This window comes from Danio rerio, chromosome 16, assembly GCF_052040795.2.
Source record: "Danio rerio strain M-AB ecotype USA chromosome 16, GRCz13ab, whole genome shotgun sequence".
In the NCBI taxonomy this organism is placed as follows: Eukaryota; Metazoa; Chordata; class Actinopteri; order Cypriniformes; family Danionidae; genus Danio; species Danio rerio.
Genome location: NC_141036.1, coordinates 31,451,819 through 31,505,958, shown reverse-complemented (window position 1 = coordinate 31,505,958; position 54,140 = coordinate 31,451,819). Strand labels below are relative to the sequence as shown.

General features: G+C 37.2%; 2 protein-coding genes across 4 annotated transcripts; both read left to right on the top strand.

Moving 5' to 3' along the window:
• The first annotated feature begins 378 nt into the window (after positions 1 to 378).
• On the top strand, positions 379 to 7,685 carry frrs1l (ferric-chelate reductase 1-like). Its single transcript, XM_087287134.1, has 5 exons — positions 379 to 718; positions 3,255 to 3,339; positions 3,553 to 3,691; positions 3,765 to 4,011; positions 7,309 to 7,685. The coding sequence occupies exons 1-5, from the start codon at positions 514 to 516 to the stop codon at positions 7,479 to 7,481; spliced, it is 849 nt and encodes a 282-aa protein (XP_087143260.1). The 5' UTR covers positions 379 to 513; the 3' UTR covers positions 7,482 to 7,685.
• A 4,797-nt stretch (positions 7,686 to 12,482) lies between these two features.
• tmem245 (transmembrane protein 245) lies at positions 12,483 to 38,794 on the top strand. 3 transcript variants are annotated; one of them, XM_087287132.1, is made up of 18 exons: positions 12,483 to 13,100; positions 14,590 to 14,707; positions 14,844 to 14,939; positions 15,029 to 15,151; positions 16,569 to 16,760; positions 16,843 to 17,012; positions 19,836 to 19,859; positions 26,874 to 26,978; positions 27,084 to 27,166; positions 27,248 to 27,338; positions 28,769 to 28,867; positions 28,951 to 29,082; positions 29,162 to 29,284; positions 30,139 to 30,284; positions 32,028 to 32,128; positions 34,243 to 34,417; positions 34,955 to 35,149; positions 37,286 to 38,794. In XM_087287132.1, exons 1-18 carry the CDS (start codon positions 12,507 to 12,509, stop codon positions 37,329 to 37,331), a joined length of 2,613 nt encoding a protein of 870 aa, XP_087143258.1. In that variant the 5' UTR covers positions 12,483 to 12,506; the 3' UTR covers positions 37,332 to 38,794. The 3 variants fall into 3 exon arrangements, 2 of the variants coding, with proteins under 2 accessions (XP_087143258.1, XP_087143259.1); XM_087287133.1 differs by lacking the exon at positions 19,836 to 19,859; XR_015511501.1 differs by lacking the exons at positions 19,836 to 19,859; positions 26,874 to 26,978; positions 27,084 to 27,166; ... (7 more) ...; positions 34,955 to 35,149; positions 37,286 to 38,794 and adding an exon at positions 18,213 to 18,743 and having other exon boundaries at positions 16,843 to 17,762.
• The last annotated feature ends 15,346 nt before the right edge of the window (positions 38,795 to 54,140 follow it).

Sequence of the window (54,140 nt, the reverse complement as noted above, 5' to 3'; positions counted from 1 at the left end):
GACCAAAGCAATTATGAATGTTCAACATTCTTCTCACTTTTAATATTTACATTTTTACACTGCAATTCATTTCCATAGTGGATAAACTGGCAGCGATCGACGTGCAGGGTCATAAAACATGGATATAGAGGGGAGACTTAATGTACGAAAACAGTACACAACCATCTTATTGATTCGTAAATATATAACAATGTAATAATAAACAACAAACGACTTAACTAAATAGCGTATACATGTCATATTATCTCTAAGTGCCGTGTCATTATCCAGCAGTATCATTATCGGTTACAAATCTCACCGTAAGCGGATTGGTTTGGCCCTATTCATTAACGACACCCGAGTCTCGCGCCTCTCAGCTCCCCTCCCCCGTCGACCGACAGAGACGCGTTATCCTCAAAGCCATTTAATAAGCTACATTTTGTTGTTTGTTATCGGGGCAATTATCAGATCTGGAATGCGACTGTTAAATCAGAACCGTGATTTTTCGCGTTTACAATAACCATCGTCGTCGTCATGTTTGCTCTGCATCCGCTGCTGCGGGTCTCTGTGCTGCTGGATGCGACGCTGTGGCTCGCAGTCTCTGCCAGTCCTACCGACGATAATGTGCTGCGGGCCGGACACGGAGAGCACGGAGAACCGGGGCACGAGGAGCCACATAAGGACTCCTATAGCACATTCGCCTCCGAGTTCCTGGAGTCCAGATACCTGTCAGACGAAGGTACAAGATAATTAATCCCAGATGCTTAATATGAAGCCGTGAATGCTGTTTTGTGTTTTTTTTTTCCGAGGAATTGAATAGTGAATGATCAACGTCGATGATTTCCCTTGGCCTAAGTCCTTTAAATTGTGTTAATTGCATTGGATTTGACTATTAGTGACTTATGTTAGTACCTTCTATTCTATTATAGCCAACTGTATTTGTTCGCTAATAGCCTATTCATTTTAATAGCATATGGTCCAACATCAGCACCTTGGTCAGCACCCTATAAGACCACTGACTTGCATATTTTGGAGTCTGTTTGTGAGCAAATTGCTGTCCCAACACATCAAAAGTGTAATTAGAACAGAAAAAAAGATATAGGACATTCTACCAGAAACGTATATTATCTGTCCCTAAAATAGGAACATGTACAGTTGATAAAAAGTATTTCATCCCAAAAATGTCTAAAAAAGATTGATTGTTGATTTCTGTGAGTTGTTCTAAGAATATGTTGTTCATTTGGTTCTCAGATTTCTGTTCTTTATTGAAAACACTTAAAAAAAATTACAAACCCTGTCATTGTCATTGTCCTTCGCCCAGTTGAACCTATACAGCCTTAATAGTTTTGTTATGCTAAAAACATTAAGGTTATTTAGTGTAAAAACTTCAGAAATAGCTAATGTTTATATCATTCACATCAATTGATTAAAAACATGAAAATTCTACAAATAAACACTTGAAATACACAGTTGAAGTCAGAATTATTAGCCCCCTTTGAATTTTGTTCTTTTTTAAATATTTTCCAAATTATGTTTAACAGAGCAAGGGAATTTTCACAGTATGTCTGATAATATTTTTTCTTCTGGTCTTATTTGTTTTATTTTGGCTAGAATAAAAGCAGTTTTAATTTTTTAAAACACAATTTTAGGGACAAAATTATTAGCCCTTTTAAGCTATTTTTTTCTCGATAGTCTACAGAACAAACCATCATTATACAATAACTTGCCTAATTACCCTAACTCACCTAGATACACAAATTAACCTAGTTAAGCCTTTAAATGTCACTTTAAGCTGTATAGAAGTATATTGAAAATTATCTAGTCAAATATTATTTACTGTCATCATGGCAAAGATAAAATAAATCCATTATTAGAAATGAGTTATTAAAACTATTATGTTTAGAAATGTGTTGAAGAAATCTGCTCTCCATTAAATAGAAATTGGGGAAAAAATAAACAAGCGGTCTAATAATTCAGAGGGGCTAATAATTCTGACTTCAACTGTATATATAATACAAATAAATTTACAACTCTCCCAATGTTTCTGTCAGCCCTGTCACATCTGCATTAAATTTAACATTTTAAAATGCGTACTATACACCTTTAAGATTTGACTAAAAATTAGCATTTTTGGTAGAATGTCTCATATATATGATTTACAAGAATAAAGTAAAATGGAACCTAAACTCTTACCACATGATCTGAGCCTGTGGACAACAGACCGTGCGTGTTCAAAATAGTGTGTGTGTGTGTGTGTGTGACTTTTTAAAAAAAATGTTTGCATGTCTGCTTTTATTTGGTAAAATTAAAAGATAAATAAATCGAAATAGCTGTTTTCATAATTTTAAAATGTAATTTTTTACAAACTTTTTTGAAGCCTGAATTTTCAGCACCATTACTTCCATCAACAGAGTTACATTATCATTTACAATGATTATCATCAATGCTAGAAAATAGCTTAATATTTTTAGATTTTTCATTATAGTTTTTTTCCCCATTTTTTATTTTGATAAATAAATAGTTCAAAAGAACAACAAAGAGCTGAATTTATGCATTCATGTTCTAAAAAGTGTAATAGTTGTAATTGTGTGTAAGTGTAATTAATTCATTGACAATTTCAAAAGCTAAGTTAATATTTTGTACTATTTATTATATAAACTAAATATTTTCACTAACTGGTTAGTTGGGGGAAAATGACGATTATTTGATTATTCAAACAATAATTAGATTAATAATAGTTGCAGCTCTACAGCGTTTGTTTGAAATATTCCTTGTAACATTATGAATGCCTCGACGGTCCATTTTTATTCAAGTTCATTTAGTTAAGAAACTGAATTCATTTATTTAACTAAAATTATTGAAGCTGACACAGTGGCCACAGTGGTCTTGGATGTCAAGATCTCAGGACGTGATCTGTTTTTTCTAACAGTTTAAACATATGCATTATAGGTCAATTGGATGAACTAAATTGGCTGTTGTGTGAATGAGAGAGTGTGTGGGTATTCCAGCACTGTGAGTTCACAAGTTTGGAGGGTCACGAGTTAGGCTAGTGGCTAAAAGGGCATCCGCCACATAAAACATATGCCAGAGAACTGGTAGTTCATTCCTCTCTGGACACCCCTGATAAATCAGAGAGTAAGCCGAAGGAAAATCAGTGAGTAAAATGAATGGATGAATATACAACATCATCCATGATTGTTAACTGCAGTTGTATTGGTAGGAATCAAAGACATATGTCTGAAAGCAGCTCAGTATTGTTATCTGTTGCCTCACAGGTTACCCCTTCCCAACTGCACCCCCTGTGGACCCATTTGCCCGTATCAAAGTCAGCGACTGTGGAGTAACCAAAGGATGCATCAGGTCAGTGCATGCAATGAAGGTTTATGTAGACTATCAGAGGTCAAATCATTTAACAGGAGTGTTGTATTGCAGTATTAAGCTGCTGTCTGCCATGCTGCCACACACCCTTGTGTTAATGTTGACAATCAGACCAGACCAAACTAGTCAGACTAGTTTCTGATCTTGCTAAAAAACAAATTGCCTCAGTTTATTGTTTCTCTTTCTATTCATTAGATATGGCAAACCAGGCTGTGACGCAGAGTCCTGTGACTATTTCCTGAGTTTCAGACGCATTGGCACAGATGTGGAATTCGAGATGAGTGCAGACACTGATGGATGGGTTGCTGTTGGTTTCTCTTCAGATAAAAAGATGGTAAAAAGAGTTAGTATAATCTGTGGATGCTTTCAGACATGATATGATATACACAATAATATTGTTGTTGTAGGGAGGTGATGATGTCATGGGCTGTGTTCATGATGATAACGGACGTGTACGGATCCATCATTTCTATAATGTGGGCCAGTGGGCCAAAGAAATCAAGCGCAACCCAGCACGGGATGAAGAGGGTATCTTTGAAAACAACCGCGTCACCTGCCGCTTCAAACGGCCTCTTCATGTGGCACGTGAGGAAACACTGGTGGACCTGCACCTGAGCTGGTACTATCTGTTCGCTTGGGGACCTGCTATACAAGGTAAGTCATTTGGTCTGATTTTAGAGCTTAGTTCACACTGCACCGTTTAGTGGTGCAAGAAAATATCGGTTGCACTTTATTTTACAGGGCATATACTGTACATACTGTGTACTTTCCTTAGCATGTACTTGGTGATGTAAGATAGATTAGGTTACAGGGTTTGTTTAGGGATAGTAAATTTAAAGTCCTTTTGAAATCAAAAATTACAATGTTGATTATTTTTTCATAGCACGTTGTTATTATTTAGGTGAAAAAATGCAAGTTAATCCACTAAAAAAATGTTTTTATCTTTGATCAAAGTCCAATTGCTTCCACATTTGGGGTGGTGGTCCTTCTCTTTTGCTGTCAGGTTGACAGCTTCAGCCACAATATTTTCTTAACCACACCCCATGTACTGTTAGTTTGCTACCAGGGAATCATGTGCAAAAAAGAATAGCCTTTTCCACCAATACCACCTAACAACTGGTACTTTTGTAGTGTCACCTCATCTGAGGTTCCAAATGAGCTGTACTGTTACCAAAATGTGACGTATACACACTGCTGATCAACGATTGATCTGTCAGTATCAGCACTAACAGTGTCAATGGATTTGTGACACAAAACACCAAACCACTATATATAAATAATCAGCTGCTGCCACTAATGTATTGTTGGCTTGCATGACTAAACCATTTTTACACAAGAATAATGCTATGTAATTGACAACATAATGGTCAGCAGAAGAGGTCCAGATCTTCATCTCATCAGTAGCCGAGGAGCAAATCGAGCGAATAAATGGGACAACCTGGAATTGTTTTTTTTTTTCCACCCACTTAATGGTGCACTAAACTGCAGTGAAATGCAGACTGAGCCAAGCAGAACAGAACCAAAGCCAAACTGTATTGTAGCGTGCAGTAAAAAAGCAGCTTTAGTGGTACCCAAAAAAAAAAAAAATCAGTAATCTTAAAAACTGCATTGATTCAACCTTCTATATAGTAGGTTTCAATTAGCTAAGGTCAATTAAAAAAATTCCAGAAAGTTTTTTTATATGCTCATTTATTATTAGCCCAAAAATACCCCTAGAATTAGAAGGTCTTTATTGACCATATTTGGAATGGTCAATGGATGATTAATGGTCAATGGATGGTTAATGAGCTGTGCTGTGACGCGCACACACGCCTCAATACAAACGTACGCTGTAAATTTTGGCAAAATAAGTTTATGGACCTTTTATGGAACAGTTGTTGTCCTGATCTAGTAGTATTTTTGCTGTGGCAAGGCAAGTAAAATATTTTGAGCCCTGACATTTTAAAGCAACCTGGCTACGTGCATATTTATGCTAAACCAACAATATTTAATTGCTGTTTATTGTGATGTTTTTTGAATGACATTTGTCATTACAAAATATTGCTTTTCTTATAGTTTATTTTTGCAGTAAATTTGCAACTGTCTGCATCATAAGTGTGTATTATAATAAACTGTCACACATGACAAAAATTAGTATTGACATTAGTAGTTAACGTTCAGCAAATGGGTAATTATTTCTTTGCTTCCATAGACCCCTTGTTAAAAATATGTTGTTATTACTTTTTTTTACATTTTAAGCCAAATCTCTAAGCTGTCTCAAGCATAGTTCAGTAAATTACAACTCTTATAAATTAAAAAGAAAATCGTAAAATTCTTTATAAATACCTCAGTCCTAATTTTACAAGTGTCTATTTTAGTAAATGGGAATCATTTTTTTATCTGCATATTTCTTGTAAAACTGTATCCTCTGTTGTGTCACCATATGCTAATTCTAAATCGGCAATTCCACAAAAAACCTGGATATGGACCAGGTGGTTGGGGAAAAAACTGGGTGGGAGGAAAATATATATTTTTAAGTTTTTGTGTTACCTCGCAAAGGTTTGCATTACCTCGCGAGGATGTTGTTTCACAAACTCTTCCTGTTCACTTTATATTTTAAAAATATAGGGAATTTGTATGCACAGTCAAATGTGAACCCAGAGTATGAATGCAATTCCTTTTTTATTAAATGGCTGAAATGCATATTGTGCATAATACGTCTTGTAGTGGTAGAGAGCTCCATACTTACACTCTGGAGCATTTCAGAGTAAATGCATTAGGAAAGTGATTAACCTATTAAAAGAAGAAATAAAAAATTCTCCTGCCTATTTTTCCCCCACTCAAGCCCCCTGTAAAGCCCATGACGTGCACATTAAATGTTTGTCCTGGAATTTTTCCACATATTTTTTGGAACCATTATAAAATTAGTTTTGTTGTCCTTTTTTTGTGACAACCTAATTTGTTGAAAATCGCAATTTTGGAGAAATCAGATTTTCTGGAGAAAATAAATAAATAAATAAATAAAATAAATTGCACTTAATTAAGATGTGTCCAACAATGTGGATAAATTACTCCCATTCTTTTTATATACTTTTATATAAATAAATAATATATATAAATGAATATATATATTTATATATATATATATATATATATATATATATATATATATATATATATATATATATATATATATATATATACTGTAATACCAATTTCCACAAGATTTTTTTATTCACACATTTTAGGTCAGTGGAACTGATGTTCTCAAAAGTTGAGTACACATCAGCCCTAATGGTGTAGTGGTTAGTGCGTCAGCACATGGCAATCTGGTGTTCATGGTGTCTCAAGTTTAAATCCCACCTTGAGGTCCTATGCCGATCCTTCTCTTCTCTTCTCTCCCCACGCTTTTCTGTCTATACTTTCTACTTTCCTATCAATTAAAGGTGAAAAAAAATTTCAGTTTATGAGAAAAAATAAAAGGAAATAAGAATAATGCTTCTTTGTTCACTCAACTTCAGGCATTCCAGGTCTGCAGATAAAATAAATGTTCACTTGGCACAACTTAAAAAGTTTTGTTTCGTTGTAGTTCACCTCTCCAGAAAACTAAAAATCTTATGTTAAATGTTTTTTGTATTACTAACAAATAATCTTAGGTCAGTGCAGCGGATGTTTTCAAAAGTTGAATGAACAAGAAAAAAGCGAAAGGAAATAAGAATTCTGTTTTTTTATTGGCTTAAAATGTTTTAGTGTGTCTGGGTTTCGTCAGATTGTTGTGTTACTTCTCTTAGCATTAGCTTATGTCTGCTGAATGACCATGGTTATGGGATATCTCTGAAAAGCATTTTGTCTTTATTCTGGTGATTATCTATGTTAGTGTCCGTCTGTTGGTGCTATGTGAATAATCCTACAAATTCACTCCAGTTTATGATTCTGCCATTTTAATAGAGATTTTTTTTTTTTTATTCTCAGGCTCCATCACAAGGCATGACATTGACTCCCCGCCGGTGTCAGACCGCATGATTAGCATCTATAAATATGAGGACATTTTCATGCCTGCCACTGCCTATCAGACATTCTCTTCTCCCTTTTGCCTCCTCCTCATCGTTGCTCTTACCTTCTACCTGCTGATGGGCACGCCATAACCAGCAAAGAGAGACAACTTGCCCTGGAGCCACTGTTAGCATGACTGTGTGCCAAATTACCAGTATTAGAAGCAGACCACAATAAGTAAGATTCTACTATATCCTCAGTCTGTAATCACCAGTATTGGATTCTGGAGTAATACTGAGTTATACAAGTAATTGATCTCTTTCAGAGGAAAGTCAGTCACTCATATATATATATATATATATATATATATATATATATATGATTATATATAGTCAATCATATATATATATATATATATATATATATATATATATATATATATATATATATATATATATATATATATATATACACAACAGTTCTGTCTTGTTCTTGAATCTGATTGGCTGATAGCCGTGATATATTTAAGTAATATCAGCACCTGTAAAGCCTCTTTACCCTTTGTGTATTACTCTGCCCACATACAACCAGCAAAAAGCAGACACTACAGATCTAAAGTTTAAAAGATGCTTGCTCAGCTGTTTAACTTTCAGCTTATGATTTGAATCCAAGGCCGAAGAAAGTAGTTCCTCATACAAAAGGGTTTTTGAGACTCTCCGTGTTTGATTTTGTTTTTATATACACAATTATACCGTCAAACTGTTGTATAAACGCAATATCACACGAATAGCAGTGCGATATGGCTGTACATATCGCAATGTAGTGTCTGCTTTTTGCTGGCTGTATGTGGGCGGAGTAAAGGGTAAAGAGGCTGTAGGAGCTCTGATATTGCAGAATATTGCACGGCTATCAGCCAATCAGATTTGAGAACCAGACAGAACTGTTGTATAAATAAATAAATAAATAAATAAATATATATATATATATATATATATATATATATATATATATATATATATATATATATATATATATATATATATATATATATTTGTGTGTGTGTGTAATTACAATGCAATATATTTTTTATTTTGATAAAAAAATAGAGGAATCCAGAGTGCTCTGATATATCATAATAGGTAGAGTCTACAATAGCTGAAACAATCTGAGCCAAATCTACAGTATGTGAATGTTCTAAATATGCTTAATGTGCAGTAACATTAGTGCAAAAGGTTTGTCAGGGCCATACAGCAGGCAAATAAGTAATGAACACGTTATATTTTTTTCCTGGGAATAATATTTCTAAAGGAGCTGTTAAAATGGAATTGAACCAGATTTTGATAAAACCCAAACATTACAAACATAAAAAAAATCTGAAAAATTAGAGAAAATTCTAAACTACTGAAATGTATTTAATACTGTATATATAAAATACTTTTTGGTGATGTCAGCTTAAAGATGCCTCTCATATGGAGAATGAAGTCACATAAATTTCTCAGGTGTGAGTTTTGTCACAGACATTAACAGAGTATAAAAGTCTTGATGGGTCTTGTCTATCTAATTGTATCTTTACTTTGATTGGCTGGGCCATTTTCAAGCTTGATTTTCTATTTCTGAAAGTATTTGAGAGTGGCTGTGTTTTGGATCATTGGCAATGTTTTCATCAAAAAATGCAAATTAGATTTATGCACAAAACTGGATTATTGCATAAAAAATGTGGGAATAAAGCAGCGTTTCCATTCAACGAGTCAAAGACAAAAAAAACGTCACTTCCTGATTAACTGGCGCCAAATATCAAAAGTAAAAATGGAATTTGCTGTGGTCGGAGAAGCTGCGTGAGTCTTTTTTGTTTAATAAAAGACTTGAGCCACAGAAGACAATGCCAACACGCGGCATTGACGTTTAAAGAAATTAGAAGCAGAACAAAAATTCTCTTGACAGTTCTGGAGGTAATTGACAATATAATAACACTAATACTGAAATGGTTGAGATGCTCAACCTGCTGGTTTGTCCAATCCCACACATCATCACATGATCTCTCACAACAAAATCACATGACTTTTTTTTATTGCGCATACTGGAATTTGTTCGGTAAAAGTGTTTCCATCGTAGTTTATGCACATTTTTTCTTATCGAATAAACAGTTTATTCTGCTCGGTTATCTGCATATATTGAGCATTTTCAAAAATTTTGCGCATTTTGCCATTTCCATCAACCAGTTTTTTTGTGCGCATGTCCAAGTGCGCATAAAAACAGGTGGTTGGAAACAGATATTGTCTTACCGAAATATCCACCCTGGTTTTATTTTCATCATCCTGATGTTGGACTGAAGCAGCTAATATTCATTTAAAATTAGGAAAGTCAGAGGCTTGCTGAATTTGTAAACTAATTAGATTTGTTTTCTTTGCATATAGGTTTTTTTATTGTTACCAATATCCAGGAAAAAATTCAAGTCAACGGCACCTTTACAAATATGTTTTCTGAGAAAAGCGGTGACGTGTTCAATGCTTATTTTCCCTGCTGTATTTCATGACGGAGTTTGGTGTGGTTACATTGCAAATTCATTAAAAAATCCACAAGTATTTAAAGGTACATTTTTCAATAAATTCTCAATTGCATTGATTTCTTTTGAGATCGCAAAATTACAAATATAAAAACTTGCAGAAGAAAGTAAATGTGACTGCGCCCCTACAGTGACTCATATCCACAGCTGAACCATGTCACTCTATTGAATTTAATAGAGGTGCTCAGCTGTTTGGAGTCATCTACTTTCCACTGTTATCACACTATTTTACAGGATATTTATTTAGACTTGATATGTAAATTAATGCCTGTGATTGACTACGCAACTTTCAGCAGTTTAGAATTGGCCCCACAGCACAAACGCGCACATATAGTATTCATAAAACATCACTGCCTTAGCCAGCATTACCAGCTCAGTATTTTGATGCATGCCAGCAAACCAGCTCCATCTGAGCCATGTAGACTAGCACCCACTAGACAATAAACCAGCCCAGAAGAGAGTCATATGGTATTCATTCAAATGAATCAAAGACTTCCTTTACTGAGGACTTCATGCCATTGCAGAACTCACAAGCGATGGAAGGACTGATTGCTGCCCATGTAGAATGATTCAAATCACACCAGTTTGTGTGTGGTTGGTTTCTGTTCCAAATCTTTGGCATTATATAAAAATGTCATGTAAAACATTTGTACAGCAGATTGAAGAGTTTTATGTAAAAGATGTTCTGAATAATATTTTCTTTTAAATGTGTTGTTATATTCACCTATGTGAGGGTGTGAAAGGGTCGTCAAGTACTTTTTGATGTGTGCAGGCCAGAGATAATCACATAGCATGAATGGAGACATTGTATGGTAAAGGTCATGGACTAATATGTTTGCCAGTTTTATTTTAATGTAATTTCTATTTTTTTATTTTTTTTATTTTTTACTTTCGATAGTATTAGCAAATATGCAATAAGGAGTGTGTGTACGGAAGGAGTGTGAGCCATTTGTATTTTACACATTTGTCATACGAGCTAGTATCATTAGCAGCTAACATACATTCTGATGAATTTACTGTGAAAAATCAACATAACCTGAAGCAAAGATGGCTGTTTAATGGTTCTGAACACAACCTATACTGCAACTGCACTTTTAATAAAGCTAAGAAGGACATCTGAATGTGTGTATTGTCTAAGCTGTCTTTATAAAACTGGAATGTTTGACTGAATGTAAGATCAGAAAAAATAAGCACTTTGAAGAAAAGGTAATTCCAGTGACTTTATTCTGTGTACTAAAATTTTCACACAGGAATCATTTCAGTGATTCTTTTTCTGCAAGTTACATCATTCTACCAGTAGATGGTAACAAATGATTGTCTTAGTATCTGAAACATAACGTACGTTAGGTAGGCATCTAAATTTAGGCTGAAACTTACTTTGCGACCATTTAAGAAAAGTGTTTTTGTCAGAGGTTCACCACCTGACTGAACCATTGATACAAGGCAAGATGGATCAATGCTTTCATGTTGTTGATGTCAAACTTTGACCCTACCATCCAAATGTTGCAGCAGAAATCGAGACTTATTAGACCAGGCAATGATTTTCCAATCTTCTATTGTCCAATTTTGGGGACCCTGTGCGAATTGTAGCCTCAGTTTCCTATTCTTTGCTGGAGTGGCACCCGATGTGGCCTTCTGCTGCTGTAGCCCATCCAGCTCAAGGTTGGATGTGCTGTGCATTCAGAAATGCTCTTCTGCATACCTTGGGTGGAACGAGTGGTTAATTGAGTTACTGTTGCTTTTCTATTAGCTCTGACCAGTCTGGCCATTCTTATCTGACCTCTGGCATCAACAAGGCATTTGTGCCCACAGGACTGCCGCTCACTGGATATTTTCTCTTTTTCAGACCATTGTCTGTAAACCGTAGAGATGGTTCTGCATGAAATTCTTAGTAATGTGACACATGACATCATTGCATATGTATTGGCGGCCAGCTAGTGTGTGCTGTGCAGGGAAACATCACTCCACTGACCTCTTAAGGTGCTCTAGCAACGGATACTAGCCTCCTTGTTAGAGCAACCGACTCCCACTGGGTGGCGTAGGGCCGGCAGCTTTACACATATTTGGAATCATGGCATATTGTGCCACAATCACAACAAATCACAGATTCAATTCACTTGCTCATTAAAAATACACGACTTTAATCAAAACAAGTCTTAACTTTATATGACAGAAATAATAAGAACAATGAACTTTGAATTTTTAATCACGTGACATTTAAATAATATTTTAAACTACAAGACTACTTCCAAATACGTGTAACTTACTTTCTCCCACAGAACCAAAAATATATATTATAATCTGAGGAACTGATTTTTTACTGTAATGACATTTCTTTAAATATTTATATTGAACAGAAGAAAGTTTTATGGGTTTAGATTAGAATAGACTGATGCAAACATCCTTTGGGTGACAAAGTGTAAAGTTTCGTCGCCGTTTACAGTATGCTATTCTAAAGGATGCTTTAAGAAAAAAAGTTACATTTCAATTTGTAGACAGTACAACTTGACTACATTTCCCAGACTCCTCCCTGCACATGACGTCACCATCAGCCCAACCCGCAGTTCCTTATGTGGTGGATCCTCCGGACAGAAGCGGAGCGACGCCGCGGACCATGGCAGACACGGAGGACCCGGGTCCAGGCGCGGCAACTGAGCCGGACACCCCGCGCACAGTCCGGCCACACAACGTCTCGTTCAGCGAGAGCGTTCAGCCCGCGGTCGGGATGGTTAGCCAACTACTGAACCAGCAGTCGTCCCTGAAGTTCGACAAAAACATCAAACAGGCCTTCTACAACACAGGCGCGATGATCTTCGTGGCGATCTGTTGCGGGGCAGCGGTGCTGGTTTACTTCATCCTGGAGGCTTTCCTTCGGCCGCTGCTGTGGGCAGTGCTATGCGGCACCTTCCTGCACCCCTTCAAGTACTCGCTCGCCCGCCTCGGCCGCTCCTGGCTCAGCGGTCTGCAGGACAGCGGCACGCCGATAGTGGTTGGGACACTCCTGGTGCCGGTGTGGTGCGTGAACCAAGGGGTGGACAGTCTGGGCGGACTGGTCGTGGATCGGCTCAATGTACTGCTGGCAGTCGGGGCCGGTGTACCCCTGCTTTACTTCTTATATCTATTCTGGAGCGTCATTGGCATGCAGATGATCCTCAGCCACTTCTGTAGCATCATCTGTTTCGGCCTGGATTGTTTCAGCGCGGTGTGGGTGAGTGTTGTGTTTATGACTTGACCCTTTATTTACAGTCTATGGACCTGATACATGAATGGGCCGAGACACGCCTCCTGTCAGACAATACACAGGTGAAGGTTCTTCTGAAACAGCCAATCATCTTTCTTGATTAGCATTTTTAGCCTCTGCATAAAGGATATTGGTCCCCAAAGATTTTCAAGAACAATGATTTTTTTTTTACTTAAAAAGAGTTATTTTAAACCTTAAAACATTTTCACAGTCCTTTAAACAAAAACGGGGTTTACTCATTCCTCAGTGAGAAATGTTTAATTATTTAGAGTGTAATTAAAATATAATAAAGTGTCGTAAAGTGTAGATGTGTATTGGGTTTTTTTGTATAAACTGCCATGCCATATCTTCCTAATTTAAAAATACAAATGTTATCCTTTAGAGCAGGGATGCCCAAACTTGTTGTGAAGGGCCAAAAACCAAACTTGATCGAGGGCTGTGGGCCGAAGTTGAATCTATCAAACTGTATTTCATTAAATTTGCTAATTTGTTTGCTTATTATTTAAAAATATCTATAAAAAGTTGCTTCAAAACATGTTAAATGATGATGCAGTATAAATTGTAACATTTTATAATCAACTTATAGTAAATCCCATTTATAACACAAGGGCGCTCAATACACTAGTCGAGCTGGGCCTGCCTTTGACTTGATTTGCTCACTGATGTCTTGTGCTTTGTCCTCTATCTGTCTGACAGTATTTACATTTTAAAAGTCTGATTCATATGAAAATTTTTTATTTTAGTTGGCTTTTTTGTATCTCTTCTATTAAACAAAGAAACAAAATGGTATACATTAAATTCGAAATGACAATCTCTGTCAAAGGCATTCATAAAAAAATTTCTGTCACCATAGATTAACTCATTCTGACTCCTGATGTGTCACATTTTTCTCTCTTTCATCATACAGAAACCTTCAAATTTACATTGCAAATCTGTCAACTGATATGGTAGAGAGATGCATCAGATAACCAAACCATGTGGAAATATGTAAAACATGCCTATGATATGAACCCATTTGGTCATGTGAAAGATATGTAATTTCTTAGTATGTGTGACTGGGAATTGGAGCATGACATGCCAGATGCTAAAAATATATAGCCCTAAGGTTGCACACACTCCCAATGATAAATTATAAAGCGTAGTTCAAGAAAGGCTACAAGAACTTGACTAGACTAGATTTCACCCTGACCTTCAGTTCGCAACTTTCGATTTACTTGCCTCTTGGGCTTTATTTAATTCAAGTCATGTGATGACTGTTCTTAGTCCAAAACATCAGCAGCAGCAAAAGCCCCATTTATAAATATATTATCTAGAACAGTTTCTTAAATTAAAGTCTTCATACTCCCTTTCCCATTAGAGCTGTGAACAAACATGCTGAGGTATTTTGAGATTATAAAGGTGCCAAATATTTGGCACAGTAGTTACCAGAGATACCTTAATGTTCTCTCTTTCTCAGGTTGGCACGTTAGTCTTGGGCTACGTGTTGGCTGTGGCATTCAAGTGGACTCCTAGCATGGAAGGTTACTTGCGTACAATGTCTGTACCCGTATGGACGGTACTCATTTTCTACTTGGGTAATACCCTTTTTAAACAGTATATATATTTTTTGTAAGTCCCTGTGCTGTCAAAATAACAACTTTGTTTCCGAAATACACCTGCCAAACAGAAAACAACAACACTTATGGTCTAAATGTTCTCTGTTTTTTTCAGTTTCTCTGACAGGGTCGTGGCGTGTGCCTGTGTTTGTGGTGGTGGTCTTACTGCTGATAGTTGGCTCTCAGGAGAAGACTGCTGTTTCAGGGAAAGGTGAACAGACTTGCGCTCCAGCTTTTTTCCTTGATCACCCTTGTTTTTGGTGCCCTCTGACTTTTGCTCCTCTTCTGTTTCTGGCTCAGGTGAGCTGTCTGGTCAGGTGTTGTCCTTTGCTGCTAACACAATCTTCATGGCAATCTCCTGCAGAAATGTCACCCACGGTGAGAAGATACAGGACGAGATGAGCACCAAAGAAAAATCCAAAGGTGATGCAAAAAAAATAAAAACACAGTTGATAAGTCTTGATGATGTTTGAAGTCATATGTTTTCACAGCTGATTAAGATGGAAATTGTATGGAATTGTGGAAAATTGACTTAAATATACCTAATAAGACTTCAGTCAGTGTGAGATAAGAGTCAGTGTGGGTCTGGTTTTGACCATCTCAGCAAGTTGATATACTCACAATCATGCTCATGATCTGGTGTTTTCAGTGTCTCAGGGTAGTTTGGTTTACTGTAAATGCTGTAAAATTAATGTCTGCAATTGCAGCAGCAAGTATAATGACCATTTGGTAATGCAATGGGCAAATTATATTAGTGATGCATGATTTAATGGTGCATATGATCTGTTGTTATTATTATTGGGATTATTGGAACATTCAATTTTGGAAATATTATTTTCAACTCTTGATCCATCTTGAGATATGTGCTTCTGGCCATGAGTGTTTTGATTAGAGCCTTTCACATGATGTGACATGCCGCACGCACAAAGCAGATTAGCAGAGTTTATACTCGAGGGAAGACAAGATGTCGGGAGTGTAGGGTTTTTTACCATGGAAAAAAGAGGAATTCAAAACTGCAGTTTGGAAATGATTTGGGGAAAAGAAAGATCTAGATGTTTTCTATAATTTCCCTTGTGTTCTGCAGTTAACAGTAAAAAAAAAAAAAAAAAAAAAAAAAAAATATATATATATATATATATATATATATATATATATATATATATATATATATATATATATAGTCCCTGGAAGCATTTGTAAACCAGACACAGAAACCTAGCTGTCTTTAACACGCATGTGATTTTGTTTACAATTTCTTGTTTATTAGCAAAAATAGCATTGTGAAGGCAAACCACAACAAATAAAAAAGAAATCTACACCGTGTTTGGTCCAGACTAAAGCAAGCAAACGATTGGACTTTCTTTAAACCTAAAACCTTAAAATTCTTCTTGGTAGTTTTCATAGTGTAAACTAAAATGATTTATAACTGAAATATTAAAGGGTCACATTATTCTTTTTAGACTTTTAGCTTCCTTTAGTGCATAATTTCGCTATTGGGCATAAAATTATCTGCAAAGTTTGAATGTAATTCTCAATATCAGTAACATGTGTCTGAACTGGCGAATATGCTATTAATTCAACTTATCACCCAGCTTCAAAAGCATTTTCATTTCACAGATAAAACACAGTAGTGAAATATGAAGTATACAGTAGTGAATCTAAAATACCAAAATAATTAGATGAGAAAAACAGAAAAAAAGAGTTACTTTTCAAGTGTTGTATAATGAATTTCATGGCATTTTGCGAGACCAAAGATCTGTATTTTCAGAGGTATTGTTCTGCAGTTTCCATACTACTGTCATTTTGCTAACAATTATTTCAACCCTTCTTCGCCTCACAGACTCTATAGACACCCCGAAGGGTCTCTTCAACATTCCCTCATCCCGACGACGTAGCAGACTAGAATTCAGGGGTTTCCAGCCGAAACAGAAGACCAGCGATATCTACTTTGTGCTGCTGGCCTGGGCGATAGTGCTGGTGCAGATCTGGCTCAACCTCTGGCTCTTACAGTTACTGCCAATCCCTGTTGCTGGTAAACTTGGTGTTCATGATCCTGAGGTCACAAGTTTAGGTCCACAGTTCATGATTTCATGAGTGAGTGTTTTATTTTCCAGTTTGGGTCTTGAAAAAGGCGGTTGTCCGTTTTGGGATGAAGGACTTCATCGGGCGAACTCTAGCCCAGTGGTGGACGGTATCCGAGAAGTTCGTCAAAGACAGAGAGGATGCTCTTCTGCCTGGACCGATCAAAGGCCTGACACATTTCTTGCTTCGCGTGGACACTAAGGTAATGCCTTATGTAGACAAACCCACACAAAAGTGCTCGCCTGTCTGCTGACCCACTGTCCTTCACAACACTTGCCTGTTGCCACATGCGCACATTTATTTTTGGATGCGACAGAAGTCTGTGGTTAAAAAGAAGAACTGAATGTGGTTGTGGCTTGCTGATTCTCTATTTCTCTTACACCACTAAGGCAAGAAACATCCATAACTGACCGAATAAATGCTGTGGAGCTTAGATGGGGATGTTTCTGTTTATATCACGACTTTAAAAATTTATTATTTAGCAGATTTCTTTTTCCATGAGTGAGTTAAATTGTAAGAACATAATATAAGCTACTTCCTCTATCATATCAGCTCAAGGGCTCTGATAAAATCTGAATGTAGCTTTTTTTGTCTTTGCACATGCTTTTTGTAGCTAGCAGTTATCATTCTGCTGTTTGAGGTTTATGACATGAGGAAGTCAACTCGATGTTCTCAAAAATGTGCTAGCAGTTTCTCAGTAACTCCTTCAGTTGAATAAGTTTGAGCTGTGAAAAAGAACCCACTGTTGCAGTCAGTCTAGATGAAACTCTACACCCCTAAGAAAGCATTTGCCCACTCCTCCCTGACCTTGTAGTAATCCAGTAGAATAACGCAGTGCCTGATTTCAGTTTTGCCTTCTTTCATTCTTTCATGCTGAGTCATTCATGTGGTCAAGAGCAAATGTATTGAGAACATGCAGGGGTCAAATATTAACACTCGACATGAAGCAAATGTAAGTAAACATTCAAGATGTAATCATGCCAGCTACATAAAGAACGGCAACATAAGACAAAAAAATCAAGCGTGGAAAGAAGATCTGACTTTCAGTGGTATTAGTTACACCGCTTCTGTCTTTGATCTGTGAGAAGTTTACAATCAGACTTTAAAGATGTATGAAAATATTATGTGTGATGGCACATACTCTACTGTAAAAGCGATATATTGTGCTCACCAAGGCTACGTTTTATGTAATTACAAATACTTTAATAATAGTAATATCACAGAATGATTTTACAAATTTAAATAACTGTTTTCTATTTGAATATATTTTGAACACCTGTGAATACAAAGCTAAAGCTTTAGCATTATTATTCCAGTCACATCGTTTAGAAATCATACCAATAAGCTCAGTACGTATTTATTACTATTATCTGTTGAAGCAGTTTAAGATTTTTGTGAAAAGTATAAACAAATAGGACAACAAAGTATTCTGAGTATTATTACTAACTATTTTAAAACGGCATTTATGTGACAGAAATATTCTTTGGCACTTCTAATCAGTTTAATACAATGAAATGCATCCTTCCTAAAAGTGTTCATTTCTTAAATTTAGACACCATGCATTTTTCTGACTCCATCTATTTTTAACAGTACTGTTTGTGACTTTAATTGTAATATAGACACCAAAACAAATGTAATTTTTTTCCTTTAGTAGATTTATTTTAGGTGAGACAGAAATATCATCATACCTACAACATAAATAACATTAACGCATATAGATATACAAAACATGCCAGAACATCAATCATTAGTACAATTCACCAAACAAGAAATTACCAGGAAAACATAATCATACACTAAATAAGTATATAAAAATTAGGGTAAAATATTACATACAGTTGAAGTCAGAATAATTACCCCCCCCCCCCCTTTTTTTTTTCTACCCAATTTCTGTTAACCGAGAGCATATTATTTCAACACGTTTCTAAACATAATAGTTTTAATAACTCATCTCTAACAACTCATTTATTTTATCTTCGTTATGATGACAGTAAATAATATTTGACTAGATATTTTTCAAGATACTTCTATACAGCTTAAAGTGACATTTAAAGGCTTAACTAGGTTAATGAGGTTTACTTGGCAGGTTAGAATAATTAGGCAAGTTTTATAATGATGGTTTGTTCAGTGGACTGTTAAAAAAATATAGCTTAAATGGGCTAATAATATTGACCTTAAAATTATTTAAAAAAAATTAAAAATAATTATTCTAGCCGAAATGAAACAAATAAGACTTTCTCCAGAATGAAAAATATTATCAGATATACTGTAAAAATTTTCTTGCTCTGTCAAACATAATTTGGGAAATATTTAAAAAAGAAACAAAAAAAAAATCTAATTATTCTGTCTTTAACTGTGTGTATATACAGTTGAAGTCAGAATTATTAGCCCCCCATTGAATTTCTTTTTCTTTTTTTTAAATTTCCGAAACTATGTTTAATAGAGCAAAGACAATTTTACAGTATATCTGATAATATTTTTTCTTCTGGAAAAAGTCTTATTTGTTTTATTTTAACTAGAATAAAAACTGTTTTAAATTTCTTAATAGCCATTTAAAGGTCAAAATTATTAGCCTCTTTAAGCTATATTTTTTCGATAGTCTACAGAACAAACCATCGTTATATATATTGGTACATATCGGTACTCATTAAGAATGTCATTTTTAAATTTCATTATAATTGACTTAAAAGTAATGTTTGTTTGCTGTATTTATCAGCGTCTAAAGATTTATCGATTTTCGAATGGTGTATCAGTAGCTAAAATTATACTAACTGTTGTTGATTTTTATTTATTTTTATAATGGTGTATCCCTCACTGACCATGCAAAAGAATGAAAGAAGGTTAAAAAAAGACCCTCATAAGAGATTGATCACAGCAGACGTTTTGTCCCTCCTAAAGTCCACCAAATCACACCTTCTTGTCTTGTTCTGTTTTTGCCTTGAATCCACATTGATGTTTGCTGCTTTCCTGCATACTGATTGGTTGTTTCTAATAACCGTTTGTCTCTCTGTCTCCCTCCTCAAAGCTCTGGCATTGGCTTAACAAGCAGGTAAATCATTTGTGCTGGCAGGCGTACGAGAAAGAGAGAGAGAGAAAGAAAGAGCAAAGGGGAAGCGAGTGAAAGAATGACAGTGTGTGCTCCCATTAGAAGCTTTGGAGTGATGCTTTCCCCTGTTACCTACTGTCACCCCTCTATCTCTGGCTCACTGGCTTATGGCTGCTCCTGCTGTGTGGTGCTTTGTGCTGTGGAAGAGAAAGTGTGCTTTTGGATGTGATTAAGTTGATGGTGTACTAACTGTCTGAAAAATAAACCCAGAGAGTCCACCGTCTCTTCCACAGATTTAGGCCCAAAGTGTACTTCGGTTCTTACATGTAGGAACGTCATCAAACTTTTAAAGACAACAAAAACGATGGACACCCTCATTTATATGGAATTATGTGAGGGGATTAGAAGATGAAACTATATTTTAAATTAGTGATTAACAATATATCGATGGGGTGGCACGGTGGCTCAGTGGATAGCACTGTAATCTCACAGTGAGAAGGTCGCTGGTTCAAGTTTCGACTGGGTCAGTTGCCATTTCTTTGTGAAGTTTGCATGTTCTCCTCGTGTTCGTGTGGGTTTTCTCCAGGTGCTCCGGTTTCCTACACAGGTTTGGTTCTGCTGTAGCGACCTCTAAAATAGAGACTAAGCTAAAGGATAATGAATGAATGAATATATCGATGGCTTACGGAAAATGATTGATGATGATAAAAATATAGATCCACTTCAGACAGTTAAAATTTTAATTTTAATTTTAATAATTATAATTTAAAGTCAAAATTATTATTAATCTTGTTACATAAAAAATGTTTTTTGATTAATGAAGAGAAGACCGATTTTAGAAGAATGATTTTAGACAATAGTTTTATTTAAAAATTTCAAATAAATAATTTGTTTGCCATAATGATAGTCCATAATATTTTCAACTTATTTTAAAAGCTACCATTGAATTCAGCTTAAAGTGCAACTTACAGGCATAACTAGGCACATTACAGTGGGTTAATTAGGCAAGTGTTGGATAACAGTCGATTGTTCTGTAGTCAGTCAGAAAAAAAATCATCCCTTAAGGGGGTTAATAATATTGGTCATGATATTAAAATAATTTAAAATATACTTTTATACCAGCCAAACTAAAATATATAAGACATTCCTCAGAGGAAAAATACATTTATATTAAATTGTTGGAAATACCAACATAATCTCACGGCAATTCATAACTTTTTGATTTAGTGGCTATTTCGTATGAATTCGGACAATATAATCTGTACAATTAAGTAAAATTTGCTTATTGCTCAGTGGCGGTCGGGCTTAGGGGTGGGGTTCGGTGCCTCGCCTCCTTTTTTAAAACTGTACATTTTTGCATGACTGAACGCGACAAATTAGCCACTTAACTAACAAAACATGAACTACTTGCTTTTCTTCGTGAGATCAGGCTGGAAATACTGTTTAAATATTCCTGCTCCATTAAAAATTTTACATTTTAAAGTATTTTTAAAGGAAATTTCAATTTTTTTAATTTTTTAATAAAAATTAAGGACATAACACAGGATAACTAATAACTGTGATGTCAACTGTAGATATTTCATTGCATTTTTCTGCAGTTAAAGTTCATTGAAAAATGTAAATTCTATTGTCATTTACTCACTCTCCACTTAGCTATTGATGTCTTAGCATTTTTTTCCTTCTATGGATGTCATTGGTTACCAGTTTCCAACATTCTTCAAAATATCTTCCTTTGTAGAAAAAGCAATAAAGAAACTCATAAAGGTTTTAAAACCACTCAAGGGTGACTTTGAGTGTCAGTCCATCCATATTTTAAATCAGTTTAAGCAAAGTTTGAATATTTCTTATATGCATGTCAAGCATTGTGTTGAGATGGACTATTAGATAATAATACTAATTATTAATGATTCTTATTAATTTAATTTCTAAAGCATCTTTCAAACACCCAAGGACACTTTACAAAAGGTAAATAGAAAACAAGAAAAAAAGACGAGTAATAAAACAAAAGAATGCATGTTCTATTGGATTATGTCAGCTTTAATTTGGTGAATAATTTGTTTTATTCAGTTTATTCCTCTTAAACCAAATACAGTTTTTACTTATTATAACTGCAGTATGTATTTTCTCACAGTGAAAATAGGCATAGAAGCTGGCATGACTTTAAACACAAACAAACAGAAAGCAAAAATTAAGGCAATCAGTTAAAATGTAGTAAATGAGTTTTGGGAGCGGCTTTAAAGGTCTGGAGTGAGGAAATAACTCAAAGATCAAGTCTTATTCTTTGAAAATCTGTGCAATAACAAAACCGAAGTATACTTTGGACTTCAGGCGTGTGATGGGCTGGTTGTGTTATGAGTGTGTGAGATGATGTAGGGAGAGAACAGACAGTGGTACTGGAGCTTTGGGTGAAGGGATGGACTGAGAGTAAGGCTGGTTGTGTTGCTGGATACTTAGGAGGTGTAGACAGGTTTGGTAAAGGATTTTTTTTTTGTTTGTCTGATTTACAAGGTATTATAAAGATGACAATCTAAGGTATAAATGACAGTCTTGATCTCTACGTAAACAACTCGGTACATGACACAAATATGAGGAGACTTCACCGTTGATTTCAGCTTTTTGATGTTAGCAGGCTGATTAGCTGAATGCTTTATGCTCTATTAAGCATAACAAAGCTCACGTCTGTGTCCAGTTAAATCATTAATTTTAATTTCACAATTGTCGTTTATATATATATATATATATATACATATATATATATATATATATATATATATATATATATATATATATATATATATATATATATATATATATATATATATATATACAAATAAAATACAACAACATTTAATTTGATCTATAACAGTGTAATTTACACTACAATTTTAAAGTTTGTGGTTTTGTATCTTGTTTTTAAAGGAAATTATTGAAGTTATTCAGTAAGGATGCATTAAAAGAGTAGTCCACTTCCAGAATGATTGGTCAACCCAAAATCACAATTGATACATTTGATGGTCACCAATAACTTTATATAGCTATACTGTTTGGATACCATCGTTTTCTTTTTTCAATGATCTATTATCAAAATATCAGAAGACTGGAACTGGAGGGTAAGTAAATAATGACAGAATTTTCTTTCTGAAAGTGAACTATTTTTCTTTATTATTGTAAAAAAGAATATTGCTAAAAAATGTTACAAAATGTTGATCAAATATAAAGTGAACTTAATCAGAAATCTGAACATTCTGCGCAAAATAATGTTAAAAAACATTTCTTGTCATCATCAGCATATTAGAGTGATTTCTGAATAGTCATGTTGCACTGAAAACGGGAGATTACATTTGAAATATTAATACATTTTTTTTTTAGCAATAATGGTTTTATTTTGGAATAATATTTCATAGTATTTCTGTTTCTGTTGCATGTTTGTTTAAATAAATGCATCCTTAGTGAGACTTCTTTCAAAAACATGTAAAGAAAATCTTAAACAAGCTCAAACCTTTGAATAGTGTGCTTGCTTTTAGCGTCTTTTGACATCTTGGGTTTGTTCATTGTTTTTGCGATACATTAATTTCTGGGTAACAGCACATCAATTGTAATTAATTGCTTGGCTTTAGAAATAACACTCTATTACTAAGGGAATGGAACATAATAGTTGTTTTAGGCTACTTTAAATTATAATTATTGCAGCTTTGTAATAGTTTTCTTGACAAACAATTGCTTCCATTTGTTAAGTGATGATAATTCCTCACAATATTCTGTTGTTAGTTTAGTCTTTGCTTTATGTCATAGTTCACGCTCCATGTAGCATCTCCTGGTTGTGTCAGATTAAGATGAGTTTGACTAGGGCTCAACAGGAGCAGATGGTGATGAGGTTATTTTCAGGTCTGGTTGTATGTCTCTCCCCTCAGGAATCTTAAGGCTTTTGCCAGCAATGCTTTTAAACGGCATATTATGCTTTTAGGTTTTGAAGAAAAAGTGAGGCTGCCTTTTCTTGTTTTTAATCTTTCTTTTAATTTCCTTAACAAAGTTAACTCTAATCCATCTAATCCATCACCAACATTACCAGGTTAGGTTTGTTTGTGATGTTAACACCTAACACTATGGTACCAGGAGACATGGATTAGACATGCAAGTGCCACCCACTGCGTGGGTGAGCGAAGAAACCAAAATCCACCTGCCAAATATACAAAAATCTGGTGTTTACAACCTCTCACAGTTTCCTCACAAGATCAACATCAGTTGTGCTGTTAGCTTGTTCATTTAGCTGTTTGTTTGCAGGTCTGAGAGTTATTTAATGAAAAAAGTCAGAATGTTTTTGACTTATGAAGGAATTAGATGTCTGATTAAGATCAAATAGGACTGGATAAATAAACCTCTCTGAACCTCAGAACTGATCATATGCCTGTCCCATTTTTAGTCAATAACAATAGAAAGTTCTTCTTTTATATTTTATTTGTATTTAATGTTTTTTAGTGTGTAATGGGGGTGTTTGCGAATATAAAATGTCCGCAGGATTTTAAAGCTCTGATAAATACTTAAGGTTTCTCCAAACAATAGTTTTTTCTGAACTGCCTGAAATGAATCATCTGTAATTTCAGTCTTATTTCCTGCACAAACCAGCATATGTTTATTTTTTTTAAAAAAAGCATAATGGCGGCCTATGCTTTTCATTGACTCCCTGTCAGTATTTTTTTTCTCAAATGCTGTAGCTGAGACATGCGAGAGTTTGGCTAGTAGTCGACAACATGTCAAGAAGACTTTTTTTTGTGCTACAAATAGAAATCCAATTTGCATGTAATTTCAAAGCAGAAGGACTCTGGGCTCAAATGCATACGGTAGAACGGGATCAACAATTCTATTTATATAACTGTATACAAGTGGTGAGGAAGCCTCTGAAGTAAAAATGTTGATATTTTCCATGACCAAAAGTCATTTCATTTCTGAATAATAATCACTGTAAGTAATATAATGATCACAACAGTGAGCACTTCCTGCTCCTACTCTGATTGGTCAAGACAGAAGTTACAACCCTGAGACCTTTGTTCATTTTCAGAACACAGATGAAGATATTTTGAGGACTCTCTCATGCCCATAGACTGCAACATTCCTGAGACATTCAAAGTCCAAAAATAAACCAAACATTTAGCAATGTTAAATTCCATGATTTCCATGATTTGGTAGCTTTGTGTATTTTCAGTGGAAGAGCATCAAAAAATCTTTGTTCATCTGCATTATCTCTCTCGCATCAGATCAGGGTGTATGTTTAATGGCAATACTTTATATTGCCTGTAGTGGAGTCGGTAGTGCAACTTGCAAGCAAACAATTGCCGTAGTAAACATTCACCATGGAGTGCGTTGGCGTAGGTTGGCGTAGCATAATAGTTGCACTTTCATTTTTCATTTTGGTCTGTTCCTCGAAAAGTAGTAAAATATTAGATTTGTGTCAGTAAAGTTTTAATCACAAAACACCCATCAGATTATTTATTAGACCTTTCAGAACATTAGAATTTTCTGCTCTGAACACAATGTAGTTGTTTTTGTTGTCTGTGCCTTTAATGCTAGTTCTCCCCACCCACCGTTCACACGTGCCTCAGAGTGTGCATTAATCTCTGCCTTGGCTGCGTCAAATAAGCAGCACAATGACAGACATAAAGGAAGCAGATGTCTTGTAGCGCTTCTAAGAAATACTACAGTAAGACTTTTCCCAATGATTATTTGATGTGGAGTTAACAAGTCACAAACAATGTCATTACAAAGTTTACGCACACATACAGCAAGGTACGTTTTACCTTGCACTGTTTTTTTGCATGGCAGATGTGATAAGTGGATAGAGATTAATATCCACTGCTGTATGGACATCCGTTATGTTAATGTACAAAATAAACCTGATTTAACGTCTACAAACCGGGATTGAAGCGTCTTCTTTTAGAATTGTACTGATATGCAGCTATGGTGATAATGTAAAGACGGTAAAATCGCTGTAATTTATTACAAACATGGCATGCATGGCATGTTTTAAAAATGTTTTAAACTTGTAAATCTAATTCTTGATCACATTTGATAATAATTGATGATCACAGAGAGCTGAACAGATCTTTTAATCCCAGTTGCTTTGCACACGTCCTGCCTTGTTGAAATGATTATATGCGTTACTACGGAGACATGTTAATATGCAGTTGTCAGTCAAAACGGTGGGCGGGAAAACTGCACTCCAACAACACTTTGCAGTCTGCCTCAAAATGGAGGGGTTTGGATCCTATTTTAACGTCACAAAGTAAAAAAAAAAAAAGATAGACTTATTGTCTTTATATCAGTATTTACATGACTGTGGAAACACTATACCTACAAACAGTTCTGTCCAAACAGCTTACAAAAAATTATTATAGGTGCCCTTTAAAGTCTCCTTTACACTAGGTATTTTATTGATCCAATTATAAGGTTTGTCTACTTGCAGCTATTCCAGAGGGAGTGTAAAACACATTCTAACAGAACGCCTTCTCTCTACATTCTGACTAAATTTTAAAATTAGTTTTAAAGTCTTCTTTTAAAAGTCAAAAAAAAAAAAAAAAGAAGCACAGTAGTTTCAAGCTAGTCCTGATTCCAGCAAAAATCCACATGCTCGTTGACTGTAGTTTTTTGTCTATCAGAACAGGAACAAAAGCTACTGGTCTTCTTTTTTAATTGGGGTTCTTTTACATTGAAATGTAATTTGACAATATAAAAACCTCATAAACATATCAGACCTATAAACCTTTTGTCAAAAAATAAATAAATAAAGAAAACATTGTAAGTGCATAAAAGCAATACAATTTAACATGTTCTTGGTATAAACATGGCCCAAAGAACTGTCTGCACAAAAAAAAAAAAAAAGTACATTGTTGCTGAAAGTACATTGTTGCTGAAGTTTGGCAGAGGGAATCAGGTTTCTGTGCTGTCACACACTTGTATGAATGGCCACACTTGTTTTACTGAAACTGATTTCTCCTTCTCTGTCTGTCTTATATCTTTTTGCAGATGATAGTGTGGCTGGAGCGCTCCCTGGATAAGCTGATCAGTATTTTCATTATCTTCCTGCTGGTAACTGGCACACTGCTCATGGCCTTGCTGCTCACAGCTATGGTACCGTGTTTTACAAACCACTGAACATGGGTTGATAATGTCGGATGTGTCTAATCCTTTAGTCTGTAAAACATCATCTCTCACCGATTGTATTTTTGTTTACAGGTACACCAAGAGAGCGTTCATATCATTGAGGTCACCAGTAACCTGATCAACGAGACCGTGTCCAACCACCCAGAGTGGGCCAAGTAAGTTGAAACACACATTTAACGCAGTTAAGTCAGGAATCTTCTGGAAATGTTGTGAAACAGACGACGTGTGTGTTGCAGCTGGCTTCCAGAGGCCCAAGTTGTCCAGAAGGCTTTAAACTCTGCTGCCACCAATGTTTACCAACACGGGAGAGAATGGATCACGCATAAGGTCAGAGTTAAGAGTATGATAAATTTAAAAAGACAGAATAAGGAAAGGTGAAAAATAAGCATCAGAATAAAAATATTACCAGTATTAGTATTTCATATAAATCTTTGACTGTATTCTTTTCAAGTATTTTGGAGTAATATAATTGACCAATCAGTAATATATCAAAACAAATAATGGGAGTAACTGATAAAAAATTTGTTATTCTGTAAAAACCTTCTCTTGTGTCACTCTCAAATTTAATTTCAGTCATTTCAGTTATTTTACATGCTTTCAAATAAAAATAAAAATAAATTCAGGACTTAAATGGGTAGTTTACCCAAAAAAGTTAATTTGCTTAATATTTACTTTCCCTCAAGTTGTTCCAAAGTAATAATAAATAATAATAATTCCTTAAATTTATATAGCACTCAAAGTGCTTTACACATTTTTTGGGTGGAATCTCCTCATCCACCTCTAGTGTGCTGTCATATTGCGCAAGACCGCACGCCATGTTTTTTTTTTCGAAGAACATCCTGGGATTTTTAACAACCACAGAGAGATGTTTAATGCCTCATCTAAAAGAACTTATTGAACAGTATAGAGTCCTCATAAATATACTGGGGCTATAGGACCCACACAAGACCGCAGGTTCAGCTCCCACTTCGGACAGCAAAGTGGGCTTTTGTTCTGTTGAACACAAAAGAAGATATTTTGAAGAATGTTAGAAATTGGTAACCATTGATAACTATAGCATTCATAAATAAGGATTTTTGAAAATACCTTATTTTGTGTTTAACAGAAAATGGGCAAGTGGATTATTTTTAAGGGTGTGGAGGTTGGCGGGGGCCTAAATGATGACAGACTTCTTCATTTTTGGATGAGCTTTACTTTTAATTTAGGGGTAGGACATATTCCCAGCACATTTTTCTGGGATGATATTGTCCCAATATTTTTTTAAGTAATTCTTTAAGTAACTTACAGAAAAGTGTGCATTATATAAAAACCATAATGGTTCTCACTCTTTATAATCTGCAACAGACTAAATGTATTTTAATGTATGGTTTGTTAGGATAGCACAATATTTGGCTGTGATAAAACATAGAAAATTAACATTTAAAAACATTGAAATACTGAGAAAATAATCTTTAAATTGTCTAAATGAAGTGCTTAGCAATACATATTATGATTTAAAAATTAAATTTTGATGTGTTTACTGTAGGAATTGACATGTCTCCATGAAACATGACCTTTGCTTATTATTCTAATGATTTTTGCCATAAAAGTAAAAGCAATCATTTTGACTCTTACGTTGTATTTATGGCTGTTGCCACATATATACCCATGCAACATAAGACTGGTTTTGTGGTCCATGTCACATTTATAAATGCAGAGATTTGATGTGAGAAGTTGAATAATGTAATCATTTATGTTTGTGTGTGTGTGCATTGTAGCTTCATAAGATATTGGGTGATAAAGTAAACAACACAGCTGTGATTGAGAAACAAGTTTTGGAGCTGTGGGACCGTCTTTATCAGTCTTGGATTGTGAAGGTAATTAAAAAACTCAGCTGCACACAATCCATGTCTTGTAAAAGTTTTTTTTTTATTTCAGTCTGTGTGTTTTTGTATTGTAGAACGTGACTCACACTGGACGACTCCGTGGACACAAGCTACATATGCACAGGCAGAACAGCTGGCTGGGAGACATACTGGACTGGCAGGACATCGCCTCATTCCTGCAGGAGAATATTGAGACACTGCTTTCGGTTAGTGTTGTGGGTGTGTGTTTGTGAGTTTGCTGGGTTTTTAACTGACAGACTCATGAATATGTATTTTCTCCGCTAGATATTGGAGTCTCTGTGGGTGGTGATGAGTCGAAATGTTGGTTTACTGATATCCACAACAACAACGCTGCTTACCGTACTATTCCACAGCGGCACCGCACTGCTCAACTTTGCCCTGTCTTTGGTAACACACACACATACACACGCACACAAACAATCAGACTGATGTAATTACATTTTGAGGGCTGATTTTAATAATGATTGCTTGACAAAGCCAATACACTGAAATTCTATTTAGAGTTTTTTTTCTTTTTTCTTTTTTGTTAAATAATATTCAACAAATCTGATGGAATTTTACTTTTTTGGAGTTTTACCAAATATTTATAGAGTAAAGCTCAAAGAGCATTTATATTCATAGATTCACAATCTTCAGATCTTCATCAACATACCTTTCATTAGCAATGCCTAGCAACATGCTAATTCATGTCCAAAACAGCATTCTAATTCATGTTAAAAACATGGTAACAAGTTCATGTTGGAAGGATGAATTACATGTAAACCCATGCTAAAAACATAATACAGTATGTTAATTCATGCTAAAAACAAGCTAACAGCATGCTAATTCATGTTATTAGCATTAAATCATTGTGGAAATGTGTTCATTTGTTAGAGCATGCTAAAAACATGTTTATTCATGCTGAAAATATGCCAGGAAACATTAATACATGCTAGTAACATGCTAATTCATGGTAAAACATAATAACAGCATGCTAATTCATTTTAAAAACATGCTTAACTATGTTTCTAATGCTAGACACCTGTTTGCTAGCGGCTTTCTAAGTTATTTAGAAACGTATAGTAATCGATGCCAGCTATTCTAGAAACATGCTAATTCATGCTATCATACTGGAAACATGTTAGCAATGTTAACTCATGCTTGCAACATGCTAATTCATGTGGCTTTGTCCAGCCAACATCATCAACGTTTGTCAACAAACTTCACTCATCTAGTTACTCATTGTTTCTCTGGACATATAGGTGATTTTCCTGACCACACTTTTTTACCTGCTGAGCTCCAGTGGTGAATACTATAAACCTGTGAAATGGGTTATCAGCCTCACTCCCCTCTCCCAACCTGGACCCTCTTCAAACATAATCGGCCAGTCTGTGGAAGAGGCCATCAGGTACACATGTGCACAGGGACCAATGCTTTGTCTTACAAAGGTGGTTCTAAAAAACTTAACTCAAAAGACAAATAGCTATAGACACATCGATTTTTAGAAACGGGCAAACTGTCCTTTGCCTGGGCAAAATGCTTGCACTGCTGCACTCCATTACACAAAGCTTTGTTTGTTTTTAAGATATTTCAAAAAGATTTAAAAGGCACATTCTGGTCTGCCTTGTCAATGGCCGAAAGATGGAAGTAGTGAAACATTCGATAGTTGACAGCTGTTTCACCATAAAAATATTCATTATTTCAGTTAAATCCAGTGACAGAAACCTTTTTTTTCTCAAAATGCCTGTTTTAAATTTAAAACGATACGTTTTAAATTAATCAATTCTACATTTTGCCTTTGTAAGTGTGGTTCTGGAAGGCCCAATCCCAATTCTACCCCTTAGCCCTTCCTCTTTTCTCCGCCCTTAATTTTGCATGTTCACGCAGAGGACTAGGGGTGTTCCAATTCTCTTTAGGTTGAAGGCATTGTGCTAAGGGGAAGGGCTAGATACCACTTGTAATGGAGATTTTTCAGGGACCATACTTTCAGGGTAAGAAAATTTCCCAGAATACACAGTCTACAACCGCAGCATGGCTGCACACGGAAGTTAGGAGATGCACAAATTAGTATTTTTTGTCATTATTACGATTTTTACAACAGTTTAAATAAATAATTAAGATGTAAACCAGAAAAACAGATTAAAACTGAAAACTGGTTTATGGGAAGTAATCTGTTTTTATTTATTCATTTATTATCCTTTGGCTTAGTCCCTTTATTTTTCAACGGTCACCACAGCAGAATGAACCACCAACTTAGCCAGCATGTGTTTTACACATCAGATGCCCTTCCAACTGCACAGAATTGCCAACTGGCCCAGTCGGGACTCGAACCAGCAACAGTGTTAACCACTGAGCCACCATTTTGCTTGTTTTTATTTTTTGTTGATTGTAAATTGTATTACAAGATTTAGATTGAGATGTTTTTTTTTTTTTGTCCATATAGTATTTTTAAGGATATTTTGTTTATTCAAACAAACTCATTGTTTTGAAACTGGTGAGTAAATACTGACAGACCTTTTATTTTTTGCTGAACTTTCCCATTAACGCTAGTCAAAGATGCTGTACTATGCAGCTGCCACAAGAGGGCAAGACTGTTCCATCTCCATCTGACAAATTAGCATTTGTACAGACGATTTAACACGGGTTATCAGAACAATTGAAATGCGAGTGAAATTGACTGGTATTAATGTGCTGGTTAAAATTTGGAGGGTTCATCTGCAGGTAAGAGCGAAAAAAATTAGACTGAATAGGGTCACTATCCTGCCAGCGCTGCGGTGCCCTTGAGAAATATGCTTAATTCCTAGTTTCTCCACTTCAAATTAGCATAATGTAATTGGCTTAGATATAAACATCTGTTAGGTGTTTTTTAAAGCCCAATCACACATTTTCCTTCATAAAAAATGTCAGGAGCTGTGAAAGTGTTTTCTTTAACTGTGAGCACAGTGTTTGTGTGCTGATGCCGCCATTACCCAGAATGCACAGAGGTAATCCATTAGATAATTAGATGATCACACCAGTATGAACTAAAGGTGAGAAATATAGGTACTCTAGGTACTAAGGAGATATATGCTAAGGGGAGGTATATAGGTAAACTAAGGAGAGAAAAGGCTTTTGTGTGTTTACTCTGTGTCTCAGTGTGTTTTCTGTGCAGGGGTGTGTTTGATGCTTCTCTGAAGATGGCTGGATTCTATGGCCTGTACACTTGGCTCACACACACAATATTTGGCATCAACATTGTCTTCATACCTTCTGGTAAGATTAAAATACAGATTTCCACTTCCTGTCTTGAGCATGTTTCTCAACGCATGTTTTGCACATTAACACTAGCGGTGGTAATTTCTAGATGACTCTCTTTTAATGATTGCCAGTGTATTATTACTTTATTATACTGTTATTGTAAAATAGAATTTATATTGGAGCGATACATAAATATGGGCAGCAAATTTAATAATATTCTATTTTTGCATATACATTAGATTAGTCAGTACTGAAGCCAAATCCCAGAATTTTGCATAAATGTAAATGTATTATCTTTCTATTTGTAAAGATGTTTGGAGACTAAAATAATAGTTTTTATAAATATATCTGTTTATTAAATAGATTTTGTTCATTCATTCATTTTTTTGTCGGCTTAGTCCCTTTATTAAATCGGGGTCGCCACAGCGGAACGAACCACCAACTTATCCAGCACATTTTTACGCAGCCGATGTCCTTCCAGCTGCAACACATCTCTGGGAACATCCACACACAGTCATTCACACACACACTCATACACTACGGACAATTTAGCCTACCCAATTCACCTGTACTGCATGTCTTTGGACTGTGGGGGAAACCAGAGCACCCGGAGGAAACCCACGCTAACGCAGGGAGAACATCCAAACTCCACAATGGCAACTGAGCCGAAGCTCCAACCAGCGACCCAGCAACCTTATTGCTGTGAGGCAACAGCAATACCTACTGCGCCACTGCTTACATATATTAATTATATTGGATAAAAAATGGAAAAGTTGGCAAGTTATTGTTTAATGATGGTTTGTTCTGTAGACTATCTAAAAAATAAATAGCTTAAAGGGGCTAATCATTTTGTCCTAAAAATGTTTTTGAAAAAAATAAAAAGCGGCTTTTATTCTAGCTGAAGACTTACTCCAGAAGAAAAAATAATATAGGAAATACTGTGAAAATGTCCTTGCTCTGTTAAACATCATTTGGGAAATATTTATAAATAAAAAAAAAAGAGGGGGTGATAATTCTGACTTCAACTGTATTATTATTATTAATACTACTACTACTACTACTAATAAAATAAATTAATAATAATAATAGTAATAATAAAAATAATAGAAGCAAGGGTGACACTGTGACGTAGTAGGTAGTGCTGTCGCCTCACAGCAAGAAGGTTGCTGGTTCGAGTCTCGGCTGGGTCAGTTGGTGTTTCTGTGTGGAGTTTAGATGTTCTCCCCACGTTTGCGTGGGTTTCCTCCGCATGCTCTGGTTTCCCCCACAGTCCAAAGACATGCAGTACAGGTGAATTGGGTAAGCTAAATTGTCCGTAGTGTATAAGTGTGTGTGGATGTTTCCCAGAGATGGGTTGCAGTTGGAAGGGCATCCCCTGCGTAAAACATATGCTGGATACGTTGCCGGTTTATTCCACTGTGGCAACCCCAGAATAATAAAGGCACTAAGCCGAAAAGAAAATGAATGAATGATAATAGAAGCATTGTTTCTTGCCATCTCAATAACAAATCAATATTCATTCATTCATTTACTTTTCGGCTTAGCCCCTTTATTAATCCGGGTTCGCCACAGCGGAATGAACCGCCAACCTATCCAACACATGTTTTATGCAGCCGATGTCCTTCCAACATGCAAACTGCACACAGAAATGCCAACTGAACCAGCCGAGGCTTGAACCAGCGACCTTCTTGCTGTGAGGCGACAGCACTACCTACTGCGCCACTGCGTCGCCTACAAATCAATATTCAAAAATATAATAAAAGGAAAAGGTTCTTTAAAATTTGTAATAAAGCACATCATTACATTAGTAAACTCTGAGTTTGAAATGTTACCATCAGGCAGGAGATTGAGAATTTTAAGATGCAGAATTAATTGGGTCAAGAACTCTTTTATTCCCTCTGCGTTTAATTATTGTATCATAATATGTAAGTGTTTATTAATTATTTATTTATTTGTATGTGTTATTTATCATTTTATGTAATGCTGTGTATGTGCCTCAGACCCTGAAACAAATTTCCTCACCTTAACCTTAATATTTCAAGAAATTATTTTTAGTTTTAATCAAATAAATGCAGTGTGTGCTTCTGCTTCTCACGATTTACTTGTTTTTCTGTCTTTCTCTTGTGCAGCAATGGCAGCAATCTTAGGTGCCGTGCCGTTTTTGGGCACATACTGGGCGGCTCTTCCAGCGGTGTTGGATTTGTGGTTGGCACAGGCTGAGGGAGTGAAGGCTCTACTGCTTCTCTTCTTCCATCTGCTGCCAACGTACTTTGTCGACACTGCCATATACTCTGACATATCAGGGTGTGTTTGTTTACAGTTTACAGATTAAACCATACACGACATTGTGGGTCAGGGCTGTCAGAAATGTAAACTAACCTGATTTCTTTTTTTAGGGTTACTTTTAGGGAGTGTAAAATTATTTGATCATGGTATTTGAGGGTCAATTTGAGGATTAATAATTATATATATTTAATAGCTAACCATGACTGCACAGGCCATCCCAATAATAAAATCACTTACTATGCTTATTATAATATTTATATTTCTTTGAAAAAAGATACAAAGTAGTTGAATACAGTCTGTTTAATTTTATATTCGGTTTTTTTTTTTTGTCAAAACATGTGAGAAGTATATGCTAAAATTTTATTTTTTGTTGTAATTATAATTTTTGTGAACTTTTTCATTAATTACAAATTTAGAATATTTTCAAATGTAAAAACAAAAATGCTTTGGAAGATTGATTTTAAAAGCCAGCGTTTATCAGTTCTGTTCTTGTTTGTGTACATTCATAAATCTCGATCACCGTTATTTAGATTAAATAAATGCTTGTATGTGCAGAGGTGGACATCCATATTTGACCGGCCTCGCAGTAGCAGGTGGAGCGTACTATTTGGGTCTGGAAGGTGCCATCATTGGACCCATCCTGCTCTGCATACTGGTGGTCGCATCCAACATCTACAGTGCCATGCTAATGAGCCCTAGCAGCAGCCAGCCAACGCCAGTGCAGAGCCACTTTCCTGGACATCACACCAGGTCATACATCTCATATAAAAGGGCTACATGTAGAATACAGAAACTAGTTTTTATAAACACCACTGCATGGTGGCCATTAATGAACCATAGCCAGCAACTAATAATTCATGCTCAACTTGTGCACGTGACAAGAGTTTAAAAATCAGCCTGACGGGTAACACAGACCAACCTACTCTCTCATTTATGAAGTTATGGTTTGTAAATTGTGTCGAAAGTCTGTCACTTTGCATGAAATCACTATCAGAATCCTGCTCTAACACTGCAAAAATGCTTTTCATACTTAGAGTTTTTGTCTTGTTTCTAGTCCAAATGTCTGAAACTTCTTAAATCAAGAAGCATTTTCTACACAAGCAAAACAATATTGTCTTGTTTTTAGATTAATAATCTCCCAAAAATGTAAGTAAACTTATTTCAAAGTGAAAAACAAGATTATGTTACTTAACCCATTGGCAGATAATTGTTTTAGGGAAAAACTCACTTACTTGTAACTGATTATTTCTGAAAATAAGACAGTATTTTTGCTTGTCTAGAAAAGGCTTCTTGATTTAATCATTGTTAAAAAAAGCATTTTAAGCAGTGAAGCAGGTCTCAAACAAAGGATAACTGAGTGAAATGCCACATCTTTAAAAACACAATATAATATAATGTAGATCACCATTTTGCGCATGATTTTCATTATCATTATTTGACGTATTTGAAGGCAAGGCAAGGCAAGTTTATTTATATAGCACATTTCATACACAGTGGCAATTCAAAGTGCTTTACATAAACAGGAATAAAAAAGACAAGTTTAGGAAAATAAAATGCAGACAATAAAAATTAATAAAAACAGATAAAAACAAATTAAAATGAGTTAAAATAGGTTATAAAAGAATGAAAAAGAAAACGAAAAACATAATAGTGCGATCTGTCGGACGCAGCACAGTGCTCATTTAGTAAAGGCACAGCTAAACAGATGTGTTTTCAGTCTTGATTTGAATGTGCCTAATGTTGGAGCACATCTGATCATTTCTGGAAGCTGATTCCAGCAGCGAGGGGCATAGTGGCTGAAGGCAGATTCACCCTGCTTTGATTGAGCTCTTGGAACTTCTAGTTTATATGATCCTAAAGATCTTTGAAGTGAGAAGTAGGTTGATCTTAACGAGGAGAGGCTTTAATTCTGTGAGGAAACAGCTGATCGGTCTGTTTAGCTTTAGCATGTTTAGCTTTAAACACTCATTTTAGAGTTGGCTATATCTGGAATTTACAGTAAAATAAATTCTGTTAACTTATAGGACAAATATGACATTAATTCAAATCCGCAAACCAGGGCTCCCACAATTCTTGAAAGTACCTAAAAGTACATGAATCTCAGACATGGATTCAAGGCTTGGAAAGTACTTCATAAACAAACACATGCCCTTAAAGTTGCTTGAATCGAAGTTGAAATTAATTTGTTTAGGGTTTAATTTCAATCGTACTCAATTGTCAAAAACAGAATGAAAAAAAATTATTCCTAAATTAAAAATCTTACATTTCTTATTTTACAATATTACTGACATCCAAAGGCAGAAGCACGAACCGCAGCTAAATGTTTACACATTTGACCACATTACAAATTCTGTGGAAGAACACGTATTGTGAACAACTTCGATGACAATTTCGCAAATTGTCAGTAATTTTCCAGAAAGGTCTGTAAGTGTGAAAGGGGCAATGATTGACTTTCGTAGGGACTTTCTTAGGTATAATTTAATAAACATTAAAAGCTAAGCAAGTTTGGGAATCAAGTTATTTCTGATATTTTTATTTTGGCTAGTAAAAGTTCTGAATGTCTGGTAACCTAAAAAATAAATTGGTAGTCAAATTGGCCAGAGCGTTAAAAAAGATATTTTCAGTTATATCCACAGGACTAGATGTGGTTCTGTGTCCTGATATATTCACATCGAAGTTCTTTCATTTTAAAGTAAAAGAAGTTGGAAATACCTGTGCAGTGATAAAATGAGGCAGTCATGAAGAGTCATGTTTTGTTATAAGCTGTTCACATGTTAGCAATAAAGTGATTAACATAAAAATTCTTCTCATCACATATAACTCATTTTATCATTACCCCCGTTAAAATCACCATCTTAATTCTGTCTTTTTCCTCTAAATTTTCAGGTCATTTGCAGAAACCCCAATGCAGCTGAAGAGGAGCAATGAATGAGAGTCATTTAAGCAGCCTGTCATGCTTGTTAACAGCTCCCCCTTCTCTAGGTTGTCCCATACAGCACTTTAAGACTTTAAAAAGAGGGCAAATTTTCCATATCTTTACCCTAAGGGTTCACACGCTACATTCTTCGCAAATGTAGCTCTCATAGCACATAGCATAATGATGCCCCTCGATGTCGACTTCTGTGCTAACAGTTCATTTAGCACTTAGCACTGTGATGCTAAATTTGTGTAATGCTAGGACACCAGGCTCCAAAAAGGCTGTACTGCTTGCACACTCCGGTGCAAAGTTTAGTTAGCAGGCCTGTGCTTTGTCTAGCACTGCACTGGCGAATGATGCTATCAGTTAGCATACTCACAACACTATATGTTTACATTATGCTTTACTGTAACAGTTCACCAATGTCCCATTTAGGCGGTAAATCACTGATTTTTTTTTTTATACAAACTGATATCTTATCCCATATTGTGGATGTGTTTGGCACTGTTGTTTATGAACAGACTTTTACTCCCTGATCCTACTATTTAAACAGTGTTATATCTTTCTGAACTCAAACATATACAGTTCATGTTCTACTGCCCATAGAATTACATGAATTTTCTCTATCAGGTTTGTTGTATTTGATTTTACATAGAATGAAACTCCACAGAATAATTTAGCAGCACTAAACCTATACAAATATCCTTTTTCAGGAGTATTTGTTCATGAACAAATTCTGTATACTGTAAAGTAGCTTAACTGAAACAATGTGAAACTCCTAGAGTGTTTGCATCTCACATAGTTGTATATTTATATTGCTATTTGTTGTCCCATCAGCTTTATACATTACCTCAGGCGTCGTAATGCATTTTTAAGTTTGTGTTGTTCTTGGGCTGAATCAGAGTGAGGTACATTGTGAGATTGATGTACTATGATGCATTTCTTCATCTGTTCCGCATTGATTTTATTTCACTTCCATCGCATAGCTTTATTAAAATCCCTGTTTTTATATTAATATATGGTAATTCCTCTTTGTACAAACAGCACTATTTGCTTAATGTATTGTTTTGTGTTCTGACGTTTAAGCAGTGTGCAGAAATACAGCTTTGGTAGCATTAAAGACAAATGCTGCTGGCAGAAATGATAATGCTTGTTTACAGGAGAGTAGAGATGGCTCCAAGTCAAGCTTGAATAAATTGCACTGAACAGAAGAAATACTTACTCTGCTGTTTCCCATTATTTGTTTTTCCAATTTATTTTGGCTAGAATATGCAAAAAGTGTGTTTTGGAAAAGTTGTCGATGAAGAGTGAAAGTGGATGTATTGTTTTTTTTTTAGTTTTACCAAATAATTGATATATAATTTGGTTAATTGTTGTGATGGCACATTACAAGCATGGCTTTATTATATTTTTAATGTGAAAAGAGTGGAGATGGGGTCACTAATAACATATTTTAATAAAACTGACTACATTTTAAATAGTTGTGTCTTTGTATCTTTTTGAATACACAAAGCCAAATAATATAGGCTTGAGATGTCAAAGAATCTAAGTTGATCTTGAATGTCTCTGAAGACCACAGAATAATACATGAAAGCTGCAGACCAGCTGTCTGGACTAGCAACCTAGAATCAGACTAGCAGGTTTAAGCCAGTAGCTGCAGACTAGCAGATTAATCAGCCAAGCAGGTTCAGGCCAGTCATTTAGACATTTAGGCCAGCTGATTCAGACCAGCAGGTTCAGGTCAGTCATTTCAGACCAGCAGATTAATGTGATATATTTAGGCCTGCTGAATCATACTAGCTGGTTCAGGCCAATCGTTTCAGACCAGCAGGTACAGGCCAATCGTTTCAGACCAGCAGGTACAGGCCAGTCATTTCAGACCAGCAGGTACAGGCCAGTCATTTCAGACCAGCAGGTACAGGCCAGTCATTTCAGACCAGCAAGTTCAGGCCAGTTGTTTTAGACCAGCAAGTTCAGCACAGTTGTTTTAGACCAGCAGGTTCAGGCCAGCCCTTTTAGGCCAGTCGCTTCAAACCAGTAGGTTCAGGCCAGTCGTTTCAGACCAGCAGGTTTAGGCCAGCTGATTCAGACCAGCAGGTTCAGGTCAGTCATTTCAGACCAGCAGATTAATGTGATGTATTTAGGCCTGCTGAATCATACTAGCTGGTTCAGGCCAATCGTTTCAGACCAGCAGGTACAGGCCAATCGTTTCAGACCAGCAGGTACAGGCCAGTCATTTCAGACCAGCAGGTACAGGCCAGTCATTTCAGACCAGCAGGTACAGGCCAGTCATTTCAGACCAGCAAGTTCAGGCCAGTTGTTTTAGACCAGCAAGTTCAGGACAGTTGTTTTAGACCAGCAGATTCAGGCCAGCCCTTTTAGGCCAGTCGCTTCAGACCAGTAGGTTCAGGCCAGTCGTTTCAGACCAGCAGGTTCGGGCCTGTTGTTTCAGACCAGCAGGTTTAGGCCAGTCGTTTCAGACCAGCAGGTTCAGGCCAGTCATTTCAGACTGGCAGGTTCAGGCCAGTCATTTCAGACAGTAGGTTTAGGCCAGTCGTTTCAGACCAGCAAGTTCAGGCCAGTCCTTTCAGGCTAGTCGCTTCAGACCAGTAGGTTCAGGCCAGTCATTTCAGACCAGCAGGTTCAGGCCAGTCATTTCAGACCAGTAGGTTTAGGCCAGTTGTTTCAGACCAGCAGTTTCAGGCCAGTCATTTCAGACCAGCAGGTTCAGGCCAGTCATTTCAGACCAGTAGGTTTAGGCCTGTCGTTTCAGACCAGCAGGTTCAGGCCAGTCATTTCAGACCAGCAAGTTCAGGCCAGTTGCTTCAGACCAGTTGCTTCAGGCCAGTCGCTTCAGACCAGTCGCTTCAGACCAGTAGGTTCAGGTCAGTCGTTTCAGACCAGCAGGTTTAGGCCAGTCGTTTCAGACCAGCAGGTTCAGGCCAGTCGTTAGATCAGCAAGTTCAGATCAGTTGTTTCAGACCAACAGGTTTAGGCCAGTTGTTTCAGACCAGCAGGTTCAGGCCAGTCGTCAGATCAGCAAGTTCAGGTCAGTCGTTTCAGACCAACAGGTTTAGGTCAGTCGTTTCAGACCAGCAGGTTCAGGCCAGTCGTGTCAGACCAACAGGTTTAAGCCAGTTGTTTCAGACCAGCAGGTTCAGGCCAGCCCTTTCAGGCCAGTTGCTTTAGACCAGTCGTTTCAGACCAGCAGGTTCAGGCCAGTCGTTTCAGACTAGCAGTTTCAGCCCAGTCGTTTCTGATCAGCAGGTTTAGGCCAGTTGTTTCAGACCATCAGTTTTAGGCCAGTCGTTTTAGACCAGCAAGTTCAGGCCAGTCGTTTTAGAACAGCCTGTTCAGGCCAGCCCTTTCAGGCCAGTCGCTTCAGACCAGTAGGTTCAGGCCAGTCATTTCAGACCACCAAGTTCATTCCAGTCATCTTAGAAAAGCAGGTTCAGGCCCGTCGTTTTAGGCCCGTCGTTTAAGACCAGCAAGTTCAGGCCAGTCATTTTAGACCAGCAGGTTCAGGCCAGTCGCTTCCCACCAGTAGGTTCAGGCCTGTCATTTCAGACCAGCAGGTTCAGGCCAGTCATTTCAGAACAGCAGTTTCAGGCCAGTCCTTTTAGACCAGCAGGTTCAGGCCAGTCATTTCATTCCAGTGGTTTCAGACCAACAAGTTCATTCCAGTCATCTTAGAAAAGCAGGTTCAGGCTAGTCGTTTCATACCAGCAGGTTCAGGCCAGTCTTTTCAGACCAGCAGGTTCAAGGCGGTCTTTTCAGACTAGTCGTTACAGACCAACAGGTTCAAGCCAGTCATTTCAGGCCAGTGGTTTCAGACCAGCAAGTTCAGGCTAGTCGTTTCAGACCAGCAGGTTCAGCCCAGCCCTTTCAGGCCAGTTGCTTCAGACCAGTCGTTTTAGACTAGCATGTTCAGGCCTGTCGTTTCAGACTAGCAGTTTCAGATCGGCAGGTTCAGGCCAGTCCTTTCAGACCAGTCCTTTCAGACAAGCAGTTTCAGGCCAGTCATTTCAGACTAGCAGTTTCAGGACAGTTGTTTCTGACCAGCATGTTTTGACCAGTTGTTTCAGACCATCAGTTTTAGACCAGCAAGTTCAGGCCAGCCCTTTCAGGCCAGTCATTTCAGACCAGCAGGTTTAGGCCAGTCATTTCAGGCTAGTCATTTCAGACCAGCAAGTTCAGGCCAGTCATTTCAGACCAGCAGGTTTAAGCCAGTCTTTTCAGACCAGCAGGTTCAAGACGGTCTTTTCAGACTAGTCGTTACAGACCAACAGGTTCAAGCCAGTCATTTCAGGCCAGTGGTTTCAGACCAGCAAGTTCAGGCTAGTCGTTTCAGACCAGCAGGTTCAGGTCAGCCCTTTCAGGCCAGTTGCTTCAGACCAGCCGTTTCAGACTAGCAGGTTCAGGCCAGTCGTTTCAGACCAGCAAGTTCAGGGTAGTCGTTTCAGACCTGCAGGTTCAGGTCAGCCCTTTCAGGCCAGTTGCTTCAGACCAGTCGTTTCAGACTAGCAGGTTCAGGCCAGTCATTTCAGACTAGCAGTTTCAGATCGGCTGGCAGGTTTAGGCCAGTCGTTTCAGACCAGTCCTTTCAGATAAGCAGTTTCAGGCCAGTCATTTCAGACTAGCAGTTTCAGGACAGTCGTTTCTGACCAGCAGGTTTTGGCCAGTTGTTTCAGACCATCAGTTTTAGACCAGCAAGTTCAGGCCAGCCCTTTCAGGCCAGTCATTTCAGATCAGCAGGTTCAGGCCAGTCATTTCAGGCTAGTCGTTTCAGACCAGCAGGTTCAGGCCAGTCGTTTCAGACCAGCAGGTTCAGGCCAGTCATTTCAGACCAGCAGGTTAAGGCCAGTCATTTAAGACCAGCAGGTTCAGGCCAGTCATTTCAGACCAGCAGGTTCAGTCCCGTCGTTTTAGGCCTGTCGTTTAAGACCAGCAAGTTCAGGCCAGTCACTTCCGACCAGTAGGTTCAGGCCAGTCGCTTCAGACTAGTAGGTTCAGGCCAGTCATTTCAGACCAGTAGGTTCAGGCCAGTAATTTCAGTCTAGTTGTTTCAGATCAGCAGGTTCAGGCCAGTCATTTCAGAACAGCAGGTTCAGCTCAGTCTTTTCAGACCAGCAGTTTCAGGCGAGTCATGTCAGACCAGCAGGTTCAGGCCAGTTGTTTCAGACCAGCAAGTTTAGGCCAGTAGTTTTAGACAAGCAGGTTCAGGCCAGCCCTTTCAGGGCAGTCGCTTCAGACCAGCAGGTTCAGGCCAGACATATCAGAACAGCAGTTTCAGGCCAGTCGTTTTAGACCAGCAGGTTCAGGCCAGCCCTTTCAGGCCAGTCGCTTCAGACCAGCAGGTTCACGCCAGACATTTCAGAACAGCAGTTTCAAGCCAGTCCTTTTAGACCAGCAGTTTCAGGTCAGTCGTTTTAGACCAGCAGGTTCAGGCCAGTCGTTTCAGTCCAGTGGTTTCAGATCAGCAAGTTCATTCCAGTCATTTCAGAAAAGCAGGTTCAGGCCCGTCATTTCAGACCAGCAGGTTCAGGTCAGTCATTTCAGGCTAGTTGTTTCAGACCAGCAGGCTCAGGCCTAGTCGTTTCAGACCAGCAGGTTCAGGCCAGTCGTTTCAGACCAGCAGGTTCAGGCCCGTCGTTTCAGACAAGCAGGTTCAGGTCAGTTATTTCAGACCAGCAGGTTTAGGCCCATCGTTTTAGGCCAGTCGTTTAAGACTAGCAAATTCAGGCCAGTCATTTTAGACCAGCAGGTTTAGGCCAGTCACTTCCGACCAGTAGGTTCAGGCCTGTCATTTCAGACCAGCAGGTTCAGGTCAGTCCTTTCAGACCAGCAGTTTCAGGCCAGTCCTTTTAGACCAGCAGGTTCAGGCCAGTCATTTCATTCCAGTGGTTTCAGACCAGCAAGTTCATTCCAGTCATCTTAGAAAAGCAGGTTCAGGCCCGTCGTGTCAGACCAGCAGGTTCAGGCCCGTCGTTTCAGACCAGCAGGTTCAGGCCCGTTGTTTTAGGCCAGTTGTTTAAGACCAGCAAGTTCAGGCCAGTCATTTTAGACTAGCAGGTTCAGGCCAGTCACTTCCGACCAGTAGGTTCAGGCCTGTCATTTCAGACCAGAAGGTTCAGGCCCGTCGTTTTAGGCCCGTCGTTTAAGACCAGCAAGTTCAGGCCAATCATTTTAGACCAGCAGGTTCAGGCCAGTCCTTTCAGACCAGCAGCTTCAGGCCAGTCCTTTCAGAACAGCAGTTTTAGGCCAGTCTTTTTAGACCAGCAGGTTCAGGCCAGTCATTTCATTCCAGTGGTTTCAGACCAGCAAGTTCATTCCAGTCATCTTAGAAAAGCAGGTTCAGGCCAGTCATTTCAGACCAGCAGGTTCAGGCCAGTCATTTCAGGCTAGTCGTTTCAGACCAGAAGGTTCAGGCCAGTCATTTCAGGCTAGTCTTTTCAGACCAGCAGGTTCAGGCCAGTCTTTTCAGACCAGCAGGTTCAAGACAGTCTTTTCAGACTAGTCATTTCAGACCAGCAGGTTCAGGCCAGTCGTTTCAGACCAGCAGGTTCAGGTCAGTCATTTCAGGCTTATCATTTAAGACCAGCAGGTTCAGGCCAGTTGTTTCAGGGCAGTGATTTCAGACATACAGGTTTAGGCCATTCATTTCAGGCCAGTCATTTCAGATCAGCAGGTCACCATTTTAGGGCAGTGGTTTCAGACGTATAGGTTCAGGCCATTCATTTTTGACCGGTGGTTTCAGATTAGCAAGTTCAGGCCAGTTATTTCAGACCAGCAGATTCAGGACAGTCGTTTTAGACCAGCAGGTTCAGGCCAGTCGTTTCAGTCCAGTTGTTTCAGACCAGCAGGTTCAGGCCAGTCGTTTCAGTCCAGTTGTTTCGGACCAGCAGGTTCAGGCCAGTCGTTTCAGACCAGCAGGTTCAGGCCAGTCGTTTCAGGAAAGTTTTTTAGACCAGTAGGTTCAGGCAAATTGTTTCAGACCAGCAGGTTCAGGCCATTTGTTTTAGACCAGCTGGTATAGGCCAGTCGTTTCCGACCAGCAAGTTCAGGCCAGTCATTTTAGACCAGCAGGTTCAGGTCAGTAGGTTCAGGCCTGTCATTTCAGACCAGCAGGTTCAGGCCAGTCCTTTCAGACCAGCAGTTTCAGGCCAGTCCTTTTAGACCAGCAGGTTCAGGCCAGTCATTTCAGTCCAGTGGTTTCAGACCAGCAAGTTCAATCCAGTCATTTCAGAAAAGCAGGTTCAGGTCAGTCATTTCAGACCAGCAGGTTCAGGCCAGTCATTTCAGGCTAGTTGTTTCAGACCAGCAGGTTCAGGCCATTTGTTTTAGACCAGCTGGTATAGGCCAGTCGTTTCCGACCAGCAAGTTCAGGCCAGTCATTTTAGACCAGCAGGTTCAGGTCAGTAGGTTCAGGCCTGTCATTTTAGACCAGCAGGTTCAGGTCAGTCCTTTCAGACCAGCAGTTTCAGGCCAGTCCTTTTAGACCAGCAGGTTCAGGCCAGTCATTTCAGTCCATTGGTTTCAGACCAGCAAGTTCATTCCAGTCATTTCAGAAAAGCAGGTTCAGGTCGTACATTTCAAACCAGCAGGTTCAGGCCAGTCATTTCAGGCTAGTTGTTTCAGACCAGCAGGTTCAGGACAGTCTTTTCAGACCAGCAGATTAATGTTAGACATTTTAGGCCAGCTGATTTAGACTAGCAAGTTTAGGCCAGTAGTTTCAGACCAGCAGATTAATGTTAGACATTTTAGGCCAGCTGATTTAGACTAGCAGGTTTAGGTCAGTCGTTTCAGACCAGCAGATTAAGGTTTTGTGAGTCCCAAACAACAGGCTGACATGCATGTAAGCTTAAAGTATTTTAAAAAATAATTTTCATTGTCATATAATGATTAATTTTTATCTAATGGATGTAACCTTGAAGGGAGAGGTTACCATGTCAGTATAGGTGACCATAGGTCGAGGTGGACACCCATGACGTGTGGAGTCCCACAAGGCTCGATTCTGTCACCTCTCCTGTTCAACCTTTACATGCTCCCTCTAAGCCAAATAATGAGAAAGAACCAAATCTCCTACCACAGCTATGCTGATGACACTCAGATCTACCTAGCCTTAGTGCCTAATGACTACAGCCCCATTGACACCCTCTGCCAATGCATTGATGAAATGAGCAATTGGATGTGCCAAAACTTTCTTCAGTTAAACAAAGAGAAAACTGAAGTCATTGCGTTTGGGAACAGAGATGAGGTTCTCAAGGTAAATGCGTACCTTGGCACTAAAGGTCAAACGACAAAAAATAAGGTCAAGAATCTTGGTGTGACTCTTGAGTCAGATCTGAGTTTTAACAGTCATGTCAAAGCAGTCAGTAAATCAGCATACTATCATCTCAAAAACATAGCAAGAATCAGATGCTTTGTTTCTAGTGAAGACTTAGAGAAACTTGTTCATGCTTTTATCAGCAGCAGGGTGGATTACTGTAATGGACTCCTCACTGGTCTTCCTAAAAAGACAGTCAGACAGTTGCAGCTCATCCAGAACGCTGCAGCCAGAATTCTAACCAGAACCAGAAAATCAGAGCACATCACACCTGTCCTCAGGTCTTTACACTGGCTGCCAGTTACATTCAGAATAGATTTTAAAGTATTATTACTGGTCTATAAATCACTAAATGGCCTAGGACCTAAATACATCACAGATATGCTCACTGAATACAAACCTAACAGATCACTCAGATCATTAGGATCATATAAACTAGAAGTTCCAAGAGTTCAGTCAAAGCAGGGTGAATCGGCTTTTAGCCACTATGCCCCTCGCTGCTGGAATCAGCTTCCAGAAATGATCAGATGTGCTCCAACATTAGGCACATTCAAATCAAGACTGAAAACACATCTGTTTAGCTGTGCCTTTACTGAATGAGCACTGTGCTGCGTCCGACAGATTGCACTATCATGTTTTTCTCTTCTTCTTCATTCTTTCATATCACATTTTACCTGTTTTTATGTTTTGTTTTGTTTTTACGCATTTTTATTATTTGTTTTTATTTTTATTTTACTTGTTTCTTTTATTCTTGTTTATGTAAAGCACTTTGAATTGCCATTGTGTATGAAATGTGCTATATAAATAAACTTGCCTTGCCTTGCCTTGCCTAACAATATTCCAAACCGAACTGGAAAAAAAGTGCTATGACTCATGGTACTTTCATCACAAAATGAACCGTGGCATTCGTGTATTATTTACATCACTGCTAATTATCCCGATGACTCCCATTTGGTTTGTTCAAAGATTAATTTGGTTAAGACTAGTCATTATTCATATGATGTTGTGTAACACATAAACAGCCATAAATAAGGTTGGTGTCCTGATCTTTCCTCGAGTGAGCATGCACATTAGCTCAAGCAACCTGAAAAATGCAGATTTTGCGTGAATCAAACATTTAGAAACTAAATTTAGGAGCCAGTTGTTTAATTTTATAGTTGATTTCAAGAGTGGAATTTAATAGTAAGCTTGGCAAACAGTTTTGGAGACTTTGGTCTTTCCCCATTGAAACGGAATGCCCGATCAATCACACTGCCAGAGAGGTTTCAAAGATGGCCACCGAATAAATCACCTTGCTTCATGCAAGTAACAATCACTCAGTATGAATGATCAAAGACATGATCTGAGAGAAACACAGATTAGTCACTGACACCTGTGAGTTATTTGGCATGTTGAATATCTGGAGTTGTCTGCTATTTAAATTATGCCATGTGAAATGTGTACTGATTGAAAATGCCATCGCCGATTACCTACAGCCAATAAGAGAGCTGCAGGGAGGGAAATGCTATAGTGGATTTATATAATCATAATTGATATGATTTTATATTTGAAATTAGAGAAAATTAAGTATTTAATAAAGGAATCTGTCCAAAGATTTTATGAGTAATGGCAACCCATGATCACATATTTTGAGAAGATGAAGACTCTCTCCTATAACTTATTAATATAAAGAAATAACTGTGTTTAACTGTGATGACCAATATGGTTTGGTTTCATATTTATGTAAGACCACTATAAATGTATAAAAATATTGATTTGTATTATCATGTACAGTAGGTAATTATTTTTTATTTTTTATTTTATTATAATTTATTCTTTTTATTGATTTATTTTTATGATTATTATTAATATTTTCCATTTTGATATATTTTTAATCTATTCCTGTTGTACTTGTATTTTAATTTTATTTGTTTACTAATTCATTTCGGTGGCAATGTTCAAAAATGGGGGTAAAATTACAACCTTGATTTTACAAAATGTTTTGTTAAAGCTTGAGAAAGTAATCACAAATAAATGTTTAATAAATCCACTATAGCATTGAAGTTCCCCATCCGAAGGGGAAGCCAGATTCTCAGCTCAATAATAATACATACAATACATGAAATACACAAAAGCTGATTCAGATCCACAGTAACAGACCAGCAGACTAGAAGTTGGTTTTGCAGAACTATGTGACAACAGTTTCTGGGCAACAGATTCAGACACAGAAGGTCCTGCAGCATCTTGTGACACCAATTTTACGCCAGCAGATTCAGACCAGAGTTTGGTTTTGCAGCCCAACATTTTCAGATGGAAAGCTTGGAAGCCATATAACAATTGTCAGCGTATTTTGCTCAGAAATTTTAGACAAGATTCAGACATCGACGATTGCTATCACTGTAACACTGACATTTCTGAAAATATTTACATTCAAAAATCTGAATTAATTGTTGAACAATGGTCATGACCTCAGAAATATGTTCTATGCAGTGCTACAGTATCTTTGACCTCAGCTGCCCTCTAATGAGTTCAGGTGTTCTCTGCCAATCCTCCCCCCATCATATCAGAGTGCTATAAATTGCACCACCTCAGAAAGGATTGAGGTGGGATTGAAATCGATTGCCATTCACTCTTGCTCAATTACACAGAACTAGGCTATTGACTATCTCTCTGTCTCAGCAGCAGCAAGAGAGATCAATTGTGTGGCCGGGTGACTGTATTGCAGTGGCTCTTCCATCTGTGATAGTAATAAAACAGGGATGTGTGGCTTCGGTTTGTGCCACACTTAAGCTCTTCTGTGGTTAAAGATTATGCTTCACGTGTCTTTTTGGGTTACATTTATGTGGTCTCAAGGCTTATGTTGTTTTTGTGGGAATAGTCAGAAATACACTGTTTTAAGCCAAAATTCATTAGCTTAAGTAAAAATCAAGTTCCAGGGTGCTATTTTGTACATTTCCTTTTGTAAATATACTTAATGCATTCTAATATATCTGTTTTATCTCATTTAATTTATTTAATGGGTCACACTTTTTTTTTTGATGGTCCGTTTGTTGTTTAAGTTACATTGCATTTACATGCCAACTAATCCTCATTAGATTATAAATAGACTGTTAGGTTATCTAATAAATCTATGAAATATCTTATGAAATATATGCTTGAAATGTTACATGCGGTGATAGTCTTTTTTTAATTGAATAAATATGATACTTTTGGAGCCTTTGGTGTTGACGCATACTTTTTGTTTGGCTGATCACCCTGATGTGCATGCTTTTAAAAAATTATTTTTGACTTCTATCATTTCATCAAGACTTTTATTTTCAATTGCAATTTTAAAACTCCATATAGGAAGTCCTAGGCCAGGGGTCACCAATCTCGGTCCTGGAGGGCCGGTGTCCCTGCAGGGTTTAGCTCCAACTTGCCTCAACACACCTGCCTGAATGCTTCAAGTATACCTAGTAAGACCTTGATTAGCTTGTTCAGGTGTGTTTGATTAGGGTTGGAGCTAAAAACTGCAGGACACCGGCCCTCCAGGAACAAGTTTGGTGACCACTGTCCTAGGCTATGCAGAGGCTATTATTCATCATAAATTGAGTGTACCTAGTTTTACGTTAGGAAATGCAGTCTTAAATTTACAAACAGTCTGCAAGTACCGGAGAACAAATGAAACCCATTGATCAAATTTAGATTTCAGTCACGCTCATGTAAAAGTAATATTCAACTCCTTTAGTTTAGCCTTTATTCATTTTTGTTTTTAGTAGTGACAAAAAGCACTAAAGAGTGATTTGACACATGATTTTTTTCACAACACGTTTTAAAACATAATAGTTTTGCTTGCTAATTTCTAATAATTACTTTTTTTGTCTTTCCCATGGTGACAGTGCATAATATTTTAATTATTTTGTAAGATTGTTGTATTCAGATTAAAGTGTCATTTAAAGACTTAGAATTTAAGAATTTAAAGACTGTCAACTAGGAAAGTTAGAATTGTATAACTGGTTTGTTGTGTAGACAAAAAAAAAAAAATAGAAATATTTCTTAAGGAGGTTAATACTACTGAACTAAACATTGTTTTTTTTTCTTTAGAGAGCCCATATTATGGGTTTTTGAAAATTCCCCTCCATTTAGTGTGTAACACAGCTCTAAGTGAAGTGAAGTATCCAGCTAAGGCTTAAATCTGTAAGAGTACAGTGTTTAAAACGGTTGATTCATCTATAAAAGAGTTGACTCATAGTGCTTCAAACGAGTCGCCTTGTTACCGAGTCATTAGGTGTTTCGCCATGACGTACGAATGAAACCAAGTTATTCACGTGCATGCGCAAACCCGGGAGATTTGAAACCTGCAGCCCCGCCCTCTGACATAGAAACCCAGACACACACACACACACACACACACACACGCCGGTCGATTGAAGTCACACTGCAGATGGATATTATCGAGTCTCTACCCAAAGATGAAACCTTAGCATTATAGCAAAGCAGTTGGAAACTACTGAAAACTTCTGGAAACTACATGCTACAAAGAATACTTCATCGGCGTTTGTTAAAGAAAGGATCAGTAAAGAGTAACTTACTGATGGACATCAGGATGGGTTTCTTCCATTTCTCTAGTGTAAGTACGTGCGATTAAAGTTGTTGACTCTAGCTTGCAAATGTATTTAGTTGTGATTTGTTACTTGTAACCACGTGTACTGTATGAGGTTAACTCGCTTTATTCTCTTATCGCGTGCAAAGTCACGTTAAAAACGCGACGCGTGCTGCTTTGTTTATGGAGCTAGTCCGTGGACGAGGGTAGTGTGCGTGTGCGTGTGTGTGCGCTGTCGTCCGGAGGTGTGTGTGTGTTTTTGTGTGTGTGTATGCGTGCGCGCAAGGACGAGGGCAAAATGTGTGTTTGTGTGTGTGTCTGTGAAAAGAGCAGAGTGAGACAAGCTAGGAGATCTCCTCGACAGTTTTTGGAGTTTTTGCTCAATAAAATAGTTAGTCGTCTGAATTTTCAAGTCCATCGACTGTATTTACATTGACCCACTGGCAGCTAAAATCCACGCCTACACTATCGAGCGTGTATGAACTGTGATTACTTTTATATTGCTGATTAGCTGTTGGGCATTTCACTCTCTGACTGAAGGCAGTCGACCAATCGCAACAGACTGTCATCGGTCCAATCAGCGCAGATTAGCTTCACGCTAAGGAGGGGTTTGGGAACAAATGAATCACTGGACGATTCATACAGGAGTCGCTGGGATAATTAGGTAAAAATAAATGCACATTATAAGATCATGAAAGTGTTTTTTGACCTTGCATGCATATTAGACTGTTGTTGGAGACCCTTACAACCAAGATATGACCCTATTTCATGTATAATATGGGCTCTTTAAATGAAAACTGCTTTTATTTAAGACAAACTATAAGAAATAAGACTTACTGTATTATGACAGAAGATTTTTTTTGTTTGTATTATAGGAAATACTGTGAACATTTTCTTGGTTTGTTAAAAAGCACGGTAACAAGTTATTTTGATGGTCCATTTGAGTATTAGTATACTGTCTGTTTAATATCTGTTGATGCTGCTCCTTCAACAGTCATTTAACTGACTATAAGAAACCTTGTAAGTACATATCAACTTACACTAACGGTAACCCTAACCTAACAGTCTACTTTTAATCTAAAGAGAAATAGTTGGCATGTACTGTAGATGCAATGTAACCTAAATTCAACAAACAGACCATCAAAATAGTGTGTACAAAATCACTTTGGAAATCTAATTTTAAAGGAGGGCAATTTTATTTTAACTATAACTGTATCTGTTAAAGTTCACAGGTGCAAAAATGTGCCTTAATGTACTTGAATGTTGGAATGTTGAATGTTATTAGGTGCAATACAAATTTACCATGAAATTCCCATGAACGATTATTTTGGGTTTAAATGATTTAATTAGCTTGTTTATAAAGACTGCAGAGTGATGCATGAAAAAAAATACTTTGAATAATTATTTAAGTAGTTTGTATGTTAAAGTGTGACCCCCCACCTCCACAGTTACTCTGGCCTAGAACTGCCACTGCTAAGATTGGAATTTGGTACATTTTAAATGCTATTAGCGCAATATTTAGATTTTTTTGAACACTCAATTAAAATAGTTGTATCTCAGTCAAATATTGTCCCAACATAACAATCCATCTGTTAATAGAAAGTGTGATGATGGTTTTGTGGTCCAGAATCTTAAGTCACACATACCTAGAGAACAACCTGTGATTTCGAGATCACCTTTGAAGATCTCCTAACAGAAGAGATGTTGTATAAGCATATTTCATGAGTAACATTTTCTCAAGCACAGTTTATGAGATATTTGAAAAAGAACACATCAAAATTCTATCTCACAATTATACTGTAGGTGTTATTTTGGCATTTGCTAGGAATGTCTTTAATTATTTGACAAAACTCATTTACACAGACTGATTTTACAATATTCACTTGAAGGAAAAGTTCAGCCAAATTTGAAAATCCCCCCATAATTTACTCGTCATCCTTATTTGACTTTCTTCTTTCAGATGAACAGGAGTAATTTTAGATTGTATCCTGGCTTTTCTGATGCTGAATAACACCATGCCCTAAGCAGGATTCCAGCAATAAGACGTGTCATGACATGAAAAGTAGAACAGAAAAACTCAAATCACTGACGACATCCTGTACATTAGATGTCAGCCAAGAAGTTGTCTAGCACACATTCGACAGAAGTTAGTAACTTGATTTTAGAAATTAAAAACTTGGAATATTTTTGTTACAAAAACACTAATTTGTTGCAAAAGACCAGTTAATTCCCTGGTGGCATATGTTAATTTTACAATAGATTTGTGCCATTTTGGAAGCTTTAAAAAATATGCAGAGGGTTTGCATGTTCTCCCTGTGTTGGCGTGGGTTTCCTCCGAGTGCTCCGGTTTCCTCCACAAGTCTAAAGACATGCAGCATACTGAATTATCCATAGTGTATGTTTGTTTCCCAGTGATGGGTTGCTGCTGGAAGGGCATCCGCTGTTTAAAACATATGCTGGATAAGTTGCAGTTCATTCCAATGTGGTGACCTCTGATTAATAAAGGGACTAAGCCAAAAAGAAAATGAATGAATATACAGAGGATGGCATGAAGGTGTGTAAATTATGGGGTAATTTTCATTTTTGGGTAAAATATTTCTTTAGATTGCAAGATGGTGAGCGATTCTAAAGTAACTGAATCATTCCAACAGCCGGTTCTCTAGATGAAGACCAAGGGACTAAAAGAAGTTGCTTGACCCATATTTGTTATTTCTAGAATATTGTATCTTTACAATGTCACTAATTCATTCTAGCCTCACAAAAGGCTGGTCAGCGTTTGCAGAAGTCAGTAAAGGTAAAGGTGAATTGTCATGGTTTAAGATGTTTTCTGCAGAAAGATGTGCTCCTTTGTCAAAGCTACAAGGCTTGAAAATGTTCATCAAAACTTCATGCTTCTCGCTATTGTATTTTTCTAATTTTTACCTTTTAATTTGGCAGGACAGTAAAGTGGGAGAGAGATGGGGCTATGATCAGAAAAGGTCCACAAGTAAGGATTCAAACTCGGAACATCCAGAGCACTTACACAACCACATTTCAGCGTGCTAACCACTAGGCTATTGTGCTGACTTCAATCAGTCACTTTTATTCAACTTTTATCTAGTTACTGCTCAAAACAAGCAGCCATTTTAAAATCAGACTGTAAAATCATCCACTGTCCTGGCAACCCATTTCTAGGAAACATCCAATCACACTCATTCACACTTACACACTACATACAATTTAGCCTAGCCAATTTACCTGAACTGCATGTCTTTGGACTGTGGGGGAAACCGGAGCACCTGGAGGAAACCCACGTTTGCAAACATGCAAACTCCACACAGAAATGCCAACTGATGCAGCCAAGGCTCGAACCAGCGACCTTCTTGTTGCAAGGCGACAGCACTACCTACTGCACCACCGCGTCACCTCACCACTCAGATAATAATTTAAAATTAGCATTTTAGTCAAATAAAAATGTGCACTTTAATTTATAAATATATTTCAAAGCGTTAATGAAATATTCTCTCAAATGTATTCTAGTACAAAACAACCACAAAACCTTCCCATAATCTTTAAACTATAGATCAAACGTGGAAATATAATATTGTTTAATGAGTTTATCCAATTAAATTTCTCCAAGGCGTATAAAACACTGGCTAATTAGATCATTAGAGTGTTCTTTTCAGCGCTTTAGTCCTTTAATGCATGGGCGATGTTCTAGTTTTAAAAAGCTGTGTAAAATGAAGCCAGTTGATGTATGCAATCAAACGGTTACTACGGAAGTGCTAAAAAAAATCACCATGGACCCAAGTATCTAAGGTGATGACAGCTCCGCCATGTGATGAACAAAACCGTGAAGTTTAGTTTAAACCTTGTTCTTGCACAGTTGAAGAATTAGAAAAAATGAGATCATTTTGCTAATGTTTGAGCTTGAGGGAACAAAATCCAGCATTACTAC

Coding starts and splice junctions, on each gene's coding strand:
- frrs1l (XM_087287134.1), top strand. CDS start 514: ATGTTTGCTCTGCATCCGCTGCTGCGGGTCTCTGTGCTGCTGGATGCG. Junction 3,692..3,764: donor TCTCTTCAGATAAAAAGATG/GTAAAAAGAGTT, acceptor TTGTTGTTGTAG/GGAGGTGATGATGTCATGGG. Junction 4,012..7,308: donor TTGGGGACCTGCTATACAAG/GTAAGTCATTTG, acceptor TTTTATTCTCAG/GCTCCATCACAAGGCATGAC.
- tmem245 (XM_087287132.1), top strand. CDS start 12,507: ATGGCAGACACGGAGGACCCGGGTCCAGGCGCGGCAACTGAGCCGGAC. Junction 19,860..26,873: donor GGCATTGGCTTAACAAGCAG/GTAAATCATTTG, acceptor ATCTTTTTGCAG/ATGATAGTGTGGCTGGAGCG. Junction 32,129..34,242: donor CATTGTCTTCATACCTTCTG/GTAAGATTAAAA, acceptor TCTCTTGTGCAG/CAATGGCAGCAATCTTAGGT.